Source organism: Lactuca sativa, chromosome 6 (assembly GCF_002870075.4).
Source record: "Lactuca sativa cultivar Salinas chromosome 6, Lsat_Salinas_v11, whole genome shotgun sequence".
In the NCBI taxonomy this organism is placed as follows: Eukaryota; Viridiplantae; Streptophyta; class Magnoliopsida; order Asterales; family Asteraceae; genus Lactuca; species Lactuca sativa.
Window position 1 is genome coordinate 195314864 of NC_056628.2, and position 72089 is coordinate 195386952.

General features: G+C 38.3%; 1 protein-coding gene across 1 annotated transcript; it reads right to left on the minus strand.

The window, feature by feature from the left end:
* Positions 1-14782: 14782 nt before the first annotated feature.
* LOC111908797 (uncharacterized) lies at positions 14783-50243 on the minus strand. Its single transcript, XM_052765134.1, has 5 exons — positions 49978-50243; positions 16281-16463; positions 15957-16155; positions 15622-15897; positions 14783-14983 (listed from the first exon to the last, which is right to left on the minus strand). Exons 1-5 carry the CDS (start codon positions 50241-50243, stop codon positions 14783-14785), a joined length of 1125 nt encoding a protein of 374 aa, XP_052621094.1.
* Between the last annotated feature and the right edge of the window lie 21846 nt (positions 50244-72089).

The following is a 72089-nucleotide window of genomic DNA, read 5'->3' on the forward strand; positions in this document are numbered from 1 at the left end:
CCTTTGGTGATTATATATAGTGGATTTGAAGTTTGGATGATGTTTGAGTTCATACTTGAGTTTTGATCTCCTTTTTCTTCATGAAAGCCTTAATTTGAGCTCAAGTATTTGATTGGACATGAAAGACCTTAAATCATCGATTTTTATGGTCTTTGAGATGTTAGGAAACCTTGTGGAGAAGACAGATTAGTGGCGTAAAAGATTAAGAAGTTTTTTCATCAAAATGCCATTAAACAATTCTCATAACATGAGGCTATGCCTGTAACGTCGTGAGGATCAAATACTCTCGATTATTTTGTCTTTTAGTGGCCCGCGACGTGAGACTACACTTGTTACGTCATGAGAGGCAGTTGACCTTTTAACCATTGACATTTGTTGATCGTTGACCATTGACTTTTTGACCAGTTTGACTTTGAGTCAAACTTGAAGGAATCCGGTTGTTGACTAAGATTCTACCATGTTTTGGTGCTAGAAGGTCCGTGGAAGCAAGAAGTGTAGAAAAGGGGGTGCATCGTAGTGTTCCTAGGCTCTTCGATTTAGGTGAGTTTTCCCAACTGTACCCATTGTTCGAAGGCACCAATGTCGGCCCACTAAATTCGGTCATGTATCCTAGTGTTTAGAATGTTGCAGTGTTGTAGTGAGCTGTTAGATATATTTACATCCTTATTTGTTAGGATGCAACAGTAGTAGCATGGTGGTTAGAGTACCAGTATGCTTAGTTACTTATGGTTATGCTTTTATGGAGATTTGCTAGTAGCAGAATAGTGTGCTATGAGGGGTCTATTAGGCGGTAGTGAGCTACCTGTATGATTGGTAGTTACATGTATTTATGTTCCTACTTAATTTGTTGATTGTTTATATGTCGACATATTGTATCAGTTTGGTTGAAGCAATCGACCAATAAACCCGGAGAGCACTTGGGTTGAGGCAGCATGCCAACAAACCCGGAAAGAGGGTGGGGTCGAGGCAATATGCTAACACACCCAGTATGTATGTTGTATATATGTATTTGTTGTGTAGGGTATTTTGGGGAAACTCATTAAGCTTCATTTTTACCCAGTTGTAAATGTTTGCAAATATCATCAGTGAACGTTGAAAGACGAATGTGTGATTGTACACAATCATCAACAACAACGAAGATTCTGTATTTACTATAATACTCTGATTTTCAACATTGTGCTCCGGGACAAATGATTTTTCTTAACTTGTATTTTGAAAATGAGTTTTACTTTAATTTAAAATAGAAAATTTTGGTTGTGAAAATGGACCTTGCATTCACATTCTATAAATAAAAAGTCTAAAATATTTATAATACATTTTACATAGTGCTAGTATATCATATATATGCTAGTCCATTTTAATAACCATAGATCCTAAGATCATATATATATATATATATATATATATATATATATATATATATATATATATATATATATATATATATATATATATATATATATATATATATATATATATATAAAGCTGGTTGATTTCTTAGTATTGACTTGACTCTAATTATATACGAACAACGATTGTTATATATGTCGACATCATAGTTGAATATACCAAAAAATAACATTAAACCTTACAGAAAATTACATTTAGAGTATCACCACTTTGGAATGTGTTAGTACTGTATTTTTGAAATCTTTTGTATAGTTAAAGTATCTTTCATGATTTTTGGACTTTGATGTCATGAATATAGAAATTAAGATTAAAATGGCAATTAGGGTTATTTATTAATTACGGGATTGTGGAAATGAGGAGTAAAAAGGAAGAAAATGTATGCATGGATGCATGCTAAGTAGTAGCTTTGTCTCACAGTAATGAAAGCTTTCAGAAGATGGCAAAGTGAAAGTGTGTGATTCAACCAAGATAACCCCCCCTAATTAACTTCCAATTTTGGTAAATTAATTCTCAATCAATCTTATGTCTCTTCCGTCACAATTCCCCCCCTCCCCCAACTGTTACAATTACTACCACCACTATCATTTTTCTTGGAGTACATTTCAAGACTCTTTATGTACTTCACATGCCCTCTCTTCTCATGTTTAATTATTATCACTAGCCTCCTCAAATCTTCCCATAATCTTCACTAACCCCACATATTTCGTTCTGAACAGTATATATATATATATATATATATATATATATATATATATATATATATATATATATATATATATATATATATATATATATATATAATGAAAATTAAATATCTTCTTATACTTTCCTTCTACTCATCATTCTACCTGAAATTAATAATATTTTATTATATTTATCACAATTTAGCATATATTAGAGGATATATTCAAAAATATAGGAGCATATTTAATTTCTTTTAAAAAAGTAATAAAGCATAACATAACATAACAACCCACATAGTATGTCAATCACATAATAATAACAATATTTTGATCGGGGACCTTAAAATTCAGTACCTCAATGAATATATATATATATATATATATATATATATATATATATATATATATATATATATATATATATATATATTTGAAAAAGGTAATTCATTCTTTTTCATAGGTTTGGTTTCACATAGATCCAAAGTATAAGGTGCTTATATTTAGCTTGTTTGCTAGTTCTAAGTGTGGGTCATGATAAAAAAAAGTGGGGCTCACATTTTGTCAGGATGTTAGGAGACAGGTAGTTTGATCCCTCTGACCACTACACGGCTTTAATATTGAAGTGCCACGTGGAGTGGACTGGTGCTGAGTCAGCTATTGGGTCAAAGGTGTGGCATCCGCATGCTTATTCCACGTCAGAAAAAGTAGAGGGAAAGGCAGGGAAGCATGCGTGAGGTACGTACGGTATAATGCAAGTCAAATCTAATCGTGACGGAGGATTTGTTAGCCGTCTTTGGTTGTTTCTTGAACACACTCCGCCGTGTGTTGAGCAGTGGCGGACGGCAGCTGCCGGTGGAGCAATATTAATCTGTGACGTTGCTTGGAAAAGATATTTTTATAGGATAACTTGACATGATTGTCTTCAGGAAAGAAGATCTACGAGACGATATACACAGTCCTGATAATATAACCTTGATCGAATAGATTTCATTCCTTTTAAGCCTAATTAAGTTTACCCCCGCAATTGTTTGGTTTGAATATGTGTTTTGATTGTTTATATTAATGATATGGTACATATATTAACACCCTTGAGTTCTATATCTAAATGTTTATTAAGCATATTCACCGTAAGTATTAACACCCTTAAGGCCATGAGTAATACTCACCATATAGCCATATAAAAATTACCACCACCTAAGCGTCAACTCACCACCACAACCATACCACATTGACATTGATATACAACCTCATCACACCATCATTTTCAAAAAAAAAATAATAATAAAGAAAGAAATTAAATAACTAGATTTTAGCAAAGAGAGCTAAAGAATGACAAGAAGAGAGAGGACGAAGGAGATCGACTCAACGCATTGTAAACCATTAGTTTTTCTTGTATTCACCCATGCCGCTCTCCACAAAGTGCCACCACCATGGAACCGGGGATGGTGTGCTTATCTTTACCACTCTTCGTATAATCTAAGTTGAGATCTTCCCCAGTATAATCTAAGTTGGGATATTCTCCAATATTTTCGCCAGTATTTCTTAAGTTGGGATCTTCCCCAATATTTCTTAAGTTGCGATTTTCCCTAGTAAAACTCTAATTTGGGATCATCCCTAATGAAGTACTATGTGGGATCTTTCCAAATATTACGTGAGTTGGGAATTTTCCTAGTAAATACTAAAGTTGGGATCATCTCCCAAAAACATATTCGGAAGAACTCTCTTCAAGATGATAAAACATATCCAAAGAAATGTTAAGAGAAATGAGCAAAAGATCAATTGGAGTTTAAGCTGACATCAGGTTCCATCTATCCTTACACCTAAGATTGACATTTAGAGTTTCTTTTCTTTGAAAAAGTTCTACAACAACTTTCAAGATTTTTAAATAAAATTTAAGGATCTCAGATATTACAGGATCCCACTCAGATGGTTATTTGTCTCAGATTATTAAGATACTAATAATTTGTACAAAACTCTAAACTTGTTAGGATCTTAATTATCCGAAAATATTTTTAAAAATTCATTAACCTATTTCTACAACCAAAGCAACCACGTAAGAAAAGAGAAAAACCAAAGCATCAAATTTAAAAGGGGTTGCCCTCCAACCCAAAAAAATGAAAATATTGTTTTACATACCAAAAAATTAAAATTGTTTTAAAAATTAATCAAACCTAATTCAAGGTTTGATCACCCCCAATCGGGGTATCCTATGTCTTCTTCATCTCTTCCTCCCTTCTCTTCTTCTTCTCCGCAGGATCCTAAATGACATTAACATGCCTACTAGTCAACTTGACCAGAGGTTCATGCCAACTAACCATATTCCATTATCATGTGTTTGCCACATCCTTCGCAAACTTAATCTTCATCTCCCAGATGGCTTCAGCGGCACTACTCTTAACCTTAACACTCACCTTTTTTATCTCCAAGACTTGCTCCATGAGGATGTGTTTTCCTTCTTGGTGACGAGCTGACTACTAGACATGGCCTTATCAAGTTCCGGGAGGGAAAAGTGAGCGCTGGAATATGTAGCCTTGGATTCTGAAAATTGCAAAGAATCCTCATCAGTTCGGGATCCCTACAATGATACAAGTAAAAAAGAAGGATCCTTACTAGCATACATCAGAGCAATGATGGAAGAACCTTCTAGGAAGCTGGAATGGTGAAATATGAAAGATCTTTCAGCCTTGGGAAAAACGAGAAAGCTTTCAATCTTCTCCTCAGTATCTTCAGCAACTGGAACAACTTCCTCGAACATGAAAGTTGCATCAAAACAAAAAAAAAAATTAAAAAGCGTGAATTATGGGATCCTTATCGTACTTAAATAAAATCCTACCCTTTTAACCCAGTTGGTGATAGAGTTGTGTTTCACAAAGAAAAACCCTTCTTTCTAGGCACCATCTTTTTGTTTTCAAAATTAAATGTGATTTTCTGGTTTAGACTTTGAGCAGGAAATGAGAAGATCCAAAAGTTTGAATATCATAAACATTGGCCAATTCAGTTAACACTATGTTAATGTTTTTAGTCTGATTCATCTGATCGATCAAAAAAAATGATCCTTCGGATCATAGGCATAATAACACCACCAATACTATCTCTATGGATCTTGATGCAGGAATAAGTCCAATTATGGCCAAAGGACTCCAGCAGCTAAGGTAAATGATCTCAAGTGTACTGGGGATACTCCAACCTATACCCAAAGTATCTCCCACCAGTTACAGGATCTCGAGATTTACTCCTGTGATAGTTGATACTGAAGTTCCAAAACGTTTCCAAACTCCTAGAATGAAACCTTATGATTGGACTACGGATCCAGAAGAACATGTGGCACAATACAGGGAAAGAATAGAGATGTTAGGATAATAATCCTTGAAAGATCGGTTAGTTGTCAAAACATATTGTAAATAAGAACAAGAATAATGATTCAAAGTATGCTAAATGATTCTATTCCACAGCCTCGGAAGAACTCGATTAAGAATTGCTACTATAGAGACGTGATTAGGGTTACAAGAATAATTGCCAAAGTTAAGAAACACGATGCATGCATGAACCTTAAATAATCAAACCCTAATAAACGATGGATGGACAAGCCCAAGCCCATTTACATAAATGGACTAATAAATACACACAATGACGCAACATAATATTCCTAACAATCTCCTCTTTGTGTCAATTGAGGCGAGAGTCCATAAAGGTTGAGTTCGCTTCTACACTTCAAAAACTTTTGGAATGATACACAACAAAGAATTGCGAACCTAGATATACCACTGGATCATATCCGAAAAGCACTTCTTGTCTCCCGTGTTGTTGCCCTTGAATTTATTTATCATTTCCAAAATATACTCTAGGCAAGAAGTTGTGTACAAGTGTTTATCATCAAGGAAGAAGCAGGCCTTGTGAAAGTCTACGTCATTTCGTTCTCGTGCCTGAAAAACAACATATCATCCTTCCTTGTATATTTTCCCAAGCTTCAACTTTTCAAACCCTTCTATAGCTTCTTTGGGGAGAACAGATGGCTTCCTTCGCAATATAGTAGCTATTTTGACATCCATTTTGCCAACCTCTTAAACATATGAAACTATCATCAATTTGAGGTGAGCAATAATAGGCTCGTACTTCTGTCCGTCTCTCAGCAGTTGTAAAGCATGATCCAGTCATAGGAATTGAGGCATGGTAGGTCTGCGAGAGTAAATTCGTAAACCTGAGTAGCAAAACCTCTCACAACCTTAAACTTTGCATTAGGGAAGTTTTCGATTTCTATTGAAACTGTGACCTTCGCTTCAGTAATCTTGCTAGCACTCCATGTTTCATATTGCGGCTTCATGTGCTTGAGATAGAACGAGAAGAGCTATTGATCGGTACCATTATTAGTGGAAGGGACATTCGCTACTTTGACAAAGGAGCGAAACTTGAAGGCTTTCGGAGTTATTGGCAGGTCCAGCTACGAATCTTGTATATTCTGAAGCTCGAATGACACAATTGGTTCTAGCCAATACTGACTGGGCATATCCATGGCTTCGTTCTGAATTCGCTTTAGACTCCACTTTGGAAATAAAAGCTTACGTCTTTCCAAAGCAACTTGAGCTTCATGTTCCACTCGCTCTTTCGCTTCAGCCTCTCTAATTAGTCTTTGATGTTCAACCATTTCAGCCTCTCGTGCTTTCTCCTTTTGAGCTCGTTTTCATCATGCTCTTCTTCTTTGCTATTGTCGACAATGGGCTCTTCACTTAAAAGCTTTTATTTGCCTTTAGGCTCATATTCACTTTTGATAGTGTGCTTGAATGAAGGTTTGGGGTCTTCTTTTTTAGATCGTGACACACCTTATCCCCTTGTTTCAGAATGGAGCTAAATTCCAGAACACCTTCCAACCAATGAAGCATTGCCAAGACAGACCTTAATTTCTCACCAAGATGCTTTTTGACCATAATAGTGATAATTGAGTTGTGGGTATCAATGATATCCAAAAGCATGCTATTAACTTCTGTAATGTAGCTTTTCATTGTAGCTTTCTCTGATAACAAATCATTGACCTTCTTCTGAGCATTTTCAAGCTTGACTGTCAAGACTTTCACCTTTTCAGTCTTGATGGCAAGAGCATCCATTATTTTGCTCTCCATTGCCAGATCTTCTTGAAGCTTAGAGAGTTGAGAGGAGATAGATGATTGGAACTTGCCATGGTCAGTTTGAAGACTATTACAAGCCTTTTGAAGTTTCGCTTTCTCGGTTTTGAGTGTTGAGCCCATGCCAGAAATGACTTCGTTTTCCTTGGCAGTGTTGGACTCAAAGGAGCTTTAGAATTGCTCCATGAAAACATGACCATCAGATATTAGTTTATCAACTTTTTCGGTCATTTTGTTACAGACTGAGGTAGAGTCATCTACTTCCTTATTCGTCTTTTCAAGGTTAGCAGAATGCTCTTTAGTAAGGGTCTGAAGAATTGACTTGACCGTCGCTTGAGAATAATCATCTGTGGATGAGGTCTTTGCAGCATTAAGCAGCGAGTCCAGTTTTTCATTTATCACCTTGATTTGCCCTCTCGTGACAGGGGCTTCATCATCACTTTCAGTCCTAATGTTGAATGAATTGTAAGTGAATCCCGCAAATTCGTCATCATCCCCGAAAATCATGTATGAGTCATTGTAGAGAAGAGGGGAAATAGGGGGTGTGGAATGACTAGCTGCAAAACCTGAAGCTCTCGCCCCTGCATCAGATGCGTTGATAAAAACAGGAGGCTCAACAGTTGTTGCTGGTGTGGTTGTAGAATCAGTGAAAATGAGTGGAGGTTGTGAAACACCTAAGGCGGCAGGTGGCATGGAACAATAGAGATAAGCATGGAAGTGGTGGTAGTTGGAGAAGGAATGGAAACAATCTCAACAAAATCAGTGAAAATTGGAACTGAGACAGGAATCTCTATAGTTACCTCAGGAGCAGTGGAAATAGACTGCGAAACCTCTGGTTGAGAAGTTGTTGCAGTGTCTTCAATTTGAACAGGCTCCTCTACTTCAATGTGAATGTATGATTGAGATTCAGACTGCGAATGTTCGCTTTCACTAGGAGACAGATATTTGGACTTGCGAGCTTTCCTCTTTAACTTTTGTTTCTTTGCTGGAGATAGAGTTGGAGCTGAGGAGTCAACTTATGACTTTCGTTTCTTAGACGGACCCTATTAAGCACTTTGTTTCTTTTCCCCTTTCTTGCACCCCTTTTGCCCTCTTTTCTTTGGTTTATCGGCTTCATCAATAATTAACTGCATCTCAGGCGCCAAAGGACAAAAGCTTGAAACAGGGAGTTTCCTGTAAGCTTCAAGGATTTTACTAGCTGCAGGAACATCTCGAAACATAGCTTTTGGATTTTGACCCAACAAATGAAAACTTGGAAGTATCAGCAAGGATAATGTTGTGCTTCTCGATTGTTCTCTGAACAACGATTGTCCATAATCGAGAACAAGAGATCTCACTGTGTCTTCTTGTTGAATGAGTGCTTTGTACCATCTGAGCCCAAAGAACCGTTCCAAAATTGATGTTGATACCGTTGTAGAGCCCATACAAAATCAACATAAACAATTTGCTTGCGCAATCCGACCCAGTTACACGCTCCGAATAGCTTTTGAACAAGGGAATAAAGAGCCCATTCCATAGCGGTGGCAGATTGGGCTTCCTAAATTTCGAAATTATAGTTAGGGTTTCTTTGTACCAAATTTGGTGAACATCTCCATGATAGTAGAGATTGAGATGGAATCAAGGTCTACCATATCAGTGATCTAAGAAAGCCCTAGCAAGGAGCAAAATCAGGAATTGGTGATTGAGGTTTTCTGATTGTGAACTTTAAACGTGGTCTACGGTTCTTCCTCGAAATAGCAAGCAGTGGAGTAAGCCTTTGACATAAGAGACATCAGAACGATTTTTGATGTGGTTAACGCTTTGCTCAGTGGTGAGTGTTTCAAGCATTCAACGATTGGCAACATGTAGCTGTCGTACTTAAGAGGATCGAGAATGAGAATTAGGTTTTGGTTTTGCTTGATGGTGAGAAGGAATGACTTCCCAGTGTGTTCTTGAACAGAAGGAGTTTCAGAATATCCCGCCATTGATGAGCTCTTGAGGATGAAGATGATGAACAGTTGAGAGTATTTCGATTGCCGATATTCTTTGAGAGTATTTATGAGTGGTAAGGAGAGAGGTAACGTCAAAACCCTTTATACCGTTTGTTTGGTGAGAGAAATCTGGAGAGAGATTGTATCGATTACCGAAACGTCTCCAGCAAAAGCATGATTTGACAGCTCTTACATCAGAAACACATGTCAGGCGGTAGAAAAGAGGCGTCAATTCAAATTTTCACGCGCCCATTTGAATTATTATCCACTAAAGTGTCGCTTTAGTTTCTCACCTTTCGCTTTTGAGCGTATATCACCTTTCACACCATAAACTAACTTTCTCTTTTAGGCAAACTTGAGTTGAACTGTGAAACTGAAATAGAGTAAATACCACGAACCAGACTTTTGGAAAACCGTAAGATCTTCGTTCTAGAGCGTACCAAAGATAAAGAAATAAATCAAAGCATATGTGTGGGATTTCAGTGATGTCTATTTTTAAGACACGAAACTATGGATCCCGGGCACATATCTCTTCCTTCAAAGTCAAGAGAGACAAAGAAGTGTCTGTGTGGTTCCCCGTTAAATTACGATCACTTGTTTATTGAGAAACAGTGAAAGACATCTTTTCTTTAGGCTATTAAGGTGGCCATTTCTTCAACCAAATTCCAAAACTTCATATAAGTACGAACATTCGGATGATGTACTTGTGTGACCAGTGTAGTCAATTAAACGAGTAGCTTTGAAATTGTTTTAGTTACTTGGATAAAGATAGAAATCTCAAACATATAAAAACTGGATCTATTGGGTAGAAATGTGTTAGGTCTAGAAAATTTCATTAAGATCTTGCAAAAGGAAAAGAGATTCCTTGATACAAACCACGAAAGTGTAGTTTCGTTAATTCCATGGTGAAATATCTAGAACTTGTAATTGTTCACCCTCAATCCATAAAAGTGTGTTGAATTTTGGGTTTTACTCAGTTTGTAGTGTAAAAACTAAGATCATTAACACAGATGTTGTGTAACCATAAACCTTAGTGGTAATGTCTGAGAGTCTCAAGGGTTACAATCATGAAAGCGAAAGTGACAGAGAAAAGTAGGAGCTGGTTCCAAAGAAACGAATGTACCTCTGCTATGCGAAAGAGACCAAGCAGACAACTCTTTACTCATTGTGAGAAAAGTAAGGTAGCTCATGACTTATGTGAATTCGTAGCCTAATTGGGAAGAAACGATTGGAATTATCGATTCATTAAGGCTTCAACAATGAGTCGTTAAGGCTTTAGAAAAAATGCAACAGCATGCTTCTAGCGACACTTAGCTAGTACATAGATAGAGAAACGTATACCTGCCCCATCAGTCGTGTTTAAAGGTAAAGATTTTGCCTTCAAATCTGCACAAATAAAAAAAAAAAAAAGTGAACAAAAATATTTTGAATTTTGAGTTTTTCTGAACAAGAAATAAAAAAAATAAAATGTTTTTGTATTTTGAAAATATTGAAATAAGTAAAATGATAGAGAGAAAGAAAATTAAAAGTAAAGAAAATGTTTTTGTATTTTTGATTTTCTTAAAAAAATAAAATAAAAAAATAGAATCAATAATAAAAAATAAATAAATAAAGAGAAATCGAAAAATAAAAATATACATAATATACAAAAGGATATAAAACTCTCTAAACCTCAAACGAACAATTTACCATGAGAAATGTAGAGCATTCGCATGACGACGTAGGATAAACAGGGGATGCGAATTACTATGGGCGTTCACACCAATTCGCATGACAAAAGATGAATGCGAATTACTGTGAGCGTTCGCACCAATACGCATGACCTGCTCTAAACTGAGAGAACGAAAGTACAACCAAAAACGAAAGTATCATTATGAAAGCGAAAGTTGTTTTGGAACAGATTCAGCTTCTATCATTCCCAAGCCTTGAAGTATTCGATTGAAGGTAGGTTGTAGTAAGGCTTTCGTGAATATGTCAGCTAACTGATCAGCAGATCTAACAAAATGTATTTCAAAATTACCGTCTTCCACATGATCCTTGATAAAGTGATACCTCAGTGTGATGTGTTTCGTTTTTTGATTTTTGCACTAGATTGTGACATATGCGAATGGTACTTTTGGAGTCACAGTATAAGGGGATTTGTTTCATATTTAGACCATAGTCACGAAGTTGGCTTTGAATCCCAATGACTTGTGAAGTGCATGAGGCTGCAGCTATATACTCTGCTTCAGCAGTTGAGACGGATACGCAAGTTTGCTTTTTCGACTGTCAACTTACGAGCTTGCCATCCATGAATGGGCATCCTCCCATTGTACTTTTTCTATCCAGGCCACACCCTCCAATATCAGCATCCGAAAACGCTTGTACAAAGAAACCTGAGTTTGATGGATAGCATATCCTAGTGATGACGTTCGTTTTAAGTACCTGAAAATATTCTTGACGACCACCATGTGAGGTTCGCGAAGATTCGCTTGGAACCTTGTACACTAATAAAAGAAAAACATAATGTCTAGTCGACTAGCTGTTAAATACATCAATGAACCTATCATCTGATGATAAAGGGTCATATCAGCACCTGGTTTTTCCAGGGATGGTGTTAGTTTCGTTCTGAATGCCATTGGAACCTTCAATTTTGAGTCTCCCACCATTCCAAACTTAGCGAGCAGGGTCTTCATGTATACCTCTTGATTGATAAATATACCTTCCTGGCTCTATCTTATGTTTAATCCAAGGAAAAAGTTAATTGGACCCATTGAGCTCATCTCCAATTTTGTTTCCATTAGCTTTCAGAATTCAATTGTTAAGTTAGGTTAGTTGATCCGAAGATAATGTCATCAACGTATATTTGAACAATCATTAAGTGGTCACCCTCTTTCTTGCGAAAGAAGGTTGGGTCAACCGAGCCTTGTTTAAATTTAGACATTTTCAAGAAACGAGTGAAAGTTTCGTACCAGCCTCTTGGAGCTTGTTTCATACCATAGACTGCTTTGTCCAGAATATAGCAATGGTTGGGATACTTCTCATTTATAAATACTGGTGGTTGCTCCACATAAACAGTCTCCTTTAGCTCCCCATTCAAAAAGGCACATTTGGCGTCCATTTGATAAACTTCAAAATTCTTATGTGCTGTGTAATGTCACGGGTTGCTTCAATCACCTTTTGCCACTTAGCGTTTTCTCCAACTAAGTCAGGCTAACTTCGATGGCTCAGATGTATTAACGATTAAAGGAAGCAAGAGGAACGACAAGGAACACTTCTAAGAAAAGAGCTTCTTTATATAACTTAAGTTCTTAAAAGAGAACTTCTTCGAGGGTTTTAACAAATGAGTCCTCCCCCTATTTATAGGCATCCTACACCTCCTCAAAGGGAAGTTTCTAGGTTTCGAATATTCCCGAGTATTCTAGATCGTTCTAACAAGATCCTTATCTATATACAAAGTTCTACACAATTCTATTCTATACTTTGGTGTCCTAGAGAATTCTAGGTCGTTCTAGGGACTTATGATAGATTATTACTTATTCTACCATCTTCTTGATCAGGTTGGAAAATTCTAGAACCTCGATTCGTGACAGTAAGCCAGAAAGATGCGAACGGATTCTAGCCGAGCAATAGGTGTGAAAGTCTCTTCGTAGTCAATGCCTTCCTCTTGACAATACCCCATTACAACCAATCGTGCTTTTTTTCGTATAATGTTTCCTTCTTTATCAAGGTTGTTGCGAAACACCCACTTTAACCCAACAACGAATGCATCCTTTGGTGTAGGAATCAGTCTCCAGACTTTTTTTTTCGTTCAAATTCATTGAGCTCCTCGTGCATTGCTTGGAACTAATCCGAATGATCCATAGCAATATGAACATTTTTGGGTTCGAATTTGGAGATGAACGAATTGAACATGCAATATTCTACTTTGGAGAGTAAAGCAATTCATTTCGCCTTTTGTTGTGTTCTTGTTAGAACTCCTGAAGACGATTCACCTATAACCTGCCTTTTTTGGATGATCTCTTGTCCATTTAGTCAGAGTAGGATAATTAGGATCACATGATGGATCCAATTCCGCATTTACGTTCTCAAATTCCAACTGTATATCTGAATCATCAATCTGTACATCTGAATCATCATTCGTATTATCTTTCTCCCCTCAAATGACGTGAATGATTCTTCTTCAGCTGTCAGATTCTCCACCTGGAGTGGACTTTCTTGGGTATGTTGTGGAGTTGAGTGCTCCCCCTGAAAAGTTGCATTGGAGGTTGATTCAGAATACTCCTGCTAGAATGTAGAGTTCGTGCCATGTGGGCCCTATTCGCACTTGGTTGCTCTTTGTTCATAGCATTCGTTGCGTCGTCAATTATCTTCTCCAATTCATCGACCTTGTTATCAGCAGCTTTGGATTCGGAAGAGATAGCCTTCTCTGGCTCATCGAACAGTAGCATGAATTCTTCGTAGAGATTGGCTAGTGCAATCGTAGATGGGCTTGGTTTAGGAAAGATCTCTTTTGATTGACTGTAATTCGCTTGAGTCCTCTTTATCTAGTTGTTGTCGAACGTCACATAATTGGTTTCTTCTATTCGTTTTGATCGTTTGTTAAGAACCCTATATTATTTTGAGATCAGCGAATATCCCAAGAAGATGCATTTATCAACTTTCACATCAAAATTGTTCCTTTGTTCTTTAGAATTAAAGATGAAGCATCTGGAACCAAAAACCTGTAAAAAATTTACGTTAGGCTTTTGTTTATTTATAATTTCATAGGTAGTGACAGAAAATCACTTATTGAGAATTGAACGGTTTTGGGTGAAACAAGTTGTCCCAATCACATCGGCCTAGAAATATAGTGGTAGACTCGCAAAAAAGAGCATGGTTCGTGCAACCTCACACAATGATCGGTTTTGCCTTTCAACAACACCATTCTGTTATGGAGTGTATGGAGCCGAAAAGTTAAGTGAAACTCCTTTCACATTCAGAAATTCTTCAAACTCCTGGTTTTTGAATTCCAATCCATTATCGCCGCGAATATTGTGAACCAGCTTCCGCAATTGTAATTCCATCTGCTTTATGAAGTCTTTGAGTTTGGGAGTGGCTTCAGATTTCTGATTAAGAAAATAAACCCAAGTGAAACGAGAAAAATCATCTACAATAAAGAGAGTATATTTATTATCACCAATACTTTCGATCGCAGACGGACCACAAAGATCGATGTGCAAAAGTTCGAATGCCTCAATGACTTTCGTATTCATTATCGTTGGATGCCTTTTCTGCTTTTCTTTCCCATTTTGCAAGCAGCACAAAGATGATTCTTGTCGTACTTTAGGAGAGGAAGCCCTTGCACATGATCACCAAGGACAAGCTTGTTGATATCTTTGAAGTTAAGATGTGAAAGTCTTCTATGCCATAGCCAACTATCGTCTGCAGGAGCTTTCTTTAGAAAGCAAATGGCTAGCTTCCCTCGTATCATATTTAAGTTCAATGGATATATCTCGACTTTGCGTTCAGACTCTAGAAGGACTATTTTAGTTTTCTTTTCTATGATCTCAGAACCTTCGTCGTCAAATGAGACTTTTAATCTTGTATCGACGACCAACTGCGAAACACTTATAAGATTGTGTTATTGACCCTCGACATAAGCAACTTTACGAATTGAGAATTCGTCATTTTTTATCATCCCATAACCTTTTATCTCTCCAAGTAAGTTATTCCCAAACTTTACTCTTCCACCATTCTTCAGTTCCCCATACTCTCGCAGTTCCTCCTTCCTGTCTGTCATGTGACGCGAACAACCACTGTCGATATACCATTTAGTGTCAAACTGTTCGTCACGAATTACATGAAAAGTTAAGTAGATTTAGGAACCCAAAGTTGTTTGGGTCCTTGGGAGCCTTTTACAGTAAGAGGGAAAGTAATTGAAAGATCAACCATATAGGTTCGTTTTATTAAGGTGGTGTTATCTTTCTTTGTGATTTTAAAAACCTGAATCCCTTTATCTTTTAGGTTATTATCTTTTGAAGATGATCAATTTTGATTTTTGTTTTGTCTTTTCAGAAACCTTTTCTTTGTGTCATTTTTGGTTGTATTCACAGGAGCTTGATGATCTAAAACCAGCTTTCCTTTTCCTTTAACATCTTTCCATGTCTGGTGAGGATGCGAAGCGTTTTTGGTTTGTGAGTTGTGAGGTTTTGGATTCTCCACAGGGCCTTTTGGCTTTGGTAGAATAGGTTCTTGAAAAACCTTTTGTTTAGAATTATGTGGACAGCGAAACTAATTTTTCTAAAAGCTCTTTGAATTCGCTTTTGGTTCAACCTTTGCATTTTGATTGAGAGGTTTCTCAATGCGAATGAAGTTGGAGTTTCTGGATTGCCAAAACTGTTTTCTTTCCTTGATATTTTTGTTGTATCTGGTGTTCCTTTGATGGTTCTGCGTTGCGAACTGTTATGAAACTTTGTGAACGTTAGCTTTCGCTCTTGGCTTTCTTGCTGGAGTTTCGTTGTGCACAGAAGATGTGTCGCTAGGAACATTCTTAGTTCCACTGGGACTTGCTTTCTCGTAGCTGGAATTGACCTTGTTTAAAGATTCTACTACGTATCTTCGTTTTACTCTCCAAGAGGTCCTTTCTGAGAGACCAACTTTTTCGTCAGCATTGTCGATCGGAGTTGACCAAAAATGCTCATCACTTCCATCTTCATTGTCTTTTTCAGCTATGGACGTTAATTCGACTGTTTGATCCTTATTTACCTCATTTATTTTGAAAACCTGGTTAGGGATAGTTTGGACTTTTGGAAAACAGTCGCAATTTCTTTTAGAACATTTGGATTATTTTCAGAAAGACGTGCAAATTCAACAGAATTTTCAGAAATTGGGACTTTCGCAACGCAAGGTTCGTTTTTAACAAACTCTGAGCAATCAACCTCATCCTCTACAGATATTTCGCTCATATCACTGTCATCATCAAATTTAGATTTGTTATCAACATTAATTTTGTTTCTGAACTCAATTTTGTACTCAATGAGTCAAACTTCTGCATAGTATCAAATTTAATTCGCTTTTTGTCATTTTTGTCTAAAAGTTGTTTTAGCATGTTTTTGTGGTCTTTGGACTTAATAAAAGACTCAGTTTTGTCCAGTCCAATCCTATAAGCTTCTGAAGTTTCATCAGATGAGATGATTGATTCACACTTATAGCAATCAGCATCAATTTCGTCTTCCTTTAATTCAAGGAATGGCAAAATCATCTTATGGGGTTTTTGACCAATCTCACAATGAAGATGCAATTGAGTAATACTATGATAAAACCTTTTTGCAATCAAAAAAAAAATATTACGCTATTTGAAAAGCATTAAATTGTCTTGTTGCAAATAATTTAACTCATCCCTAGATTTGGATAAATCAGACTCAATCTTCTCTATCCATATGTGCCTCTCCTCACTCTTTGACGAAACCTTGCTGATTTGATCGGTTAGGTTAGAATTTGTCAAGCGAGTTTGTTTTTAAACTATTACTGATACTTGAGAATGTGAATTGTAATTCATTTAGTTCAGTTTCGTATCGTGACACAGGAATATTGAGTGATTCAAGAATAGAGTGTACCTTCTTAATCATTTGATCACATTCGCTGATTTGTTAAGAAACTGGTTTCGCAACAAAGCAACTATCACTCCCATGTCCACTATCAGCGGCATATCCTTGCATTTGTGACGCGTCACTAGTCACCACGAAACATCTTACTCCAGAGTGCGAATCCTCCTCTTTCGCAACGAAACTTCTCCCATGAGTTGGCCTGCGAAACTCCTCATCTTCTGAGTCCGTGGACCAGACTTCCACCTTGCCAAATTCATCATTGAATTCTTTTTCCTGCATAATCAAAGCATGCATAGAATTATCTATTGGATTAGGTGTCTAAGCCCATAACTATATTTGGTATGTACTTGACCCGATAGTAGCATGGTCCTTTGGGGTTGCCTTCACCAAAGCAACTTGGTTGCATGAATTATGGAGAAAGAGGTTGATTATGATTTATTAATATATTATGTTAATAATATATTAAAAGAGAAATCATATTATTTAATTAATATTGGTTAAGAATTAATTTAGAACTAATTTTGTGGTCAAAAGAGATTAATTGAATTAAGAGGACTGATATTGTAATTATGTGATAATTGCTAAATGGGTTGTGAATCCCTAAGTTAAGGGATGGACGAACTTCTTGTGGAAGCCCACATAGAATTCATCCATAGGGTATTCAAGAAGGATTATATGGGCTGCTTAGAGCCTAAGCAACCGGATTAGGCCTTTGACTGCAACCTAATTCTTCAGCTATATAAAGGACCCATTGGGCACCTCAAATCGGCTACCAGAAGCCCTAGAAGGACCCTAGAGCCGATTTTGAGCCTCCTCCTCTCTCTCATGTTCTCCAACTTTCTTCTTGGTGTTTGTGATCGATTAAAGGTATTACACTTGTGATACTAAGCTTTCAAAGTCAAGGATCTTCAAGCTACAATTGAAAGGTAACATTCTTACTTGTTTAATTATGTTAATTTTGATTTATATATGATAGTTTAGGGTTTACAAGCTTTGGATTATTATTGCATGTGCAATTAGAAAAACCTAGATCCAAAGCTTTAGGGGTTGCATGTGCACCATAGGATTGTTGTTTTTCTCAAAACCCAACAATGGTATCAGAGCCTAGGTCATTTTTCTATTGTATTTGATGCATAACTGACTTGTTCAAAGCTGAAAAATACAAAAAAAAAAAAATAAGCATCTGCCTAATGAGCTCGTTGAGTCCGCATACGAACTTGACGAGTCAGGGCTACTTGAGGAGTCCAGTTTGTGACTCGGCGAGTCAGCTCGTCTATTAGTAGATTTTTAGGGATTTTGACTATAATTGGGTTGGTATAATTACCATAAATGTTTTTAACTAATAAAATTCGATTTTTTCAATATGGTATTGATTATCCTCATCCAATTAGAAGATAATTGTTAAATAATAAGATAATTACTTGTTTATATGAAAAAATAAATTATTTGTATTATTTAATATGAATTATCTTGCCCTAAATTGAATTAGGTAAAATTTAGATAATCACAAATTATTCGATTAATTAATTTTTTTGAAATTTGATCTGAAGGTTTTGAAAAGTTTAAAAACTTGCCCTTAAGTTTTGAAATTTGAATTTGATTAATAGTTTTAATTTTGAAATATTTAAATCCTAAACCCTGGAATTTTACAAGTTTAAAATTCAACCCTTATACTATTATAATATTATAAGATTAATAATTATATATATATATATATATATATATATATATATATATATATATATATATATACTTACCGTTAGTAAGCCTCATTCACAAAGCTGGTCTATAAGGGGTGTTTAAAGAAGCAGCATATAGAATGACCGTCATTGGGTATCGACTCTTACCCATCACCCTCTTCACTAGTGGAGGGTCGTTAGCCGAACGTGTAGGATAGGGCAACTAACTCCACATTAATAAGTATAATGATCTATAAAGTAACTAAATGTTTTTTTATAAATTCCCAATCTTAGTTACTTTAGGAAAATGTGAAAATGATGCTATTCCATGAAATTACACTTTGCACCTTGCCAAGTCATTAGTGGAGCGTGTGTGGATAACCAACACACTAATTTGGGACTAACAAGGGTGGAAAAGGGTAGCTCGATGTTTATCATAGATCAATGGAGCGTGTGTGGCTAACTGGCACATTGATTAGGTGGTAAATGACATCGAGAGTACCAAGTACATTTGAATGGTTATTCACACCTTGTTTGTGATCCTCAGTATCCCACTCACAAACTTGAAGGGCATATCCATTGAAAAGTTTATTGAATCTCAAAAAGAATCCAGGAATTTCAATTCATTTAAAACTTAATTGTCTTTTTCGTTGATGATGGTGGAAATTGGTAAATCGTCATTTACCTACCTTCAAATTATTTGCAATTAGATTACGACATCCCTCTTCTGAATTGTAAATAATTGTGCTGGGTCCTAGCCCTAATTTCTCATTTGGGTGTTAAATTGGGGATTCTTATCAAATCTAAACTTTTTCTCTTTTCTTTTTCATATGTCCACTCCAAACGACAACGCTTCTGGCTCATTCTCACTCATGAACTTGTATGGGAGGGTAATATTTGATGGGTCCAACTTTAATGATTAGATCTGCAACATTCACATGGTCACCCGCTACGAGGACAAAGAGTATGTTCTCGACAAGGAGCTGAAGGAAATTGACCACAACACTGTTACTCCCGAGGAAATTGATGCGTACAAAACTCATGAGAGAGATGCTATGAAGGTTCACTGCATCATGCTCACAACAATGACTGTTGAACTCCAAAAGTCCTACGAGGACTAATATCCATTCGAGATGCACCATGATTTGATGGAAAGGTACCATCAAAGTGCTAGGCAGGAAAGGTACGAGAACATCGCCGCGATGATCACTACTAAAATAAAGGATGGAGAGTTCATCACGGCCCACTTGCAGAAAATGCAAAGATATATGGACCACTTGTTGACGTTGAATGTCAACTTTGATGAGGATTTGGCCATAGATATCATTCTACACTCATTGTCCACTTGTTACAAACAGTTTCGTATGACCTGTCATATGATCAAGAAGGAGGTCACTCTAAGCAAGCTTCAAAGTCTGCTAAGGACTACTGAGAGTAGTGTAAAAGGAAAATCTATTGCATCTACTCGTACTACTGCTGCCCCTGTCTTGGCTATTGGGCAGGGAAAAGGAAAGAAGAGGAAGGCTCCTTCTAAGAGCCACAAGGGAAAGTCCCATGATGGTACTGATGGGTTTTAATCATAAGAACATCCTATGTGCTCATACAAACCCTAATGCTTGGATCTAGGTTTCTCTATTGTACATGCAAGTTATCCAAGACTATAAACCCTAATTCTAGCATTCAAGTAATCATATTAACATGAGAATGGGTTTAAGATATTACCTTGATTTTTATGTAGCAATAACAATCCCAAATCTCTTTGTATTGACTTTAGAAAGCTTAGAGTCACAAATGTCACTCCTCTAATGGTTCACAAACACCATAAGCAAGAGGATGAAGAGGAGAGAGGATGGAGGCTGCCAAAAATGTGTGAAACCCTAGAACAAAGCTTAGCCACGTTTTTGGTCCTTAAGGGGTCTATATATAGTGAGGCTATTAGGGTTATCTAACAAGGAAACCCTAATTTGGATACTTAAGCCCTAAGCAACCCATGGACCCCTTTCCTTAAGGCCTTGGACGATTTCCTTATGGGTTTCCCCATAGAATTCGTCCACTCCTTATTATAAGGCAATCCATGGCCCAAATTGCAATTATCTTATAATTACAATTCCAGTCCCTTAAGTTTAATTAATATCTTTTAGTCACAAAACTAATTACCAATTAATTATTGACTAATATTAATTAAACAATATGATTTCTCCTTTAATATATTATTCTCATAATATATTAATAAATCATATTTAATCATTTCTCTCCATAATTCATCCTATCAAGTTGCTTTGGCGAAGGCAACCCAAAAGGACCATGCACCATCGGGTCAAGTACATACCAAAATAGTTATGGACTTAGACACTAATCCAACAGTCTCCCACTTGGATAAGTCTAATAACTATTATGCGTATGACTTCAGATCCTGATCTGCAATCATAGCTTTCCAAAGCCGCTGTCAACTCTGATCCTATCAGATACGCGTGTCCTTAGATAAGGGATCATATATTCCTCCATTCTAGATATCGTAAGACATGATTTCTAATCATTCTCTTTGTACTACTTCTCAAATTCCAATTTATGACGACTGACTAATTGAACAAATCAAATTAGCCCTAGCCCGGCCGAGCATTTACGTTTGTCATCACTAAATCATCGAGGGGCCTAAAGATGTCGCTTTTATCCTACTTTGGATAAAAGGAACGGATAAACTTTGATACAATGCTTGCTTGCACTCGCTCACCGAATTACACACAACAATATGTTTTATGACACCAAGTTACTAGTGCGTTTACATATTATCAATGTGCAACCGATTTGCAAGATACAACTCACGCATCTCGGTTTCAAGAATATAAGATGTTATCGTCTCACCAGTCACTCGTGATACAATTCATGGAGTGATCCAAGTGAGCGTGGGTTTAATCCAATGCTCAAATTCATATTCATAAGCACTCATGAACGTTGCAACAAACATTTGCTTATGTCTAATGCTATTTAGATAATCCACACACCAATTCACGACAGTCTTCATTCATACCTACTTCCAACATATCAACGACTGTGGCCCGTTCGAATAATTTGACTGTTCTAAACCAATTAAATTATTCAGGAAGTCAAAACATGCAAAGTGAAACACAAGAATAATACTAATCCCATATGGCCTCAAACCTTTGAGTATAAATAAAACACCTTTTATTTATCACCATATCGATTACTCATTATTTGTCGTTTCGGGTAATCAACTTCTTACTTGAATTACAACACTTGTCCCATGCTCCCAGCATGCACACAATGTTTACCTATGGTTCTTACTTTGTGAAATAGATCACATTGAACACATTTCCAATCATACTCATTTCACAACTCCAAATCCTTTTTCATAAGTGTAAGAATATCAAATTCTTGCTACTTATAGAATATGCTAGATTCTAACATTCTATGCAACTATCCTTCCGTAATGTCACTGCACCAAAGTCACAAAGACTATTGCCAATGATATTACAAAGTCTTCTATCGGAGATTGTTACAACACAATTCCTTAGATATGATGTCTCTCACTCAAAGTACTTTCCTTTGAACATCCTTTTGCATAAAAGTTTCTAATCTAGTCATAGGTTTTCAATATTTAATTCCCAATATGGACACGTTTCCATATTTTCCATATGAAAACTCATTCTTAATAGAATCTTATCTATTGATAATAATGTCAATATGGTCCATCTGATATGGAAACATTTCCATATTTTTCAATAATATACTTCCAACTACTCACAAGCGACCAATCCTCGGCGAACTTTGGATTGTCCTTTGATAGTTGTTTAATTATCTTAGTCAAAACCGATTCTTGTCCTTTTTCCCTCTAAATGCGCTAGACATTTGGAAAATTTTAGAATGGTCAAACATTATAGCATTTGCAATCGATCCTATATCCGAAGCGTATGGGACACAATGCATAATGTCTTACATAAAGATTTGATACTTTATCAATCTTCCGCCATAATATTTCATTTGCTATGTTCTCAAAATTCGAATTGTGAAGAGGAATGCCGTAATCATAATCGAAATTTTAAGAACACACTATGTTTCTTTGACTAAGTTATTAACATTCCACAACCTAAGCCTTTAGATTTGAAATGAAGCATAATATTCTCTCCCTTAATTATAGCAAAACAACCTTTCAACTCTTACAACATTGCAAAGTATGAACCTTGTTTTCTATAATTAATATTGCTACCTTGCAATACTTGCCTTAATAATCATACAATCATAACATTTATGCTCCCACTATCATGATGATTATTATAAACATAACACTTATGCTCCCACTAGCTTCGACATGTATTCATAAACATTTTAACTTTCAGAAAAACAATACCTATTGAATTTCTTAAGTCCATGTTTCTAATACTTAATGCTTTGATAACCTTTTATCAAGGATTTTTGAACTTATACACCTTTGCCTTTGATAGTTCATATGTGTGTCTAAACAATTAAGACTAATTGCCAAACCTCACAATTCAAATTATGGAAAGGGATACCGTAACCATAATCGAATTCAAGAATGCAATTTTACAATCACTATCTTCTTAAAATCTTTCTTAGTGAAAGCATTTCCTCACAATAATTTTCATCAAGGAGGAAATATTATGACACTTAGATTTAAACGGTGTATGTGTTCCTATCCATGTGAATTTGTTAAAACCAAAGTTTATGACAAATTCAAACTCATATGAATTGAACTTTCTTCATCTTGATTTCTTGCCTTATGGTAGCACAGCTGCCCACCACGTCTTCCAAGTAGTTAAGCAGCTCACCCTTTCCTATCAATGTACCTTTCATTGATTAAGGTGCCTTTCCTTTTATGCGTTCAAAATGAGAACTCATAGAACTTACATGCATAATTAACTCAATTGGAACAGCACATAACCAAAATAATGTCAACACGATAGGTTGTAAACCTCAACTCGTGTGCTAGTGATGATCGATAAGGTTTATTTGATTTGTTCTTGAAACCTTTCAACACCATTTAGACTCCCACTTACTCCTTGACATATAGGATTCTCTTGTCAATAAACATTTCTTGACAATTAAATATTCAAGAGTTAGTGTAGCTTTTATGAAAACACTTCATAAATTTGTCCTAGTTGGTCTTTGTCTTATCCAAGACATCACAACTTTTCCATATTTGATGAATTCTATAAACCTTCTTAATACTTATCACTCAATGTCGCAATCTTAACTCTAAGACTTGTTTTGGAACGAAGTATGATTGATCTCTTGATTGAACCATTTCTTCAATTCTTGATTCCTCTTCTTAAACATACAATTGTACTAAGACTCACTTAGAGGATCAACTGAGATATGGTTCTTAATCATTAAGACCTATCATAAAGCATAAAAGGTACTCTCCCTTCTTCTTAGAATGGAGAAACTTTTATCTTTCTGCCTACTTGATTCTTCTTATTCGTTCTGCTATTGATTTAAACCTTTTACAATCAATTCATAATTACACCTAATCTTGTAACTATAATCATATTTACTAAACCTTTAGTAAATCATGACGAATATCATTGTTACTCTTATGGTGGACTTGATCAACACGCAACTTTGTGTGCTTGATCTCCTAGTCCTTCACTTGACACTTTGTCAATGAATTAGTCTAATTTCCAAAATATGAAATTTCTCATTCATCGTGCAACCAAGTTGCATGATTCCAAGTTTCTGTCCAATTGAAACTTGGGCGATGAGAAACTCTCCTTATTTGGTAAACTCTCGACTTTCCATAATAAGAACCAAATCCATTATTGCTAATAATAGAAACATTCAAACATCAATTTTTCATATACGCCATTGCAAGGATAAATAAATAATATAAAATAAAATTTTATTTTATTGCGGAAAAAATTTAACCTTACAATGCAATTCATTGAAAAACTATGCTAGTACATCTTTCTTAGCAATCTAATTCTAACTCTAAGTAGTAGCTCAAGAATCTAATCTTCGAGAAATGCGATCGAAATCCATTCCTTCACGGTTAGATTCTGCTCACTTCTTCCCTTAAGCTTCCTTTCTTTTCTTCGATTCTTACAAAACATCAATTGTAATCTTATCACATTATGTATTAGGAATCTAGGATTGAGGCTTAAAAGAGTTAGTTAATGGATTTTACCTATATTAGAGCCATACGTTTCGACTCTCCCATCTCTTAGATCTCTTAGGTAAATGGGGCAACTTCGTCTCCAATGCCCTTTCTCTTGGCAATAAAAGCAAATTGACTCTTTTGGAACATGACATGGAACTACTTCATACATTGCCTTTCTCTTATGATCAAACTTTTCGATCATAGCATGTCTTTCGTTGCCATTGTCCATATCCATAGAGGTCTTGAAGGCAAATTCACCAATCAACTTTGCTTTTCTATTGCGCCAAACCATTGCTGATTCAGCAGCAATAAGCATATAGGTGAGATCTATAAGGGTCACGTCGCGGTTTATCATATAGTACTCTCTTATGAACTCATTATATGAGTTAGGAAGTGACTGAAGAACCCAATCAACAGCCATTTCCTCACAGACAACGGATCCCAACATTCTTAACCTATCAATGTGTGACTTCATCCCTAGGACGTGTGCACACACCGACTTTCCTTCTTTATGTTTACTTGCCAAAAGGGATTGAGTGATCTTGAACTATTCAAGCCTTTGAACTTGTGGGCTAGGGAGAATAATTGGAGGAGGTGGAGGAAGAGAAGCATGATCTCTTGTTCCTCGATCGAATCGTGGAATATCATCTTCATGTGGAATGCTTGTTCCACGGGATTTGGGAAGACCATAGTTGTCGTACTTTGACATCTACAAAACGGGAGAAAACAAATTCAAGTTAGTTGATTGATTGAGTCCTTAGTAAATCACCCAAATGAGATACTAAGGCTAGGACCCAACACAATATTCTACAACTCGGGAGAAGAATGCTGTAAGCCAAATTGCAGAACATTTGAAGGTAAGTGAATGACGATTCACTAATTTCCACCATGAAAAACGAAAAAGAAATTTAAGTTTTAAATCTATTAAAACTCCTAGATCCTATGAGATTCATTGAACACTTCAATGGCATGTTTAAATCTCGATATGCCCCTCTTGTTTGTGATTAGGATGCCGAGGATCACAAAGAGGGTGTGAATAACCATGCAAACTTACATGGTGCCCTCACATGTTATAGTCACCTATTGGATGTGCCGGTAAACCACACACGCTCCACCGAACTATGACAAACATTGAGTCACCCTTTGCTACCTGTGCTTAGAACCATTTAGTGTGCCGGTAAACCACACACGCTCCACTAACGTCTTTGCAAGGGCACAAAGTGTAATTTCATGGAATTGCATCAATTCACTTTTGCCTAAGTAACTAAGATTGGGAATTTTATGAAAACATTTAGTTACTTTTATACTTCATTATACTTATAATGGAAGGTTCCGTCCTATCCTACCCGTTCGGCTAACGACCCTCCACTAGTTAAGAGTGCAGTGCGTAAGAGTGGATACCCATTCAATCGCCATTTTATAGGCAATTCCTTAAACACCCCTTATAGACCAGCTTCGTGAATGAGGTCTACTAACGGTAAGACTGACTTTTACTCATACATATATATAATGTTAGACTTTTAATGTTATATATATAGTATAGGGTGTATTTTACACTTTTAAAATATTAGGTGGTTAAATTTAACAATTATACTTTTAATTCAATTAAATTTTCAACCAAAAACTTTATGGATTTATTAAACCTCTTTTAATTATACACCTTAATTAATTAATAAACCATAAGGGTGTGATTTGAACTTTTTCAAAACAATACTAGAGTTTTAGAATTTAACATTCCTAATTAAACTTTTAATCAACATTTAAATTCCAAAACTTGAGGACAAGTTTTGAAACATTTCAAAACATTAGGGTTTAGAATTTAAATATACATCAAAATTAAACTATTAATCAAAATTTAAATTCCAAAACTTGAGGGCAAGTTTTGAAACCTTTTTCAAAACATTAGGGTTTCAACTATTTAAATTTCAAAACAACAAAACTTTTGGGTTCAAATTTAAACTATAAAACCTAAAGGGGAAAATATGAAACTTTTCAAAACACAAGGATCAAATAACAAATAATCTAAATTAACAAGTAATCACATAATTATCCATATTTGATTTATTTAATGATTTCTTGCAAAACAATTTATCAATTTAATCAAAATAATTAATCAATTATCACATAGGGAAACAAATATTTTATTAATTGATAAATATCTTCAATTAGATCAAGAATATAGTCAAATATATCATAAAATCGGATTTATATTGATCTAATATGATAAGGCAACTATCCTTAAGCAAAAACAGCAAGAAATCCCGGTTTTCCCTCCTTCTGACGAGCCGACTCGTCGAGTCAGGCATGGACTCGTCGAGTCAGCATGGACTCGGCGAGTTCATCTATGGACTCGGCGAGTCCAGCCTCCAGAACCAAAAAAATCGAATTTTTCAATCATACAATGCATCAATACAATAGAAACCAATCTAGGCTCTGATACCACTGATGGGGTTTAATCATAAGAACATCCTATGTGCTCATACAAACCCTAATTCTTGGATCTAGGTTTCTCTATTGTACATGCAAGTTATCCAAGACTATAAACCCTAATTCTAGCATTCAAGTAATCATATTAACATGAGAATGGGTTTAAGATATTACCTTGATTGTTATGTAGCAATAACAATCCCAAATCTCCTTGTATTGACTTTAGAAAGCTTAGAGTCACAAATGTCACTACTCTAATGGTTCACAAACACCATAAGCAAGAGGATGAAGAGGAGAGAGGATGGAGGCTGCCCAAAAACGTGTGAAACCCTAGAACAAAGCTTAGCCACGTTTTTGGTCCTTAAAGGGTCTATATATATTGAGTCTATTAGGGGTATCTAACAAGGAAACCCTAATTTGGATGCTTAAGCCCTAAGCAACCCATGGACCCCTTTCCTTAAGGCCTTGGACGATTTCCTTATGGGTTTCCCCATAGAATTCGTCCACTCCTTATTATAAGGTAATCCATGGCCCAAATTGCAATTATCTTATAATTACAATTCCAGTCCCTTAAGTTTAATTAATCTCTTTTAGTCACAAAACTAATTACCAATTAATTATTGACTAATATTAATTAAACAATATGATTTCTCCATTAATATATTATTCTCATAATATATTAATAAATCATATTTAATCCTTTCTCTCCATAATTCATCCTATCAAGTTGCTTTGGTGAAGGCAACCCAAAAGGACCATGCACCATCGGGTCAAGTACATACCAAAATAGTTATGGACTTAGACACTAATCCAACAGGTACCTCTTCTAGTGGAACCAAAGTTGGTCTTGCTGCTCCCTATTCCAACCCGAAGGATGTAGAGTGCTTCTACTGCCACGACAAAGGGCATTGGAAACGAAGCTGCCCGAAGTACCTGCAAGATATCAAGGATGGGAAGATAAATCCCACCTTCTCAGGTATTTATACTATTCAATCTAATAACTCATCACATACTATGTCTTGGGTCCTCGATACAGGATGTGTTTTTCACATTCGTTCTGATTTGTAGGGTCTAAGAAGAAGTAAGGATATGGAGCATGGGAAGATAAACTTGATCATGGGGAATTGGAAAGCATCGCCTGTCACCAAGATTGGAGTTTACTCTTTAGTACTTAGTAGTGGGTTAGGTTTAGATTTGAGTAATTGTTGCTACTCGTCAGAAATGACACAAAACATTATTTCTTTTCATGGTTTGTATAAACAAGGTTTTAGATTTTCATTTAATAATTAAATTGGGTCTATTAATGTTTTCTTTAATGGTACTTTCTATTTTGAAGGATTGCCTTGTAATGGAGTATATGAAAGTTTGATGGTTGTAGACAACTTAGCAAAGAATGTGTTGCATATCGATTCGTCCAATGGTTTGGACAAATGATGCTTGTGGCATTTTCGTCTTGGACATGTCAACAAGAAGTGCATAGCCCAAATCCAAAAGGACGGAGTGTTGTAGTCATTCGACCTTAGGGACGATGACACTTGTGAGTCTTGTTTACATGGAAAGATGACCAAGTCACCCTTCGCTGGTACTTGTGAAAAGGGTGAGGGTTTATTGGATCTCATACATATATGTGGGCGCTTTAGATCCACCACAAGGGATGATAACCGCTTCTATGTGACTTTACCGATGATTATAGCAGATATGGGTATATTTATTTAATTAAGAACATGTCAAAAACCTTTGAAAAGTTCAAAGAGTTTTAGCAAGAAGTGGAGAATCAGTTGGGCAGGAACATTAAGATGCTATGATCTGATCGAGGAGGTGAGTACCTTAGTATTGAATTCCATGACTACCTCAAGGAATGCGGAATTGTTTCACAATTGACGCCACCTAGGCCGCCGCAGTTGAATGGTGTGGTTGAGAGATGCAATCGATCCTTATTGGACATGGTTCATTCCATGATGAGTCGAGCTTTGTTACCTATCTAATTCTGGGGATATGCCTTAGAGACTTCCACCCATATCCTTAATCTAGTCCCGACTAAGAAGGTTTCCAAAACACCTCACGAGATGTGGATAGGGAAAGCTCCCTCGTTGTTACATATCAAGGTTTGGGGTTGCGAGGCTTTCATAAGACGAGAGGCTCATGAAAAGCTTGAATCATGTAATGAGCGATGTATTTTCATTGGTTATCCATAGAAGTCCTTTGGATATCTCTTATATAGACCGAGTGACAATGTTGTCTTCGTTGCGAGGAGAAGGGTTTTCTGAGATCGAGAACTCATATTAAAAGATGAGAGTGGGAGGCAAATTGATCTTGAAGAGCTTCAAGAATCAAACGATGAAGGAATCTCTAACACTGTCGCTCAACCCGAGGAAGAAACTACTATTGAACTGATTGACGATTCCTTACCTCTTAGACGTTACAGTAGAGTTAGTGTTCCACCCGTATTATACGGTTTCCATATAACTGTTGGGGGTGATACTTTTATTAGTGATAGTACACTAATAAATTTGGATGAACCTAATAACTACAAGGAAGCCATGGTAGGCCCGGAGTCTGCAAAGTGGAAAGAGGCTATTGATAGCGAGATTCAGTCCATGTATGACAATCAAGTTTGGAAATTGGTTGACAATGTACCAAGTCGTAAGACGGTCGGGTGCAAGTAGATCTTCAAGAAGAAGACCGACATGGATGGGAAAGTACACACATATAAGGTGCGATTGGTTGCGAAAGTCTTTACATAAACTCCCGGAGTTGACTATGATGAGACCTTCTCACCAGTAGCAAAGATTAAATCTATAAGGGTTATGCTATCCATAGTTGCGTTTCATGATTATGAAATATGGAAGATGGACGTCAAAACCGCTTTCCGTAACGGGAATTTTGATGAAGATGTTTACATGAGTCATCCAGAGGGTTTGGTCAATGCGAAGTAACCTAATAGAGTGTAAGCTTGATAAATCCATCTATGGATTAAAACAAGCATCTCGCAGATGAAATCTTTGTTTCGATGAGAAAGTTAAAGAGTTTGGTTTTTCGAGAAGTGAGGATGAGTCTTGTGTATATGTCAAGGCCAGTGGGAGTATAGTTAGCTTTCTCTTTCTGTATGTGGATGACATACTACTAATAAGAAACGATGTCCCAACCTTGAAGGAGGTTAAGTCCTGGCTTAGGAAGTGTTTCGCTATAAAGGAACTCGTAGAAGCTGCTAATATTCTTGGGATAAGGATATTGAGAAATAGGAGTAAAGACTAACAGGACTTAGTCAAATTACTTACTTGGATAAAGTGTTGAAACGTTTCAACATGGAGAATTCCAAGAAAGGAAAATCACCAATCCAAAGCAATACCAAGTTGAGTAAGACTCAAAGCCTAAGTACCGAAGCTGAAATAGCAGAGATGAGTCGAGTGCTTATGCTTTTGTTGTTGGCTCGATCATGTATGCTATGACGTGTACTTACCCAGATGTGGCCTTCAATTTAAGCATGGTCAACAGATATCAAGGGAACCCTGGTAGAGCACATTGTACCGCAGCAAAGAACATTATTAAGTACCTACGAAGGACTAAGGAATGGTTCCTTATGATGGGTTTTGAGCATAACATCATTCCTATGGTTTACATGCAACCCTAATGCTTTGGATCTCAGTTTTCCTCAGGTTATACATGCAAACAATCTTCCAAAGTATAAACCCTAATCTAACATGTCTAAGAACGAAATTCATATGTAAATAAGGGTTTGGAATCTTACCATACTTGTTATGTAGCAATAACAAGAACAATCCACAAAGTCCTTTGTAGCACCTGGTTTCTGGTACGTAAAATTTATCTTTGCATTTTTCATTTTTTAGCCTTGGACTCGGCGAGTTGTAGGTCCGACTCGCCGAGTAGAGACGGGATTTGGAGCGTGTTTAAGTTGGCGACTCGGCGAGTCCATATTCCGGACTCGGCGAGTCACTGCTGTCTGATGAAACCCTAATTCCAAGGGTTTGCCACCTATTTAAGCTAGCTTGTGCGGCCCAAGCTCGCCCCCTTTCACCCTCAGAGCGCCCTACATCAAACCCTAACTCGTTTCTTGTGAGATTGAAGTGATTAGAGTGATTCCTTGAAGTTTTTGGGAGAAGAAGGAGAGTGGAGCAAGAAGAGGAGAAGGATACCAAATATCTTGGTGCTATTTCAGAGTTCTATGAGGTATATCTCTACTCCATTCTGTTTGTATGCTTAAAACCCCATTAGAGCACCTTTGAGCTCTTCTTGAACCTTTTTCCAAGCTTGTGCATGAAGTTGAATTCGTAATAGGTTGATTATCCACTAGATCAAGTCATGGTTGAGCTCCAGAAGCACAGATCTATAACCTTTATGGGAGTAAATTGCTTGAATGTCCTAGATCTACCTTCTTAGCCCTTATTTCACCCTTAATCCCCATTCTATGCATTTCTACACGTAAAGTTGGAAACTTTACGTGAAAATCCTGCCCTAAGAACCCAGATCTATGAATGACACGAGCTGGATCCAAGCAGAATCACGTGTATAGTTTTTGCATGTGGCCGACTCGGCGAGTCGAGTCGCGAGTCCCCGAGTTTCCCCCTTTTCGCAATTGCGGGTTGGGAGTAATGAGTCATTAGGTGTGACTCAGTGGGTCGGAAGCTAGACTCACTCATAAAGTCACTCGGCAAGTCAATGCCATGACTCGGCGAGTTCAAGGCAACCTTCTTAGATAATGAACAGACTCGACGAGTTGTTCATACAACTCGGCGAGTCATAGCATAAAGTGTTCATCGGATGAAGATGAACTCGGCGAGTTGTTCATACAACTCGGCGAGTAGGATGAAGGACTATTGGCCTTGGGTATAGAAGGAAAACTCGTCGAGTCTACGTCTAACTCGACGAGTAGAGACGGATTTGTGGTCAGACTAAGGGAAAGGGACTCGGCGAGTTGGCAAGCCAACTCGGCGAGCCTGGTCAATTGGCAGTTGACTGTGACTTGACTGTTGATTTGTAAGGGTAAATGGTCAATTTACCCTGAAGTCGGTTAGCAGTATTTGACTAAGGGTTTTGTGGGAATTATAGCCGGAGGATTTCCGGAGCGGCAGTAGCAGCAGACAGTCAACTCCCATATAGATCGGCAAGGACTTTGAGGTGAGTTTCCTTCCAGTAGTAACGGGTCTAAGGCGCCAAGGCCGGCCCGTATAGACGAGATGTTAGTATTAGAGTGTGGGCTGAGCCCGTATCACTTGGTTGAGTTGATTATGATATATGGCAGTATGATAGAGATGTCTATACTCGTTATCTGTTTGATACTTGTATATTATGGGTTAGCGGCTGAGTGTGGACGAGGCCCGTATCTCTCCGAGAGTGGAGCGTGGGCGAGGCCCGTATCTCCCAGATAGTGGAGTGTGGGCGAGGCCCGTATCTCCCAGATAGTGGAGTGTGGGCGAGGCCCGTATCTCCCGACTAGCGGAGTGTGGGCAAGGACCGTATCTTCCTGAGTGTGGGCGAGGCCCGTATCTCCTAGCTGTACATTGTATGCTCGCATGGTATGAGGTGTTATGGGGGAACTCACTAAGCTTCGTGCTTACAGTTTTCAGTTTTGGTTTCAGGTACCTCTTCATCGAAGGGGAAGGAGCTGGCGCGGTAGCGGTACATCACACACACCTGCTTGTATTCCGCATTATGACATCTACCTGGGAGATTGTACTCTGATATTTTTATGATTATTACAATGTTTTCTGACATGCAACATCTTTTGTGAAATGAAATGGTTATTGAATAATTTATTTCTAAATGTTTTGCTAAGTACATGTTTTAAAAACGAAATATTTGGCTCGTATTTTTGGGATGTTACAAGTTGGTATCAAAGCCCTGGTTTGAGGGATTCGAACACACCTTCGAGGGTGTTTGAACTCAAATCGAGGGATTAAAATATTTTGGAAAAAGAAAATTTTTTCTAAAAAGCTAGTAAAGCGTTCTAAGAAAGAACGAAGTGTGTGATGTGCGCGACTGGCCAAGCTCAAGTAAGTATTCGCCAAAGTACCCATACAAGCTTTTGTTATGCTTCTCAGTTTCAGTAGAACAGCATGCTAGAATAGGACTAAAGATCTAGGAGTGATGCCTTATGTGCCTGCTTTATGTGCTTCAGTGTGTGAAAAGTTGCATGCTAGAATTGAGTAGACAGCAGTAGGATGGCCAGTTTAGGTTATGCCTGATAGTGCGAGTTTAGCATTGTATGCTAGTTCAGTTTTCCCTACGAGGATAGAGTTGCTTGAGATTGTTTTCTTTATGTCCAAATAATGTTTGCTTTATGCTATGTGGGCTTTGAAGTGATGGGAGTTAGCTGTTAGGTGAATACGTTAAAGTCACATGTGATCAGGGTTGAATAATCTCAGAGTGTTGGATTTGACCCTATTGCGTAGCTCTTGTTTGAGTCCTAACCGTGGTAGGGATGAGTCCCTTACTCGAAGGATTATCCGAGCCTCGTCACATGTGATTGTATTAAGGAAATAGCTAATTGGCATCACCAAGAAACCTTCAGCAGTTGAGGACTGGGTTGGGTGGAGTCAGAGGTCTCCTAGGGTAAGCCTAGGATAGGAGTAGCAGAGATCAGTGGTAGTGAAAGGGACCTGGTGGAGTCAAGGTAGTCCTTGGAGAAGGTACGGATAGATGTGGAAGGTAGCATGGGCCCATACTACTGAAAGCAGAGGATCCGTACCCGAATCGAGGAATGCCAAGATAAGACCAGGGAACTTGTAGTGAGTGTGATTCCTCCAGAGGTATCAGTATCGCTAACAGTTGTTATTTCTTTTGTATTTCAGAATGGTGGTACAGGAGAGGGATCGGGTTCGGGATCAGGTTCTGAGCCAGTAGATGAGGGGCTACGCGAGTTCATCGCATCTGAGATCACCAGAGGCATCCTTGAGTCGACCCCCATCATCTTCGGGTCGATCAAGGAGGGTATATTGGAGTTGATGGAGGATCGCCTTCGGGCATTCAGGAGCGACATGGCATCTGTCCAGTCAGGATCTTGCACAGTGTCCTTCAAGGACTTTCGGGGCAGTGGTGCGCCGGATTTTCATGGGGCGCAGGACCCCATAGTGGCCAGACGATGGATTGCAAACATTGAGTCTGCACAGATGATTAGCTTCTGCCCTGAGGGGTCGAAGGTGAGGTTCGCAGCAGGGTGTCTACGAGATCGAGCTAGGGATTGGTGGCAGTTCGTGAGGGACTCATTGGGAGCCTCGGTTGTCGAGGCTATGACTTGGCCGGAATTTGCGACCAGGTTCAGGGCGGAGATCGCGCCGGCTGTCGAGCTTCAACAGCTGGCCAGGGAGTTCTTGGATATGAGGCAGATGACGGAGACTGTGGAGGAGATCACCGCCAAGTTCCAGGAGAAGGCATTGTTGGTGCCCCAGTATGCGGGTGATGAGGATATGAGGAGGACTCGTTATCATGACATGCTACGGGCTGACATCCGGGAGCATGTTAGCTTTTTAGCTTGCCCTACCCTGGAGTCCATGATTGCCAGGGCGAGGGAAAGGGAGATTAATTTAGAGCACATTCGGAAGAGGAAGGCAGAGGCGGGGCAGGTGGTTGGAACTTCGGGGAAGAAGCCCAAAGGATCAGATGGGAGGCCGAAGGCCAAGGAGGACCGGGCCGCTGCGCGAAATGCGGCAGGACGCATGAGGGAGCATGTAGGATGGGATCAGCAGGATGCTACAAGTGCGGCAAGGCAGGGCACTTTAGCAGGGATTGTACTACTCCTGTCTCGGTTATTCAGACATCTGAGTTGCTGTGTTTCCACTGCAACCAGAGGGGCCACAAGAAGGCAAATTGCCCCCAGTTGACAGCATCAGCGCCAGTTAGAGCGCCGGCTCTAGCTACCCTGCGGATTACAGATGGCCGACAGGGTAAGGCAGAGGCTCCAGTGGTGAGGAGCTGGGCGTTTCAGCTGACGGCAAAGGAGGCACGCGCCGCACCCGATGTGGTGACGGGTATGATTCTTTCCCTCTACTTTATTTTTATGATGTTATGATATTGATATGTGCTCTATGTATATGCATTAGGATCGTTCCATGTGAGCGGTATTCCTGTCCAGGTGTTGTTCGACTCAGGTGCCACCCGATCATTTGTTTCCCTTGCGCTTAGCAAGAGGTTTACTGAGTCTTCAGGCATGTTGGATTTCCCTTTAGAGGTGGAGATTGCCGATGATCGATTGGTGCGAGCGTCATCAGTATTCAGGGATTGTGTCCTGAGGCTTTTCGAGGAGCGCTATTTGGTGGATTTAGTTCCCATCCCGTTGCAGGGGAACAAGGTAATTATAGGCATGGATTGGTTGAGCCCTAATGGGGCGGTGATAGATTGCGCACAACAGCTAGTGCGGATCAGGACCCTGAGTGGGGGAGAGTTGATGATCCACGGTGAGAGGCCACAGTGTGGGCCTGTAGTATGTTCAACAGCGAGAGCTAGGCGCTACCTTCAACAGGGATGCGCGGGGTATGTCGCGTATGTTATGGATACCCGGGAGATGGGTAAGGTGACGGTGAGCGAGGTTCCAGTGGTGCGAGACTACGCTGATGTGTTCCCAGAGGAGCTTCCTGGAATACCTCCGGAGCGCCAGGTGGAGTTCAGGATCGATCTAGTTCCTGGTGCGGCTCCAATATCCAAGGCACCCTATCAGTTGGATCCTCCCGAGATGCAGGAGTTGTCTACACAGCTGCAGGAGCTGCTAGACAAGGGGTTTATTCAACCGAGCAGTTCAACCTGGGGAGCCCCGATCCTGTTTGTAAAGAAGAAGGACGGGTCGCATCGGATGTGTATAGATTATCGGGAGCTGAATAAGGTAACAGTGAAGAACCGATACCCACTCCTGAGGATTGATGACCTCTTTGATCAGTTGCAGGGAGCATCTTGGTTCTCCAAGATCGATTTATGTTCCGGTTATCACCAGATGAGGGTCAGGGAGGAGGATGTACAGAAGGCCGCGTTTCGGACGCGTTATGGCCATTATGAGTTCGTGGTGATGCCGTTTGGGCTCACCAATGCTCCTGCCGCGTTCATGGACCTCATGAACCGCGTGTGCAGGTCGATGCTGGATCGGTCTGTGATAGTTTTTATCGATGACATCTTGGTTTATTCCAAGACGCAGGAGGAGCATGAGGAGCATTTGAGAGAGGTTTTGGAGACCTTGAGAAGGGAGAGCTTGTATGCCAAGTTCTCCAAGTGTGAGTTTTCGTTGCGCGAGGTGTAGTTTCTTGGGCACCTCGTCAACCAGGACGGGATTTCAGTAGACCTGGCCAAGGTGGAGGTCGTGATGAGATGGGGGGTTCCGAAGTCTCCATCCGAGATTCGGAGTTTCCTAGGATTGGCAGGCTACTATCGGAGATTTATTCGGGATTTCTCCAAGATAGTCATACCCCTTACACGGTTGACTAGGAAGGTCGTGGTCTTTCGTTGGGGGCCTGAGCAGCAGGCAGCGTTCGAGATTCTGAAATAGAGATTGTGCGAGGCGCCGATCTTAGCCCTGCCCGAGGGCATAGAGGATTTTGTGGTATATTGTGATGTGTCGATCTCAGGCCTAGGTGCAGTATTGATGCAGAGGGGGCATGTCATTGCTTATGCCTCACGAGGCGAACTACCCGACGCATGATTTGGAGTTGGGGGCGGTGGTTGTCGCCCTCAAGATTTGGCGGCATTACCTCTATGGGGTTCGATGTACCATTTATACAGACCACAAGAGCTTGAGTTACCTCATAGATCAGCCGAATCTGAACATGCGGCAGCGTCGGTGGTTGGACATGGTGAAGGATTATTATTCCGAGATCCTTTACCACCCAGGGAAGGCCAATGTGGTGGCCGATGCGCTTAGCCGCAAGGCGACGCCGATCAGGGATATTTGCATGAGGATGATTGTGATGGCTCCCCTGTTGGAGCAGATTCGGGAGGCTCAACAGGAGGCTAAGAAGGAGGAACATCGGAAGAGTGAGCGAATAGTGGGTCAAGTCACCTCCTTCGATTATGATAGCCGGGGGTTATTGACACTACACCGCAGGGTGTGGGTGCCATATCTTGGAGGCGTGCACCAGATCTTGATGGAGGAGGAGCACAAATCCCGATTCTCTATTCATCCAGGGTCGACGAAGATGTATAGGGATCTTCGTCTAGACTATTGGTGGCCCTGCATGAAGCGGGACGTGCCGTGGTACGTCGAGCGATGTTTGACCTGCAGGAAGGTCAAGGCCGAGCATCAGAGACCGCACGGCAAGATGCAGCCGTTGGATATCCCATTATGGAAATGGGAGGATATTACAATGGATTTTATCACAAAGCTTCCCCGGACGGCGCTAGGAGTGGATTTGATTTGGGTCATCGTGGATCGATTGACCAAGAGCGCCCATTTTATTCCGATTCAGGAGAGTATCTCGGCCGAAAAGTTGGCCGATATCTACATCAGGGAGATAGTGGCACGGCACGGGGTGCCAGTGTCAGTGATATCGGATCGAGATCTGCGGTTCACTTCCAGGTTTTGGAAGAAGTTTCATGATGAGTTGGGCACTCGTCTGCACTTTAGCACCGCCTTTCACCCACAGACGGATGGTTAGAGTGAGCGGACCATCCAGACTTTGGAGGATATGTTGCGGGCTTGCGGGCTAGACTTCGGTGGCAGCTGGGATACCTATCTTCCCTTGGCTGAGTTCTCGTACAACAACAGCTACCACGCGAGTATTGACCGTCCTCCATTCGAGATGTTTTACGGTCGGAGGTGCAGGACCCCGATATGCTGGGGTGAAGTTGGCCAGAGGGTCATGGGGAGCACCGAAGTGGTGCTCAAGACGACTGAGAGAATCCAGCAGGTTCGGAGCAGGTTTCAGACTACGTAGAGTCGGCAGAAAAGTTATGCCGACAAGCGTCAATCAGACCTGGAGTTCTAGGTCGGGGATATGGTTCTCCTGAAAGTGTCGCCTTGGAAAGGCGTCATTCGATTAAGGAAGCGGGGTAAGTTGGGCCCGAGATACATTGGTTTGTTCAGGGTTGTAGACCGGGTGGGCAAGGTGGCATATAGGCTGGATCTGCCAGCCGAGCTCAGCCAGATCCACAACACCTTCCATGTCTCCTAGCTGCGGAAGTGTCTCGTGGATGATTCAGCGGTGATGCCATTAGAGAATATACAGGTTGATGACAGGCTGAATTACATTGAGCGCCCAGTCGCAATTCTCGACCGGAAGTCGAAGGATCTAAGGAACAAGAGGGTGGAGTTAGTGAAGGTGCAGTGGCAGCACCGAAAGGGGTCCGAGTGGACTTGGGAGCCGGTGGAAGAAATGATGGAGCATTACCCGGAGCGTGTTTAAGTTGGCGACTCGGCGAGTCTATATTCCGGACTCGGTGATTCACCACTGTCTGATGAAACCCTAATTCCAAGGGTTTGCCCCCTATTTAAGCTAGCTTGTGCGGCCCAAGCTCGCCCCCTTTCACCCTCAGAGTGCCCTACATCAAACCCGAACTCGTTTCTTGTGAGATTGAAGTGATTAGAGTGATTCCTTGAAGTTTTTGGGAGAAGAAGGAGAGTGGAGCAAGAAAAGGAGAAGGAGACCAGATATCTTGGTGCTATTTCAGAGTTCTCCGAGGTATATCTCTACTCCATTATGTTTGTATGCTTAAAACCCCATTAGAGCACCTTTGAGCTCTCCTTGAACCTTTTTCCAAGCTTGTGCATGAAGTAGTATTCGTAATAGGTTGATTATCCTCTAGATCAAGTCATGGTTGAGCTCCAGAAGCTCAGATCTATAACCTTTATGGGAGTAAATTGCTTGAATGTCCTAGATCTACCTTCTTAGCCCTTATTTCGCCCTTAATCCCCATTCTATGCATTTCTACACGTAAAGTTGGAAACTTTACATGAAAATCCTGCCTTAAGAACCTAGATCTATGAATGGCACGAGCTGGATCCAAGCAGAATCGCGTGTAAAGTTTTTGCATGTGGCCGACTCGGCGAGTCGTTCATCTGACTCGGCGAGTCGAGTCGCAAGTCCCTGAGTTTCCCCCTTTTCGCAATTGCAGGTTGGGAGTAATGAGTCATTAGGTGTGACTCAGTGGGTCGGAAGCTAGACTCACTCATGAAGTCACTCGACGAGTCAATGCCATGACTCGGCGACTTCAAGGCAACCTTCTTAGACCAAGAACAGACTCGACGAGTTGTTCATACAACTCGGCGAGTCATAGCATAAAGTGTTCATCGGATGAAGATGAACTCGGCGAGTTGTTCATACAACTCGGCGAGTAGGATGAAGGACTATTGGCCTTGGGTATAGAAGGAAATCTCGTCGAGTCTACGTCTAACTCGATGAGTAGAGACGGATTTGTGGTCAGACTAAGGGAAAGGGACTCGGCGAGTTGGCAAGCCAACTCGGCGAGCCTGGTCAATTGGCAGTTGACTGTGACTTGACTGTTGATTTGTAAGGGTAAATGGTCAATTTACCCTGAAGTCGGTTAGCAGTATTTGACTAAGGGTTTTGTGGGAATTATAGCCGGAGGATTTCCGGAGCGGCAGTAGCAGTAGACAGTCAGTTCCCACACAGATCGGCAGGGACTTTGAGGTGAGATTCCTTCCAGTAGTAACGGGTCTAAGGCGCCAAGGCCGGCCCGTATAAACGAGATATTAGTATTAGAGTGTGGGCCGAGCCCGTATCTCTTGGTTGAGTTGATTATGATAAATGGTAGTATGATAGAGATGTCTATACTCGTTGTCTGTGTGATACTTGTATATTATGGGTTAGCGGCTGAGTGTGGGCGAGGCCTGTATCTCTCCGAGAGTGGAGTGTGGGCGAGGCCCGTATCTCCCAGATAGTGGAGTGTGGGCGAGGCCCGTATCTCCCGACTAGCAGAGTGTGGGCAAGGCCCTTATCTTCTTGAGTGTGGGCGAGGCCCGTATCTCGTAGATGTACATTGTATGCTCGCGTGGTATGAGGTATTATGGGGGAACTCACTAAGCTTCGTGCTTACAGTTTTCAGTTTTTGTTTCAGGTACCTCTTCGTCGAAGCGGAAGGAGCTGGCGCGGTAGTGGTACATCACACACACACCTGTTTGTATTCCGCATTTTGACATCTACCTGGGAGATTGTACTCTTATATTTTTATGATTATTACAATTTTTTCTGACATGCAACATCTTTTGTGAAATGAAATGGTTATTGAATGATTTATTTCTAAATGTTTTGCTAAGTACATGTTTTAAAAACAAAATTTTTGGCTCGTATTTTTGGGATGTTACATCCTTGACTCTTGAAAGCTTAGTGCCCCAAGTGTTACACCTCTAATGGACTCAAAAACACCACTAGAAACAAGGAAGAATACGAGAGAAAGGAGGAGGCTTCAAAACATCCAAGGGTTCTCTTAGAAGGGTTAGTTACGTTTTTGGGAGCCTTTGGGGTCCTTTTATAGTTGAGGCTTCTAAGGTTATCAACATGGAAACCCTAATTCCCTAAGCAACATATGGACTCCTTAATGGACAAGCCTTGGACGAAATCTTTATGGACTCTTATCGAGATTTCGTCCACCTTATACCAATAAGGTTCATGAGCCTAAATATTACTAATTTACGTAATCAGTCCCTGCCAATTTAATCAGTCTCTTTTGATCACAAATTAATTCTAAATTAATTTCTGATCAATACTAATTAAATAATATGATTTCTCTTTTAATATATTATTCGCATAATATATTAATAAATCATAATTAATCCTCTTTCCCCATAATTCATCCTATCAGTTGCTATGGTGAAGGCAACCCAAAAGGACCATGCTCATATTTGGGTCAAATACATACCAAAATAGTTATAAGCTTAGACACCTAATCCAACAGTCTCCCACTTGGATAAGTCTAATAACTATTTTGCAGGTACAACTTCTGAACGTGATTAGCAATCGTAGCTTTCAAAAGTCGTTGTCGAACTATGATCTATCAGCAATGCGTGCTTTAGATAAGGGATCATATATTCCTCCATTCTAGATATCGTACAAACATGAGACGTGGATTATAATCATTCTATCTGTCTATGTGTTGTTTCCTGATTTCTGATTTAAGAAGACTGACAACAGACTATAATTGAACACATCAACTTAATCCAGGCTTGGCCAATCACTTTAGGGTGTCTTCACTAAATCATTGAGGGGCCCATAGATATCGCTTGTATCCCACTTTAGGTAAAACAAACGGATGAACTTCGACTCATATGCTTGCTCTATTTACTCTTCAAATCACACACAAAAATATGTTTAATAACACCAAGTTACTGGTGTGTTTACATATTATCAATGAGCAACCGACTCGTAAACTGCAATTATATGTCTCCGTTTCAAGAATATAAGATATTATTGTTTCACAATCACTCATGATAAAATCCATGAAGTGATTCACGTGAGCGTGGGTTTAATCCAATACTCAAATATTATTTTAGGAGCACTCATGAACACTGCAACAGACTTTTGCTTTGTCTAAACACTTTAGACAATCTACAGTCGGATTCATGACAGTTTTACCTCATTACCTACTTCCAAAGTATGATTGACCGTGGATGTTTAAATAACCTAGTTATTTGGGAAGTCAAAACATGCGAATTGAAACACAAGAACAATAGAATCCAATATGGCCTCAAACTTGTGAGCATAAATAAAACACCTTTTATTTAATCACCATATTGATTACATATTATTCATTGTATAATGTTTCAGATAATCAACTTAATTCTTGAAATATAACAATAGTCATCCCATGCTCTAAGCATGCATACTATGTTTACCTATGGTCCTTACTTTGTGAAATAGATCAATTGAATACATTTCCAATGATGCTCATTTCATAATTCCTAAACCTTATAACTAGTGTAAGAATACCAAATTCTCGCCACTATCATAACGTATTAGAATCTAACAATTTACCCAAAGATCATTTTGTAATGTCATAGCACCAAAGTCACAAAGACTTTGTCAATGAAATTACAAAGCGCTCTAATGGAGATTTCTACATGACAACTCCATAGACATGAAGTCTCACATTTAAAGTACATTCATTTGAACATCCTTCTTGCATAAAAGTTTCTAATCTACATAGATTCTTAATATCCATCTCCCATTATTGAAACATTTCCATATTTTCCATATGACGACACATTTTAAATAGAATCCTATCTATTCATAATAATGTCAATATGGTCCATTCATTACTATACTTCCAACTGCCCACAAGTGACCAATCCTTGATAAACCTTCGATTGTACTTGACAATTGTTTAACTTACTTTAGTCATATCCGATTCTTGTCCCTTTCCCTCTTAATGCCATAGGCATTTGGAATAGACAGAACGGTTGAATATTACAACATATGCAATCGATCCTATACCTGAAGCATATGGGATACGATACATAATGTCTTACATAAAGACATGGTACTTTCCCAGTTTCTTGCTATAATATTACCACTATAGAATTCCTTTATGTCGAACCTTTTCAACGTATCATTCATAGATGGCATTTTACTAAATCTAATTAAAATTTCTTGATCTAAGCTTTTGGATTTTGAAATGAAGTATAAGTTCCCCACCCTTAATTATAGAAAAACAACTTTTCAACCTCTGCAACTTTGCAAAATGAAAATTTTATTTTCTATAATTAATATTGCTAACTCGCAATATAATAATCATGCTCCCACTAAGATGATAATTATATCTTTACTAGTATAACATTTATGCTCCAACTAGCTTTGACATGTACTCAGAAAACAACTGCACCTCTAGAAATCAATACTTATTGACTTCCTTAACCAAAGTTCATATTTCTGATACAAGATGCTTCGATTAGCTTTTATCTAAGCTCATACACCTTTTAGAAAGCTCATATTTATGGCTAAACAATTTCATAGATTACAACAGTAAGTCCTAAATGTTTAAACTAATTGCCAAATCTCACAATTTGAACTATGAAAAGGGATGTCGTAGTCATAATCGAATTTGAGAACGCAATTTACACAACAGCTAACTCCTTATTATCTTTCTTAGTGAAAGCGTTTCCTCATAATCATTTTCATGAAGTGGATAGAAACCTTACTAGTTAGATGTTATGGTGTAAGTGTTCCTATCCATGTGAATTTGTCATAATCATAATCATAAGATAATATTTGTGACAAATCCAACTCATATGGATAGAACTTGTTCAATCTTAATTAGTTTCTTGCCATCAAGGGTCCCACCATTGCTTCCAAGTTGTTGAGCAGCTCAAATCTACATATCAATGTACTTTCCATTGATCAAGGTGCTTTACCTTATGCAATTAAATGAGAACTCATAGAACTCACACACATAGTTGACTTAAAACTGGAATGGTACAGAAACAAGAATATGTCAACATGATAGGTTATAAACCTCAAGTCGTGTGCTAGTTATAAACAATAGGTTTACTCTTGATTAGTTCTTGAACCTTTTCAATATCCCACTGACCTCTTGACATATAAGATTCTCTTTTCAAGAGACATTTCTTGACAAACAAATATTCGAGAATTAGTGCGGGCTCTAATCAAGACAAACACTTCACACAATTGGTCTTAGTTGTTCTTTGTCTTATCCAATACATAACGTTTAGGAGTAAGATACTTTTGTACTCCGTATTTTTTGAGTGTTATAAACCTTCTTAAGATGATGTCACTCAAGTCACAATCTTGGAGTATGACTCTAAGACTTGATTTTGGAACGAAGTATGATTCACCTTTTGATTTAACCATTTCAACAATTTTTGATTCCTCTTCTTAGTCATACTAATGCACTAAGGTGTCCTCAGAGGATCAATTGTGATATGGTTTCATAATCACTAAGTTAATCATAAAACACAATACTTAATCTTGTAAGCATAATCATATTTACTAAACTTTTAGCAAATCATAACGAATATTCTTATCGTTCTTTGTGGTGGACTTGACCAGTGCACAACAATGTGTGCTAGATCTTCCAGTCCTTCACTTGACTCACATACTTGTGTGAACAAGAAATTAGTCTTAATTTCCCAATTACGAAGGTTCTCATTCATCATACAATACCAGTTGCTTGATTCCAAGTTTTGTCCAATTGAACCTTGGGTTATGAGAATCTTTCCTTATTTGGTAAATTTTGACACTACCACAAATCACATAACTAAGAATCACATCCTTTTCCATATTGCTAACAATAGAAACATATAAACATCAATTTTCACAAATGCCATTGCAAGGATATATAAATAAGAAAAAAATAAAAAAAATTATTTTATTTATAGAATTGGTGAAAAACTTGTCCATCCAACGCAAAATCAAATGAAAACTATGTTATTACATATTCCTAAGCAATCTATCATAACTTCTAAGTAGCAGCTCGAAAATTTGATCCTCGAACTATGCGATCGAAATCTATTTCTTCGTGACCAGACTCAACTCACTCTTCTGTTAAGCTTCCTTTCTTTTATTCGATCCTAAAAAATATCAAAATGCAATCTTATGACATCATGTATTAAGAATCTACAAATAGGAACTTAATAGAGTTAGTGGATTTACCTGAAGCAAAGTCACGCATCTTGACTCTCACATCCTTGTGATCCTTCAGGTAGATTCGGTAGCTTCACAACCAATGTCCCTTCTCATGGCAGTAGAAACAAATGGACTCCATGGCATTTGCACATGGAACTTTTTTAGAACTGGCTTTTCTCTTATGATCAAAACTTTTGACCATGCCCAATTTCTTTCCTTTAGGAGAAGAAATCATTTCTGAGATATCCATGTCATTGCCTATGTCCATGGCAGCTTGGGAAGTAAATCTACCAATCAAATTTGTTTTACCAGTCCGCCAAATCATTGTTGATTCAGCAGCAATAAGCAAATAGGTAAGATCAATCAGGGTCACGTCGTGGTCCATCATATAGTAATCTTTAATGAACTCACTATATTATTCAGGAGGTGATTAAAGAACCAAGTCAACAGCCAACTTCCTTGAGACATCGACACCCAACATTCCCAACTTTTCAATATGTAGTTTCATCTCCAAGACGTGAGGACATATAGACTTTCCATCTTCGTGTTTACTTGCCAATAGGGCTTGAGTGACCTTGAACTTTTCAAGTCTTCGAACACCTGGGTCAAGGAGAATTATTGGAGGAGGTGTTGGAAGTGAAGCATGATTTCCATTTCCACGGTCCAATCGTAGAACATCATCTTCATGTGGAAAGCTTTTTCCAAAGGATTCAAGAAGACCATAATTGTTAGAATTTGACATCTACAAAATGGGAGAAATTCAAGTTAGTTGATTTAATCCTTAATATAACACCCAAATGAAATATTCAGGCTAGGATCCAACACAATATTCTACAATTCGAAAAAGGGATGTCATAATCCAATTGCAGAATATTTGAAGGTAGATAAATGACGATTTACTAATTTCCACCATGAAAACAAAAATTGAAAATTAGGTTTTAAATGATTTGAAACTCCTAGATCTTTTGAGATTCATTGAACTTTTCAATGGCGTGTTTAATCTCGATTATGCCCTTTGTGTTTGGGACTGGGATGCCGAGAATCACAAACAAGGTGTGTATAACCATGCAAATTAGCTTGGTACTCTCGAAGATGTATATCACCTAATCAATGTGCCGATTAACCACACATGCTCCATTTATCTATGATAATCTACGAGCTACCCATTACCATCCTTCATTGGTCCTATATTAGTGTGCCGATTAACCACACACGCTCCACTAACGACCAACAAGGTGCAATATGCAATTTCATGGATTAGCACCAACTCCACATTTTTCCTAAAGTAACTAAGATTTGGGAATTTGTAAAAGTGTTTAGTTACTTCGTATTTCATTATACTTATAATGGAAGGTTGTGTCCTATCCTCCCCATTCGGCTAACGATCCTCCACTAGTCAAGGGTGTGGTGGGTAAGAGTGGATACCCAATGGCGGTAATTTTACATGTCGCTTCCTTAAACACCCCGTATAGACCAGCTTCGTGAATGAGGCCTACTAACGGTGAGACTGACTCTTGACTCATACATATATAGTATTAAACTTTTAATTTTATATAGTATAAGGGTGTATTTAACACTTTTAAAATACTAGGTGGTTTAATCTATTAACAAATTAGACTTTTAATTTAATTAATCTTAAACCATATTGTTATGGATTTATTAATTATCTCTTTTAATTAAACATTTATTTAATTTAATAAAACCATAAGGGTGTAATTTTAACTATTCAAATACCAGGGTTTTAGAATTTAACATTTCAAAATAAAACTTTTAATTAAATTTAATCCCAAAACTTGAAGGCAAATTTTGAAACTTTTCAAAATATCTTTTAGATCAAATTTGAAAAATAATTAAATATCATATAATTAATAATTGTCATATAATTTGACCTAGTCCAATTTTTCTTACAAGATAATTCAAATCAAAATACAAATAATTAATCTTTATCTTATAAAACACGTAATTATCTTAAATTGACAATTATCTATTAATTTGATTAGGATTTCAATTACCATAACTAAAAAATCAGACTTTTATTTGGAAAAACAATTTATGGTAATTATCCAATCAAATTCGGGCCAAAATTTTCGAAATCTATTGTCAGACTATGTTCACGAGGTGAACACACTGTGTTCACGACGTGAGTCTGGTCAGATTCGAAATTCACAATTTTTCAGCTTTGAAAACTTAACTTTTCCATCATATAATAGAAAAACTACCCTAGGGTCTGAAACCACTGATGGGTTTTGAGCATAACATCATTCCTATGGTGTACATGCAACTCTAATGTTTTGGATCTAGGTTATCCTCAAGTTATACATGCAAACAATCTTCCAAAGCATAAACCCTATTCTAACATGTCTAAGAACGAAATTCATATGTAAATAAGGGTTTGGAATCTTACCTTACTTGTTATGTAGCAATAACAAGAACAATCCACAAAGTCCTTGACTCTTAAAAGCTTAGAGCCCCAAGTGTTGCACCTCTAATGGAGTCACAAACACCACTAGCAACAAGGAAGATATGAGAGAAAGGAGGAGGCTTCAAAACGTCCAAGGGTTCTCTTAGAAGGGTTAGTAACATTTTTGGGAGCCTTTGGGGTCCTTTTATAGTTGAGGCTTCTAGGGTTATCAACATGGAAACCCTAATTCCCTTGCTTGGGCCCTAAGCAACATATGGACTCCTTAATGGACAAGCCTTGGACGGAATCTTTAGGGACTCTCACAGATATTTCGTCCACCTTATACCAATAAGGTCCATGACCCCAAACTCTAAATATTACTGATTTACATAATTAGTCCCTACCAATTTAATCTGTCTCTTTTGATCACCAATTAATTCAAAATTAATTTCTAATCAATACTAATTAAATAATATGATTTCTCTTTTAATATATTATTCGCATAATATATTAATAAATCAAAATTAATCCTCTTTCTCCATAATTCATCCTATCAGTTGCTATGGTGAAGGTAACCCAAAAGGACCATGCTCATAATTGGGTCAAGTACATACCAAAATAGTTATGGGCTTAGACACCTAATCTAACACCTTATCCTCGGTGGGAGTGTTGACTTAAGAGTGTGAGGGTATAATGATGCCAGTTTTCAGACTGAACAGGATAGTTTCCGCTCGCAGTCGGGCTGGGTGATTACCCTGAACGGAGGAGTAGTGATTTGGAAAAGTTCCAAGCAGGAGACCGTAGCTGATTCAACATGCGAATCATAGTACATAGCAGCGAGCGCAGTATCAATGGGGGCAATATGGCTAAAGAACTTCATTAGAGACCATGGAGTTGTACCAGCCATAAAAGAGCCTATGGAGATTTTCTATGATAACGAAGGTGCGGTTGCCTTGACCAAGGAACCGAGGGATCATGGCTGATCCAGGCATATTTACAGAAAATATCATTTCATTAGACATCATGTAGAAGAAGGACTCCTTGTAGTAAAGAGGGTATAATCAGAGGATAACCCAACAGATCCCCTTACGAAGGGACTGAGTAGGGTTAAGCACTTGCAGCACTCTAGGAGCATTGAGCTGAAGGACGATATTATTTTTAGTGATTAGATAGCTATTTACAAACTTGTAATAGATAAATTGTAATTGACATTTGATGATTAAATAAAGGAGTTTAATTTATAAGTAAAGTTACTGTCTTGTGTTAATTATTTACTATTGTTTCATGTTGCATGTTTTGACTTCCTAAGTAATAAGATTATTTAAACTATCCACAGTCGATCATATGTTGGAAGTAAGTATGAAAGTATACTATCATGAATTGGCTTGTAGATTGTCTAAGCATTTAGACATAGCAAAAGTTGGTGCAACGTTCATAAGTGCTCCTGAAATAAGATTTGAATATTGGATTAAACGCGCGCTCACATGAATCACTTCATGGAATTTAATCACGAGTGATTGTGAGATGATAATATCATATAGTCTTTAAACCTATATATATGAGTTGTTGTTTACGAGTTGGTTGTGCATTGATAATGCGTAAACGCATCAGTAACTTGATGTTATAAAATGTATTGGTGTGTACAATTTGATGAGTAAATAGTACAAGCATATAAGTCAAAGTTTATATGTTCCTTTTGTCCTACGAGGTTAAAAGTGATATTTTAGGCCCCTCGATGATTTTTTTTTGAATTATGTGTCGGGCCTGGTCAGGACTAAATTGATGTGTTCAATTAAGTTCTATGTCAGACAAATCAGAGATCGAGAAACAAACTCCTGGACAATAAGTATAACTATGTTCCATGTATTTTTCTAAACGATATCTTGAGAACGGAGGACTATATGATCCCTAATCTAAAGGACGTGTCCGAGTTCGACAACGGCTTTTAAGAGCTTCGATTTCTAATTGGATTTTGAAGTCGTACTTGCATTTATAGTTATTAGACTTATCTAATTGGGAGACTATTGGATTATGTGTGTAAGCCCATAACTATATTTTTTTATGTACTTGACCCGATAGTAGCATGGTCCTTTTGAGGTGCCTTCACCAAAGCAACTTGACTGGATGAATTATGGAGAAAGAGGTTGATTATGATTTATTAATATATTATGTGAATAAAATATTAAAAGGGAAATCATATTGTTTAATTAATATTGGTTAAGAATTAATTTAGAAATAATTGTGTGATCAAAAGAGACTAATTTAATTAAGGGGACTGATATTGTAATTATGTGATAATTGCTAAATGGGCTGTGAATCCCTAAGTTAAGGGATGGATGAAATTCTTGTGCAAGCCCACATAGAATTCGTCCATAAGGTATTCTAGAAGGATCCTATGGGCTGCTTAGAGCCAAAGCAACCGGATTAGGTCTTTGACTGAAACCCTAATTCTTCAGCTAGAGCGATCCTAGAGTCGATTTTGGAGCCTCATCCTATCTTTTATATTCTCCAACTTGCTTCTTGGTGGTTGTGATCGATTAGAGGTATTACACTTGTGATACTAAGCTCTCAAAGGCAAGGATATTCAAGTTACAATTGAAAGGTAACATTCTTACATGTTTAATTATGTTGATTTCGATTTCTATATGATAGTTTAGCGTTTACAGGCTCTGGATGATTATTGCATGTACAATTAGAAAAACCTAGATCCAAAGCTTTAGGGTTTGCATGTGCACCATAAGATTGTTGTTTTGCTCAAAACCCAACATTATTAGAGTTCTTTTTCTTATTTATCTCCTTAAGCATTCGGAGATGGTAGGTTTCATCATCTCCTCCTTCCTTCTTTTTATTCAATCTTCGTAGCATGCACTCTTTGGCCAAGTGATTTTAGCCATGACAGTAGTTACAATCATAGCCAGAATCACCCATCAGCTTCTTCTCCTTCTTTTCCCCTTCCTTTTGCGAGCCATTCACACTTTCCTCTTTCACCTTCTCAGAGCTATAGTTTCCCTGCCAGTTTCGGTTGTTGTTGGAAGGAAAATTCTTCTTTGCAAATCACCTTGGGTTTGACACGATTAATGCAAACTCTTCATTCGTAAGCTCACAATCAGAAAGATCAAATTCTGAACCATTTTCTGATACTTTCTTACCCTTCGCAACAAGTGCCAGAGATCCCATACCAGACACAACTTTTGCTTCATTTGTCACCTCATTCTCATGTGACTTCAGGATTCCAACAAGATTTGCCAAAGAATAATTCTTGAACTGATCATGTGCCTTGACTGTAGACATCGCCGCCTTCCACTCCGATCTAAGCCCATTCATGAACGTGAAAATGCACCAAACTCTGAAAGCAAGAGTGTTTTTGTTGAGTGCTCAAGATCTGCATTTGTAGAGTAGAGTTCCTTAAGCCGATCCGAGATGGCTTTGGATGTGTCACATGAACTAACCAGACGAAAAGTGTCAGCTGGCAAAGCGAATCGAATGATTCTCATTGCCTTAACATTGCTATTTAGTTTTTCCTTCTCATTTTGAGGAACCTCTTTAATATCAAGAAAAAGTTTGTTGTAGTCAGTTTCAGTTTTGATGACTCTTCTGCTCGAAAGATTTATGGAGTTGATGTGAGAATCGTCGTGCTGCATGATGATATAACTTTTGGAACCTGTTAAGAATCGGATGAGTAAACTAAAGCAGTTTTAGGGTAATATTAGAATCACAGAATAGCATCAAGAACATAGTGATGATGGATGAACCAGATCCAATACCAACGGAAACCCTAATGACTTTATAAACAGAAGAGATGTGTATACATTACACGGTCTCCTGTTCTGATACCAATTGTTAGGATAATAATCCTTGAAAGATCGATTAGATTCAAAACAGATTGTAAATAAGAACAAGAAAAATAATTCAAAGTATGCTAAATGATTATATTCGATAGCCTCAGAAGAACTCGAATAAAAATTTCTACTGTAGAGGTGTGATTAGGGTTACAAGAATAATTGCTAAAGTTAAGAAACAAGATGCATGCATGCACCTTAAATACTCTAAACATAATAAATGACAGATGGACAAGCCCAATTCCGTTTACATAAATGGATTAATAAATACACACAATGAAACAACATAATATTCCTGAAGCCAGAGTTCTTATAGGATCCTCAATACTAGAACAAATCGATCAAGAACTAATAAAGGTCTTAAAAGACAGAAGCAAAACCTTCGCTTGGAAGCATGAGGATATGATAGGTATAGATAAGAATATTATAACTCATAAACTTAATATAGATCCTTCTTTTAGGCCGATACACCAAAAAAGAAGGAAATTTGCACCCGAAAGGAACCAAATTGTTCAAGAAGAAGCTGAAAAGCTTCTCAAGATGGGAATGATTATAGAAGTGAAGTTCCCAAGATGACTAGCCTACGTAGTGCTGGTCTAAAAAGAGAACAGAAAATAGAGAGTGTGTATGGATTACATGGATCTCAACAAGCTAGGTATGTCCTAATGATCCTTTCCCTTTACCACACATAGACTCGATGATAAACGTCACGGAAGGACATGAGCTACTGAGATTCATGGACATGTCAACAGGATTCCAACAAATACTGATGGAACCGTCTGATCAAGAAGATATTGCCTTCATAACTCTTACAATATATATTGCTATATTTCCATGCCTTTTGGTATTAAAAATATAGGAGCAACATACCAAAGGCTAGTGAATCGAATGTTTAAGGACAAACTGGGGGAAACAATGGATGTCTATATTGATGATATGGTGGTCTAATTCAAGAAAGTTGAAGATCACCTCAAGGATCTTCAAAGAGCCTTCGACATTTTAGACGGATACAACATCAACATGAAGCTAAATCCTTCAAAATGCCACTTTGGGATGAAGTTAGGAAAGTTTCTTAGATATATGGTCACCAAGAGAGGGATAAAAGCCACCCTGAACAGATCAAAACCATAATCGATATAAGATCCCCATGATGACCAAAGATATCCAAATACCAGCAACTCTTAACAATTTCATTTCAAGATCCTCGGAGAGGTGAAAACCTTTCTACGTCATCCTGAAGAAGAACATTAAGTTCGAATAGAACAAGGAGCAGGAAAAGAACTTCCAAGAACTCAAAAAGTATTTATGTTTAGCACCACTACTTGTGAAACCATTAGATGGAGAACCACTCCTCCTATACCTTTCAGTATCCTCGAATGGCGTAAGTGTATTCCTAGCTAAGCATCTTGACGGGGACCAACATCCCATCTACTATGTAAGTAAAACTCTGCTAGATGTTGAAACCTGGTATTCTCATCTCAAAAAATTAATACTTGCTCTAGTAATGACTTCTACTCAGTTACGATACAATTTTGAAATCCATACCATACATGTAAATACTAACTACCCAATTAAGAATGTTATGAGAAACCCATACATGTTAGGAGAATGGCGAAATAGTCGGTAAAGCTTAGCACATTCTATATAAAGTATGAGCCAAGATCCATGATAAATTCACAAGCATTAGCAAATTTTATGGTTGAATTTAATGATGCTCTTCACGGTCGGAGCATCCAACAAAATAGGAACCATCCTTGGGGTCATACTAAAATCACCACAGGTGTCACACCCCAAAACCGGAACGGCGGAAACGTTCTGGGGCGGAGGACGTCATGTATGTATCACAACAATGTAAAGTAGTAAACCAACAACAACATCCTCCATTTCATTAATAGAATAATTCTATTTACAAGTTTGTTCTTTCATGGTATAAAACAACATAACGAATACTCAAAATAAAAGACGAGTCTTGACTGCTCCGTCTTCTCCAAACCTTGCATCGGCACCTGCCTATTTGTAACCTGAGAATACAAGTTATTTTGAAAGCGAGTATCAGCAATAAAGCTGGTGAATTCATAAGTATTTTAATGTTCTTGCTTTGAAAAGTTGTTATGAAAGACTGGTGAATGTTTCATGAAACATTTAGTATAAGTATGAAAACCCTATAAAATCCCATATTTCCTACTAGTATAAAAAGTAGTCTTCTACCAAGACTCGAATGTTTTGAAAGTAGTCTTCTACCAAGACCTGAATGTTTTGAACGTAGTCTTCTACGAAGACCTGACCGTTTTGAAAGTAGTCTTCTACCAAGACCTGAATGCTTTGAAAGTAAGCATCATTGTAGATGTGACGGTTTTTCCCTTGTTTAACTATTATTATAAAAGTTATAGTCTACCTCATCGTTTATGTGTATGAGTCACAATACAAAGGTAATAAGGAAAATAGTTTATCTATATCGAATATGTTTTTAATACTCCCTGTGAGTCTTTTGTTTAAGTAAAACTGGTTAAAAGGGTGTTTATCCCGAATTGTGAACATGCTAATAATATCCCATGGTATAGTTATTACCCCCTGAGCATGATTGAGTTAAACGTATATTACTACGTACAAGAGTTGTTGTTTCCGCTGTTTGTAAGTTTCTCTTAACCATACTAGATGTGGTGCTAATGTCGACATTTGTCACCCCAGACCTACCGGTCTAACTGGAGCTTACAGTTTAGGAGCGGGTTCGTCAAACCCGTATATATCTATACACAAATTCGCGTTCTCCCTCCGGGAGACTCTGGTTAAAGATGGGGACTTTCGTTTTGGTACTAACAAAGCCATATGTCTCACATGATTGCTAACAACAAGTTCACGAGTAATATAATGAAATACCTTTTGTATGAAAAGATTATCCTTGTTATGAAGAATGCATGCTTGTAAATAAAACGTTGGTATAGATTCATGAATGAACTCACTCTTGCGTGATTCCTTGTAATAGGAATAATGTTTTGTATCACCTAAACTATTTCTATAATAGTTTACTGGAATGTAATTGATGAGTGTCCAAGTAGGTTTATACACCCTTCCTACCCAAGAGTGTCGAAACTGAACTAACTGATGGAACTTTTATGTCTATATATGTATACATGATCTATATAACTAATATTTAGATGACATTGAGACAAATAACTGATACCCTAAGGCCACATCCCAACGAGAACTGAAAAAGAAATAAGGCGTGCTAGTCGTTCCAAGTCTTTTAAACCTTTCTTATATAACTATACATATATAGGCAAGCATTTAACAATATTAAAGTATAAAAGAGGTTTTGTAAAATATTTGAAAAGTTTAATAAATAAGAATTTATGACTTGATGTCAGTTTATAAAACAATTCGAAAACAGTTGACAAGACAGTTTAAGTGTAAAAAAACCTTTGTTTGAAGCACAACTATAACAGATTCAAAAAGGAAACATACATTTTGTAAGACAGTTTCTAAAAGTGTTTTAACATGTAAAAACGTTTGAGAAAGCTATTTAAAGTACTCTATTTGGTGAAACGGCTAAAAGTGTAGTAAGTCCAATTGTATGTTAGTTATAAATCACATGTGGTTGATTATATAACCAAAAAGTATAACAAAGATTTATGTCTTTCACACGGGGATAACCGTGTGTTTACTTGTATTCCCCCCCCCCCCCTTAAAAGTGTATAAAAAGCATTGATAAACATTAGAAAGTGTAGTTTATAGGGGTACGAACTCACACGATTGAAGTTGAGAGAAGAATCGAGCAGAACTTCAAAAGGAAGAGTTGAAGGTGAAAACCGGGGCTTTGGGAGGGCTTCGGGGGCTTAAACGCAGAGCTTCGGTGCGAGAAAGAAGAGAACTGAGCAATGAAACCCGGAGCCCTTGAAATATATTTATATGGGTATTTCTAGTGTGCCACGTCATGGCAAGGGATGGCCACGTCGTGGGGAGTCAACCTTATCCTCTTCCATTGATTGGATGCCCTCAGTCACTTGCCAGGTCGTGGCAAGCCTGACAGCCTCGAATTTCGGGCCTTGAACTTGTAAAATTCGTATCTTTCGCGTACGAGCTCCGTTTTCGACGTTATTTATATGCACGCGTAGCTGAAAATATGATCTACAACTCTCGTTTAGCCTTCATTAGAAAATTTTGGCTGTATTTTTAATTATTTATTTTTAACGGGCCGGGACACGAAAAATCCATTAAAAATCCATAACTTCTTCATCCGATGTCCGTTTTCGTCAGAATTTTTACCGTTGCACTAATATTGTTGAGACCTTCAATTCTCATTTAGGTTGTTTCGGAAAAAAGTCTCTCGGTCTCTATTTCGAGTTTTTAGCTGTCTGCTGCTATATCCGGATCTTGGAAAAATCATAACTTCCTCATATGAAGTCAGATTTGGACGTTCTTTTTATGCATGTTTATGGTTTAATGTTATCTATAACTTTCATTTAGATACCTAAGGCTAAAAACTATTGCATTGAAACTTCATGTTTTTCGTTTAATTGGTGTTGCCGGTTTTTGTCGGGAATTTTAGACTGGTTATAACTTCTTCGTTATAACTCGGATTTTTGTGTTCCTTATATGTACGTAAACCTTGATACGATTCCTACCACTTGATTTAACCCAAATAAGATTTTAGGAAAGTTATATTTTGACCTAAATTTGACTGGTTTTACATTACATTGTTTCTAAATATCGGGTTGTCACATCATCCCCCCGTTAGAGGGAATTTCGTCCCGAAATTAGAGTTTAAGCAGAATTGATAAACATTCTACGGATAGAAGTTTTATTTTCTTCTCGTGTTCTTAAGTGAACTCATGTCCTCTCTTGGCATTCCAGCGAACCTTTCACTATCGGGATACGACTTTGCTTCTTTCGTTTGACTTCACTGGTATGATAACTCCTCTTTGTCGAATGTGTGTTGAGTGTTTTTGTGGTCTATGAGAGTATTACACCTTGTACCCTACAAGTAGTGTCTCCAGATCTTCAGAGTAATTACCATTGCTCCTGACTCAAGATCATGTGTTGTATAGTTAACTTCTTGCGTCTTAAGCTGTCTTGAGGTATAGGCAGTGGCCTTTCCTTTTGTATAAGAACGCAACCAAGCCCTTGGTTGGATGCTTTGCCTTTCACCACGGAAATTTCTATCCCCTTTGAGAGGGATAATATCGGTGCGGTACACCAGGCTTACTTTAGCGTTTACAGTGCTCTTTCTTGTTTACATACAAGTCTGGTGCTCCTCCAAGTGAGAAACTTGGCCTAAAGAATCCTCTTCTGAGGAGTTCGTTAAGTTGTCTGGGAAGTTCTTGCATCTCAGTTGGAGCTAGACGATAAGGTGATTTGGCTACTGGGGTAGCCCTTGTAACTAAGTCGATTCTGAACTCGAATTGACGTTGTGGTGGTAATCCCGGTAGTTCTTCTGGAAAGGTGTTGGGAAAGTCGCATACTTTTGGGATGTTCTGAATGTCCTTCACTTCTTGGCTCGTATCGACGATGTGTGCAAGGAATGTGTGATATTCCCTTTGTAAGCGCTTTTGAGCTTAAATACACGAAATGATGCGAAGTTTCGTACTTGATTTGTCTCCTTAAATAACAAGAAGTTCTTTGATAGGGAGGTTAAGATGAACTGCTTTATCAAAGCACCTGATGTCGGCTCGATGTAGACTTAACCAACTCCTACTGATTATGATGTCAAAACCTTGGGGGTAGATTAGATGTCGTGAAGATCTAAAAGAAAGTATGACTACTCATGAATTAGGGAAAAGGATAGGTATTTCTAAGTTTATTCTCACGGAAGCACGATCACTCTCAGTCTTGGGCAGTCTCCGTCTTGAAGTTCATAGTAGAACCCGTACCAGGTTCCTCAATCATAGTCTTGGGTATACGAGTCGTATATAATTAAGATTGAAACTGTGGGTCTTTGGATTGAACTTGACGTACTGCACGAGTGGTACTTCGGGGAGGTTTGCTGAGGTTTCTTTCGAAAGGGTAAGAAACATGAGGTACTCTATGCATAAGTACTTCGGAGTTTTGAAATGATAGTTTCGTTAGAAAGATGATTTCGGAGAAAGAGATTTACGCACGAAACTGGTATTGTGAGGATCAAATAGACTCTGATCGTATGATGAAATCGGAATCACTTGGAAATAAAGGCACTAGATTTGATCATAAAGGCGTTACAGACAAAACACAACAGTGCAAATTTTTAACAGAGTTACAGTACTTTAGAGTAACTATAGGAATACTACTGCGAACAAAGTATACTACAAAAGGAAAGTATACGTAGCACGAGGGTCCCTTAACTGACGGGATCTCGCAAAAGATAAGACTCGAGTTGCACTAGTTTTAAACATGTTTTAAAAACATACATATACTGATGATTGGAAGTGAACCTATACTATAGTAGGGTCCTTCGTTGCCTCTTTCCATTATGAGGTCAAACTCCTCCGGATTCACCGTCGTTCTCCTCTGTTGGACGGTCCCTCTTGAAGTGTCCCATTATGCCACATAGATGGCACATTAGAGGGATTTCGACATTGGTGGTTGAAGTAATGTGTTGGATCTGAGTCTTGCAGTAACGGATGGTGTGTCCCTTTTTATTGCAGTTTAAGCACTGCAATTTCCAACAAGGTCCATGATGGTGGTAGTTGCATTTGTTGCACTTTGGGAGATTGCCAGCATACTGTCTAGCCGGGTTACGGATAACTGGGATACTAGAAGGGATGGTAGTAGGAGGTACAGAATTCGTGGATGTGAAGGTTGCCATAGGTTGTTGTCTTTTGCTTGCCCCTTGGGGTGATTTGCCTTTAGCCTTAGCCCATAACTTTCATTTGTTATTCTTGGGCTTGAGATTCGGGGTGTCGTGGTAGTTTGTTGCTCGTTGAGGTACTTGATTGTTACTTGGATTGGAATTATTGTTAACAATCCCACTAACATTCGCGTTGTTAGCGTTAAGGTGGGTTAGAACAGCTGACACGGTAGTCGAGACTGCAACTTGAAAGGTAGTTGTATCAATCTGAAGAGTTGGTGTTTGGTTGATGGGTTGATCGTTTTTCTTCGGCGACATGATTCTGTTACACGGAAAGAAAAATGAATTTGTGAGCGAGTATGGTTGAACCTAGACATAGTTCGATCGTTCATGTAAAGAATAGCAGTATGTTCTCGAAGGTTTTACCTACATCCCTATGATGCAATCCCAGTACGGAATAGGAGTATGTTCACGAAGGTGTGACCTACATCCCTATGATGCAGTCCTAGTATGGAGTAGAAGTAAATTAATAGAATGGTCTCAAAATGCTTATCGTCCAAACCAGAGTATTATTGGTTGGTGGATAACATGATCCAACCTTTGAAAGAGACTTGGAAATGATTCCGGAGTTAAATTACCATAGTCCAATAACTTGACTAGATGGGGTTTCAGATAGACTCCAATGAAAGCATGATGAAAGCATTTGAACAAAGATTGACACAAAAGTTAGCCGACTGTCGATATCATTGATGTTTAAGATTTAATAGGTTTTGGGAAATTTACCTTGTTGTAGGTCTTACATCATATTCAGAGTAGAAAAGTCTTCGACAACATAAAGACTTAAATAAAAGTACCCACAGTACAAGGTAATTACATAGAAAGTACTACACAGAACATAGACAGGAACACGGTTCTTTAAAACAAGGAAGGAAGTAAGGTATCTCCTACTAGCCACGGTCACCCCTATGGTGAACCCTTAGTTTGGTTAGTTGACGTTCCATATCAAGCAGGTATCTCTCGTACACCCTCTGGCGTACTTGGAGCTATATGACTTCGGCTTGGGTTTCAGCTAGTGCTTGCAGCAGGGTCTCATGGTTTCTCTCAAATCTCTCACTTGTGATCAAGGCGATTGGTGCGAATGGTATGCATTCTTGCATTGGTATTAACCTCTTCGATACGTTGGAGAGCCGTCCTACCCTGAATTTCGTTTCGGGAAACTCTACGGATTAGGATTGGTAGATGTAACGCCCGTAGATCAGGGCTAGTCAATTTAGAGACGATAGGCATCAAAAATGACTTTTTGATGGAAGATTATATAGAAGGATTAATCTTAACCAAGTTGTAGTATATGTCACAAGGTTTTCGTGCATATAAAGAACGCCAATATCCGAGTTATAACGAAGAAGTTATGACATGTCGAAGTTTCGCGACAGAACCGGCACGACACAGCGCGACGTAAAAAGTGAATTTACGTTAGAGCGATATTCAGCCTTATAAATCTAAATGAAAGTCGAAGAATACGTTAAACCGTGAGCGTGCATAAAAAGAACATCCAAATCTGACTTCGTATGAGGAAGTTATGATTTTTCTATGTTTCGACTTAGCGGTATGCAGCCCGAATACTCGATTTGAGATCGAGCGGTTTATAGCCGAAACAATCTAAACGAGGATCGAAGATCTCGTTAATTGTAGTGAAACGATGAAAAGATAGACGAAAACGGACGTCGGATAAAGAAGTTATGATTTTATAACGGAGTTTTCCTATCCCGGCCTACTAAAAATAAATAATAAAAATAAATTCAAAATTAACCGACGGAATCTAAACGAAAGTTGTAGAGCGTAGTCTCACCTTCGCGTGGATATAAAGAACGTCGAAAACGGAGTTAGTATGAAGAAGATATGAATTTCCGAAGTTTATTAAATAATTTGTATTTAAATTTAATCTTTAATTCGGACGATTATCCGAAGGAGTCACCGATCTGATCCGAGTTACGCCCCGCGTACACCGAGGTATGTCGACACTCGCACTCAAGTTCTTCGGATACGTAAGCAATGACGATTCCGAGGCAGTACGCCCCGCGTAACGCAGTACCCCCCGCGTACTCCAAGGCTCCAACCTCCTATAAATAGGATGCAAGGGCAGCCGACTCCTTTGCTATTTTTCTCTCTTCTCTCTCCCGTTTTGCATCGATTTGCATGCCAGAAATACCCCGAAGCCCCGGTATTATTCTCGAGCCCCGAAGCAAGTCCCGAGATCCCGAAGATCCCGAGAAGTGCGGTTCCCGAGCCGAAGCTCTGCCCGCGAGAAGTTCGATTTTTGTGGAGATCTTCCAGATCTGCTGAGGATTACTACTTCTGCAAGTCGTAGTGCTGTCCGATCATCTTCTGATCAAGTGAGTGTATACTACCTTTCACAAACACGATAATAATACAAGTATGGTTTGAGTGTATTAAGTATATTGCTGTTTATACAAGTGAGTGTGTAGTTACTTTCTTCTAACACATAAATATTAAGTATTTTCTATAAAATACGTGCTATGTGTAAAATATAAAGTTGTTTATATGTGTGGGTGTATAGTCCCTTTCATAAACACGGGTATAATACAAGTATTGTTTGAATGTATTAAGTATATGTTTGGGAGAGTGTGTGGTTACTTTCTCCTAACACATAAATATGAAGTATTTGTTATAAAATACGTGCTATGTATTTATATATTGTTGTTTATTTGATATGAGTATGGAATGAATGTTTTATATAGTTTTTAAATGAGTTAAACTGTATATGTATTTTATATCTACAAATATGTTGGGTAGAACATGGGTAGATGAGATAGTTGGTATGTGATAAAATGATGAGGTATGAAAGATGATTAAGAATGATATTGGCAGATGCACCAATTAGAGAATGTCATAATGCTAGCAGATGCGCTCAAGCATAGTATTGGTAGATGCACCAAAGAGAGAGTGACATAATACTAGTAGATGCACTTAAGTATAGTTTTGGTAGATGAACCTAAAAGAGCATGCCATAATGCTAGCAGATGCGCTTATAAGATAATGTCGGCAGATGCGCCTAAAAGAGAATGTCATAAACCTGGCAGTCGCGCCTCATAGTGTATGACGTAATCCTGGCAGAGGCGCTTAAAGGATAATGTTGGCAGATGCGCCTTATGTAGCAATGGAAGTTTGTGCTAATTCCTTAGGTCAATCCTTAGGAATGAATGAATGACGGGTAGTTGAATTCCTAGGGTAAAATCCTAAGAAAGATAATAGGGATGGGTAATTGAGTTGATTGTTTGATGGTTGAATATAATAATTATATTATTGTGGGTTGAAAACCCTATATGCTCACCAGGCTCCCAAGCCTGACCCACTCAGTTTTCTTTGCATTACAGGTAATGGCACAAGAGTATAAGTTGGTGGACTTGACGAGAGATTTTGGATTATAGGCCAGTAGTTATGAATAACTGTTGTAAGGTCTATTTTGTTCTGTTTATGCTTTTGGTCTGTATTGAACATGACATCCCGAGATTTTGTTATATAATGAAAATACATTTCTTTAAAGAAATGCTTTGATAATTCTTATCATATTTTGTTTTGGGAACAAATTCCGCAACTGTTTTCTTTAAAAGATTACTCTGATTTTAAAAACCAAGCATAAACAAATCGGTCTTTTCTGGCCGAGAAATTGGGGATGTCACAGTTGGTATCAGAGCATTAGTTTAAGCGAACTAGGAATTTGTAGGAAATTTCTAGACTTAAACTTAGAATGCTAAGTAATGATTGTGAGGAGTGTGTCTAAAATATGTTAGGTAGTACACCTAAATTGACACAAGCACTAGTTTATTTTAGGAATGATGCCTAAAATGCTTTTATGTGCAAAATGTTTTGTGTGATGGCTATATTGATGCTATTATCTGTTCGGATCTATGGTCTGTTGCCGACCGGATCTGGAAACCTTATGTGTTTAGGATTCTAAGCGTATGGCTACGATATTAGGACTAGCATATAAACGTTTCGGAATGATAAGGGCGATTTGAATATCTATCGTGAATGAGGATCTAATTTCACCTTATTCTGTGTGTAGATCAAAAATGGTGAGAACAAGAAGTGGAGTTGGAAATGCTGATGAAAACAAGAATCAACCACCTGTGATTGAGCAAATACCTGTCGTAGCAGCAGCACCTGAGCCGATAACAATGGCTGGTGTACAATTGATGATTCAAACAATGTTGGATCATCAAATGGAGGAGACTAGGCGGTTGCTTCAACAGAATCGTGAAGAACTGTCAATTCATGTGGAAGAGCCTGAATTAAATGAAGGGCACTCGGAAGGTGGAAACTTAAGTGGGTCTGTTGGTCAAGCCAACCCACCGATAGTTAGGCAAAACAACCATGATGGAAGGAATGATGGAATGGGATGCAAGTACAAGGACTTTCTAACTTGCAAACCATCGACCTTCAATGGAAAGGAGGATCCGATTGGAGTTATGGATTGGATTTCCGAAATGGAGTTAGCCTTCATGACTTGTGGCTGCAGAGGCAAGTTGCAAACTATCTATGCAGTGCGTCAATTCCGAGGTGGAGCCGTTCGTTGGTGGAACACTCTAGGGAAGACTTTAATCCCTAATGAGCTACTACAATTGACATGGGCAGTGTTCTTGGTGCAGTTCAAGCGCAAGTTCTGCTCGGCTCAAAATCTATTGGAGTTGGAGAATAAGTTTCTGATATTGAAGAAAGGCAGCATGTCAGTAGATGAATACACTAATGCCTTCACAGACAAGATGGAGTTTGCTTTGCGCATCGTCCCAGACGAACTGACAAAAGTCGACCGGTACGCAAAGGGACTCCCTTGGGAGTATGCGGTGCCAGTGTGTCAGGCACCTACTCTAGAGGCAGCTATTTGGGCTGCCAAGTCTGTTGAGAATATGATCAAGGGGAGGACTGACAGTAAGGTTGAAGTTGGTGAGAAGAGAAAGTTAGAAGGAACTTCAGGTTCTAATGAGAAAAGAAAATCCTCGAAGTCTGGAGGAGGAGGAAGGGATGAGGCATGGTGGTGCGATAAGTGCAAGAAGAAGCACTCAGGAAAATGTGGCGTGGAGGTGACATGCTTCAAGTGTGGAAAGCATGGGCATTACGCCGATGAATGTATTTTTAACAAAAAGGTGTGTTACGAATGTAATGAAGAGGGGCACTTCAAGCAAGACTGCCCAAGGAAAAATCAAGCAGCAAGGCTAGAGGTGCCGCCAAATCTGACTTCGTATGAGGAAGTTATGATTTTTCTAAGTTTCGACTTAGCGGTATGCAGCCCGAATACTCGATTTGAGATCGAGCGATTTATAGCCGAAACAATCTAAACGAGGATCGAAGACCTCGTTAATTGTAGTGAAACGATGAAAAGATAGACGAAAACGGACGTCGGATAAAGAAGTTATGATTTTATAACGGAGTTTTCCTGTCCCGGCCTACTAAAAATAAATAATAAAAATAAAGTCAAAATTAGCCGACGGAGTCTAAGCGAAAGTTGTAGAGCGTAGTCTCACCTTCGCGTGGATATAAAGAACGTCGAAAACGGAGTTCGTATGAAGAAGATATGAATTTCCGAAATTTATTAAATAATTTGTATTTAAATTTAATCTTTAATTCGGACGATTATCCGAAGGAGTCACCGATCTAATCCGAGTTACGCCCCGCGTACACCGAGGTATGTCGACACTCGCACTCGAGTTCTTCGGATACGTAAGCAATGACGATTCTGAGGCAGTACGCCCCGCGTACTCCGAGGCTCCAGCCTCCTATAAATAGGATGCGAGGGCAGCCGACTCCTTTGCTATTTTTCTCTCTTCTCTCTCCCGTTTTGCATCGATTTGCGTGCCAAAAATACCCCGAAGCCTTGGTATTATTCTCGAGCCCCGAAGCAAGTCCCGAGATCCTGAAGATCCCGAGAAGTGCGGTTCCCGAGCCGAAGCTCTGCCCGCGAGAAGTTCGATTTTTGTGGAGATCTTCCAGATCTGCTGAGGATTACTACTTCTGCAAGTCGTAGTGCTGTCCGATCATCTTCTGATCAAGTGAGTGTATACTACCTTTCACAAACACGATATTAATACAAGTATGGTTTGAGTGTATTAAGTATATTGCTGTTTATACGAGTGAGTGTGTAGTTACTTTCTTCTAACACATAAATATTAAGTATTTTCTATAAAATACGTGCTATGTGTATAATATAAAGTTGTTTATATGTGTGGGTGTATAGTCCCTTTCATAAACACGGGTATAATACAAGTATTGTTTGAATGTATTAAGTATATGTTTGGGAGAGTGTGTGGTTACTTTCTCCTAACACATAAATATGAAGTATTTGTTATAAAATACGTGCTATGTGTTTATATATTATTGTTTATTTGATATGAGTATGGAATGAATGTTTTATATAGTTTTTAAATGAGTTAAACTGTATATGTATTTTATATCTACAAATATGTTGGGTAGAACATGGGTAGATGAGATAGTTGGTATGTGATAAAATGATGAGGTATGAAAGATGATTAAGAATGATATTGGCAGATGCACCAATTAGAGAATGTCATAATGCTAGCAGATGCGCTCAAGCATAGTATTGGTAGATGCACCAAAGAGAGAGTGACATAATACTAGTAGATGCACTTAAGTATAGTTTTGGTAGATGAACCTAAAAGATCATGCCATAATGCTAGCAGATGCGCTTATAAGATAATGTCGGCAGATGCGCCTAAAAGAGAATGTCATAAACCTGGCAGTCGCGCCTCATAGTGTATGACGTAATCCTGGCAGAGGCGCTTAAAGGATAATGTTGGCAGATGCGCCTTATGTAGCAATGGAAGTTTGTGCTAATTTCTTAGTTCAATCCTTAGGAATGAATGAATGACGGGTAGTTGAATTCCTAGGGTAAAATCCTAAGAAAGATAATAGGGATGGGTAATTGAGTTGATTGTTTGATGGTTGAATATAATAATTATATTATTGTGGGTTGAAAACCCTATATGCTCACCAGGCTCCCAAGCCTGACCCACTCAGTTTTCTTTGCATTACAGGTAATGGCACAAGAGTATAAGTTGGTGGACTTGACGAGAGATTTTGGATTATAGGCCAGTAGTTATGAATAACTGTTGTAAGGTCTATTTTGTTCTGTTTATGCTTTTGGTCTGTATTGAACATGACATCCCGAGATTTTGTTATATAATGAAAATACATTTCTTTAAAGAAATGCTTTGATAATTCTTATCATATTTTGTTTTTGGAACAAATTCCACAACTGTTTTCTTTAAAAGATTACTCTGATTTTAAAAACCAAGCATAAACAAATCGGTCTTTTCTGGCCGAGAAATTGGGGATGTCACAGTAGAACTCTGTCTACTGAGCTCCCTTCATTTACGTTGTAGAAGCTTCGGTCTCCATTAAACGGCATAGGTTGATCTTGCTCTTCGCTCCATGTTTCCAAGCATTCTACCCAAGGAGGCGTCGGGCCATGAAAAGCGGGACGAGGGTTAGGATTTAGAAATGGAGCTACCGAGGGTAGGTTCTCAACCTCGGGTTCGGAGTTATCAACATCCGAAAGGTTTTCAGCATGGTGATCATTCAAAGGGATTGGATGATCATTCTCGGGTTCTTCTTCAAGCCATCCAACATTGCCTTTGTTCAGAAGGTACGGGTTGCCGTGGGGATGGAGTCCAGCCATGTTATCTACGCGAGGATTGGGGTAAGGAAATAATTATTAGACGAACTATCTAGATAATTATTAGAAAATCTTCATTAGTTACATCGCTATTTGTAAAGTGCATACCAGTCATATGTAATAAAGACAGGATAGTCTTTCGAATAAGTGACCTTAACTCCAAATTCACAAGGAATAGGGGTAAAGAAAAAATTTCACCGATTCTAAGTCTATAACATCCTAGTTACATATAGCCTTAGTGTATCCACTTAGCAACTATCAACTTAGTAATGAAGATCCCTTTTAGTTCTTAAGTAAGTAATTATGGTAACCCAAAACACCCCTATGGTATTTTAGACTTAGGTTCTGTTATAATGTTCTCATTGTGGTAATGTTGGTAAGTTTTTAGACTTGTTGCCATATCACAACCATTCTTGGGCATATGCTAATCACTCCTCGGACCAGCATAGTTGATCAGGCTATGCCACTCCCAAGACTGACTATACATCCCCAAGCTTACTTGTGATATTCAACAATCGTAATACTTTTGTTCTTGTCGTTGTGACACCGATTTTAGTATGAATGCAGGCACGTATACTTACTTAAATACTTTATTATTCAGACGTATAAACTCTAATTCAGAGTATTTCTAATCCCATTATATTTATAGTTAGTATATCTTTTATGGGTTGATATACTCAATTCACTATAAACGATGCTCTGATACCAATCTTTCACACCCCAAAACCGGAACGACGAAAACGTTCTGGGGCGGAGGACGTCATGTATGTATCACAACAATATAAAGTAATAAACCAGCAAAAACATCCTCCATTTCATTAATAGAATAATTATGGTTACAAGTGTGTTCTTTCATGGTATAAAACAACATAATGAATACTTAAAATAAAAGACGAGTCTTGACTGCTCCGTCTTCTCTAAACCTTGCATCGGCATCTGCCTATTTGTAACCTGAGAATACAAGTAATTTTGAAAGCGAGTATCAGCAATAAAGCTGGTGAATTCATAAGTATTTTAATGTTCTTTCTTTGAAAAGTTGTTATGAAAGACTGGTGAATGTTTGATGAAACATTTAGTACAAGTATGAAAACCCTATAAAATCCCATATTTCCTACTAGTATAAAAAGTAGTCTTCTACCAAGACCCGAATGTTTTGAAAGTAGTCTTCTACCAAGACCTGACCGTTTTGAAAGTAGTCTTCTACCAAGACCTGAATGCTTTGAAAGTAAGCATCATTGTAGATGTGACGGTTTTTCCCTTGTTTAACTATTATTATAAAAGTTATAGTCAACCTCATCGTTTATGTGTATGAGTCACAATATAAAGGTAATAAGGAAAATAGTTTATCTATATCGAATATGTTTTTAATACTCCCTGTGAGTCTTTTGTTTAAGTAAAACTGGTTAAAAGGGTGTTTATCCCTAATTGTGAACATGCTAATAAAATCCCATGGTATAGTTATTACCCCCTGAGCATGATTGAGTTAAATGTATATTACTACGTACAAGAGTTGTTGTTTCCGCTATTTGTAAGTTTCTCTTAACCATACTAGACGTGGTGCTAATGTCGACTTTTGTCATCCCAGACCTACCGGTCTAACTGGAGCTTACAGTTTAGGTGCGGGTTCGTCAAACCCGTATAGATCTATACACAAATTCGCGCTCTCCCTCCAAGAGACTCTGGTTAAAGATGGGGACTTTCGTTTTGGTACTAACAAAGCCATATGTCTCACATGATTGCTAACAACAAGTTCACGAGTAATATAATGAAATACCTTTTGTATGAAAAGATTATCCTTGTTATGAAGAATGCATGCTTGTAAATAAAACGTTGGTATAGACTCATGATTGAACTGACTCTTGCGTGATTCCTTGTAAGAGGAATAGTGTTTTGTATCCCCTAAACTATTCCTATAATAGTTTACTAGAATGTAATTGATAAGTGTCCAAGTAGGTTTATACACCCTTGCTACCCAAGAGTGTCGGAACTGAACTAACTGATGGAACTTTTATGTCTATATAGGTATACATGATCTATATAACTAATATTTAGACGACATTCTGACGAATAACTTATACCCTAAGGCCACAACCCAACGCGAACAAAAAATGAAATAAGGCGTGCTACTCGTTCCAAGTCTTTTAAACCTTTCTTATTTTACTCAACATATATAGGCAAGCATTTAACAATATAAAAGTATAAAAGAGGTTTTGTAAAACCTTTGAAAAGTTTAATAAATAAGAATTTATGACTTGATGTCAGTTTATAAAACAATTCGAAAACAGTTGACAACACAGTTTAAGTGTAAGAAAACCTTTGTTTGAAGCACAACTATCACAAATTCAAAAAGGAAACATACATTTTTTAAGACAGTTTCTAAAAGTGTTTTAACATGTAAAAACATTTGAGAAATCTATTTGAAGTACTCTATTTGGTGAAACGGCTAAAAGTGTAGTAAGTCCAATTGTATGTTAGTTATAAATCACATGTGATTGATTATATAACCAAAAAGTATAACAAAGATTTATGTCTTTCACATGGGGATAACCATGTGTTTACTTGTATTGCCCCCTTAAAAGTGTATAAAAAGCATTGATAAACATTTGAAAGTGTAGTTTATAGGGGTATGAACTCACATGATTGAAGTGGTTGATTTGAAGTAGTCGAGAGAAGAATCGAGCAGAACTTCGACAGGAAGAGTTGAAAACACGGGAAAATCTCGGGATTCTTGGAAATCTCGGGAACACAAAACCTTCCTTTGGGACTTGAAGGTGAAAACCGGGGCTTTGGGAGGGCTTCGGGGGCTTAAACGCAGAGCTTCGGCGCGAGAAAGAAGAGAACTGAGCAAAGAAACCCGGAGCCCTTGAAATCTATTTATAGGGGCATTTCTGGTGTGCCACGTCGTGGCAAGGGATGCCCACTTCGTGGGGAGTCAACCTTATCCTCTACCATTGATTGGACGCCCTCAGACACTTGTCGGGTCATGGCAAACTGTGCCACGTCGTGGCAAGCCTGACAGCCTCGGATTTCGGGACTCGAACTTGTAAAATCCGTAACTTTCGCGTACGAGCTCCGTTTTCGACGTTCTTTATATGAACGCATAGCTGAAAATATGCTATGCAACTCTCGTTTAGACTTTATCGGAAAATTTTGACTTTATTTTTAATTATTTATTTTTAACGGTCCGGGACACGAAAAATCCGTTAAAAATCCATAACCTCTTCATCCGATGTCCGTTTTCGTCAGACTTTTTACCGTTGCGCTAATATTGTTGAGACCTTCAATTCTCATTTAGGTTGTTTTGGCAACAAGTCTCTCGGTCTCTATTTCGAGTTTTTAGCTGTCAACTGCTATATCCGGATCTTGGAAAAATCATAACTTCCTCATATGAAGTCAGATTTGGACGTTCGTTTTACGTATGTTTATGGTTTAATGTTATCTACAACTTCCATTTAGATACCTAAGGCTAAAAACTATTGCATTGAAACTTCGCGTTTTTCATTTAATCGGTGTTGCCGGTTTTTGTCGGGAATTTTAGAATGGTTATAACTTCTTCGTTATAACTCGGATTTTGGTGTTCCTTATATGTATGAAAACCTTGATACGATTCCTACCACTCGATTTAACCCAAATAAGATTTTAGTAAAGTTATATTTTGACCTAAATTTGACTGGTTTTACATTACATTGTCTCTAAATATCGGGTTGTCACAACAAGGGGTACATACTACCCCAAGCCATTAGCAGTGAGTTCAATGCAACCAACAACGAAGCATAACATGAAACACTGATCATGGGACTGCAAATAGCCATGATATTCATGTAACACTATGCTTCGAATCATTACATAATTCGGGGTGATGACCCAAAGACAGGTTATCATAAGGCTTAGGAACTTTGGGAGAGAGACCTAGACCCACCCCCCTTCAAGTGTTGGTAATGTGGATTACATGGTACGAGTGTTCGGGTGGTGCTTTAAAGCCCAAGGGTATAACCATAAAGTGATACTTTGGTCCTTTTATGAATTTTGGATTTAATTTCGGTAAGTTTTAAACCAAAGGAGAGCTGACAGGTTGTATAGCTTCTCAACACCTTTTCGTGGCTATAAAGATCTTCGAAATCTGAGTTGAAACAAAGAATTTATGACCGTTTGATGTTAGGGCGATTTTTGGGTCAGCCGCGTATGTTGGACTTAACTTGAGTACGATGGGCGTACTGAGTATGCTTGAGTATGTTGGGTATAAAATGAGTACGTTGGGCGTACGCGATCGGTGCCCCAAACCCTATTTTCATTGTTTGACCCCTATTTAAGTTCCTTAACTTCCCCAAACCCACTACATTCTTAGCCTCTACCTTACCAACACCCTCTCTTGAAACCCTAACCCTAGATTGAGCCTTGTGAGCAAAAAAGCGCTTTGGAGTGTTCTTGGTGCACCTTGGAGAAAACGGAACTCACTGAAGAAGTGTTGGTTGCATTGGAGGTTGTAGATCCAGACTTTGTTCACCTTCACTTTCTTCTAGAGGTATAAAGTTTGAATCTTGATGATGAAATTGTTAGATCTTGCTAGTTTTGGGTGTTATGAGCTTTTGGTCACTTTAAGTGCTTAAAATTTTGATCTTGAAAGTTTATGTCCTTGTTATGGATAAAGTTGGAAACTTTATCCATCTAAACATCATTTTGATTCAGATTTGAAGGTTGGAGACTTAGACTTAATGGATTAAGTTAAAAAAAGATGCACTTTTGGGTCCCTTTGAGGCTAAAATACTAGATCTTGTTTGTTGGGACCATTCTAATGGATAAAGTTGGAAACTTTATCCATTATGGAGCTATTATGAACCATGAAAATGTGATCTTGGCCCTTCTATCCCTTCTATTCAAGAGTTGTGATGTTTTGTTGGGTTACGAACTTAGGGTTTTGGACGTTAATACTTTATACCCATGCGAAGTCATAAAGTTGGAAAGTTTATGAATTAAGACATCATTTTAGGCTTGGATCTGAGTTTTGGATGTAAGGTCTTAATGGAATAAGCTCTTAATGTAGTTTTGGGACTGGGCTGCGTACGCTGGGCATACCTGGTGGTACGTTGAGTATACGCGGTCAGCGCCTCGCTTTTGGTTAACATCAGAGTACGTTGGGCGTACTCTCTTGGTATGTAGGGCGTACTCCGCTGGGAAGGAGATGTTGACTTTTGGACCTTGGGTGCTGACTTTGACTTTTACCATGGTTGACCAAGATTTACCTAAGGGAATTTTGGGTAATTTGATTATAGTTTGAGTATTGGGTTCCTGTTAATTTTATAGGTGACCGGTAGAGACATATTTTAGAGCAGTGATCGGTGCAGCTAATCTTTTAGATTGTGAGGTGAGTTTCCTCACTGTGTTTAGCGGGTCGAAAGCACCAATGTCGGCCCATGATTTGTTATTTTAGGATGCTAGATGTCTGCGTGACTCTTGCATGTGTTATATGCTTGTATGCTTTCCAGGAGGGCCCCGTTGAACATTATGTATGCTATTTATCTTTGTGATTATTGAATGTGTGATGTGTTATATGTTATTTGATTATATATATACCGGGCAGGGACCGATGAATGACAGATCTGTATACCGAACGAGGCCCGATGACGAGCGGGGCCCATTTTCTATTTATTATGTATGCTATGTGGTATTTTGGGGAACTCACTAGGCTTTGTGCTTATGGTTTTCAGTTTATGTCTCAGGTACTTCTGGTTCGAAAGGGAAGAGCCTGGGATGATTGTAGTTCACAAACCATATTGTTCTGCTTTTTGTATTACCCTAATGTACTTAGATGTTTATTGATACACTCTGATTCACTATGGTTTTCATGATGTTGTTTTGGATAACGGTTTTATCGATTTAAAATTCGATATTTTAGGTATTATTTTTGGGACATTACAAGTTAGTATCAGAGCCTTGGTTTGAGGGATTTAGGCATACTCTCGGGTGTGTCTGAACTCAAACTGAGGGTTTGATTGATTTTTCAAAAAGAAAAGTTTTATAAAAGCAGTTTTATAATAAAAGAAAAAGGGTGTGGTTCATGCAATCGAATGAACTCAAGTAAGTTTTCCCAAAATAACCATACATGTGTTATGATATGTTTTGATTTGTGAATCTGTGAATCGTATGCTAGTTATGGTTAAGGATCTACTCAAGATTTGTATGATATAATACTAGGAGAGATACCTTTATATGCCTACTTTATGAGTGATAGACTGTTTAGGTTATGATTGTTTTGATTATGTGATGCTCTAATGTTGCTTGCTTTGTTCTTTTAGGAGTTTCCATTAACCTCAACTAACTAGTAAGTTAGCATATTAAGTTACATAGTGTTGAGACTAGATAATTTTAGAAGGTTAGGTTTTAACTCTGTTGCACAGCTCTTGTTTGATTCCAACCGTTGTAGTGTGAGACCTTTCATTCAAAGAATTATCTGGTGACAGCGATATGTAATTATATTCGTTAGCCATTTATAGGATGTTAGGGGGATTTCCTTATGTAGCTGATGGCTGGGAGTAGTGTGGTGGTTTCCCCAGGTCCATCGGCCCTTTTCAGGGTTTTGTCCTGGGTGGTCCGAGTTTCTTGTTGCTTGGATCTTCCTGAGTTGTTTAGTTAGATCCATAGCGCGTTTCACGTCTCTCAGTTGCGGAAATGTTTGGTTGATGGATTGGCCTGATATGTGATTCCTTGTAGCCTAGGAGGAATTGGATGTTATTTTAGATTTGAAATCTTTCTTGGTAGGAAGTGAGATTGAGATGTCCTCTGTTTGGTTGTGGCTTGGAGTGTTACTATATGATTGCTGCTTGCTTTATGCTTTGTGAGACTCGTGATGATGTGAGTTAACT

Bases quoted from the DNA above. Each gene is read 5' to 3' on its own strand.
- LOC111908797 (XM_052765134.1), bottom strand. From the start codon at position 50,243: ATGAATGGGCTTAGATCGGAGTGGAAGGCGGCGATGTCTACAGTCAAG. The intron at 15,898-15,956 runs GTTTTCCAAAAG...GAGGTAAATAAG, and splicing joins TTCTAAAAGAAATTGCGACT to GATCAAACAGTCGAATTAAC. The intron at 14,984-15,621 runs GTTCACAAAGTT...CGTGACGAACAG, and splicing joins AGCCAAGAGCGAAAGCTAAC to TTTGACACTAAATGGTATAT.